This window comes from Vulpes lagopus, chromosome 5 (assembly GCF_018345385.1).
Source record: "Vulpes lagopus strain Blue_001 chromosome 5, ASM1834538v1, whole genome shotgun sequence".
NCBI lineage: Eukaryota > Metazoa > Chordata > Mammalia > Carnivora > Canidae > Vulpes > Vulpes lagopus.
This window is the reverse complement of record NC_054828.1, coordinates 62,321,342-62,392,799: the sequence shown is the minus strand read 5'-3', so window position 1 is coordinate 62,392,799 and position 71,458 is coordinate 62,321,342. Positions and strand designations below refer to the sequence as shown.

At 41.9% G+C, this 71,458-nt stretch overlaps 2 protein-coding genes and 1 pseudogene across 4 annotated transcripts in view; 2 read left to right on the top strand and 1 right to left on the bottom strand.

The window, feature by feature from the left end:
- TBK1 (TANK binding kinase 1) overlaps positions 1 to 30,922 on the top strand; it is a 40,643-nt gene extending 9,721 nt beyond the window's left edge. For all 3 annotated transcript variants that reach the window (XM_041756573.1, XM_041756572.1, XM_041756574.1), the window contains 18 exons: positions 1,939 to 2,068; positions 5,553 to 5,734; positions 9,888 to 10,048; positions 12,922 to 13,032; positions 15,353 to 15,532; positions 18,595 to 18,791; positions 19,563 to 19,621; positions 20,058 to 20,149; positions 23,708 to 23,809; positions 24,597 to 24,675; positions 25,274 to 25,395; positions 25,495 to 25,571; positions 26,723 to 26,762; positions 27,258 to 27,359; positions 27,474 to 27,570; positions 27,980 to 28,086; positions 28,296 to 28,367; positions 30,130 to 30,922. In XM_041756573.1, coding sequence (XP_041612507.1) covers positions 1,939 to 2,068; positions 5,553 to 5,734; positions 9,888 to 10,048; positions 12,922 to 13,032; positions 15,353 to 15,532; positions 18,595 to 18,791; positions 19,563 to 19,621; positions 20,058 to 20,149; positions 23,708 to 23,809; positions 24,597 to 24,675; positions 25,274 to 25,395; positions 25,495 to 25,571; positions 26,723 to 26,762; positions 27,258 to 27,359; positions 27,474 to 27,570; positions 27,980 to 28,086; positions 28,296 to 28,367; positions 30,130 to 30,181 — 1,962 coding nt within the window. In that variant the 3' untranslated portion in view covers positions 30,182 to 30,922. The remainder of the gene's footprint in view (positions 1 to 1,938; positions 2,069 to 5,552; positions 5,735 to 9,887; positions 10,049 to 12,921; positions 13,033 to 15,352; positions 15,533 to 18,594; positions 18,792 to 19,562; positions 19,622 to 20,057; positions 20,150 to 23,707; positions 23,810 to 24,596; positions 24,676 to 25,273; positions 25,396 to 25,494; positions 25,572 to 26,722; positions 26,763 to 27,257; positions 27,360 to 27,473; positions 27,571 to 27,979; positions 28,087 to 28,295; positions 28,368 to 30,129) is intronic.
- A 19,119-nt stretch (positions 30,923 to 50,041) lies between these two features.
- LOC121492163 (ATP synthase membrane subunit K, mitochondrial-like) lies at positions 50,042 to 50,364 on the top strand. Its single transcript, XM_041757494.1, has one exon. It carries the CDS (start codon positions 50,085 to 50,087, stop codon positions 50,259 to 50,261), a length of 177 nt encoding a protein of 58 aa, XP_041613428.1. The 5' UTR covers positions 50,042 to 50,084; the 3' UTR covers positions 50,262 to 50,364.
- An 11,001-nt stretch (positions 50,365 to 61,365) lies between these two features.
- LOC121491788 lies at positions 61,366 to 66,071 on the bottom strand (annotated as a pseudogene).
- Positions 66,072 to 71,458: the final 5,387 nt, after the last annotated feature.

The window sequence follows — 71,458 nt, the reverse complement described above, 5'->3', positions numbered from 1 at the left end:
AGCCTGCTTCTCCCTCCTGTGTCTCTGACTTTATCTCTCTCTCTTTCTGTGTCTATCATAAATAAATGAATGAATGAATGAATGAATGAATCTTTAAAAAAAAAAACAATAAAATAAAACCAAAGGAAGAAATTCATAGGACACTATATAGGAGGATTCCAAACATTAATCTTGTTTGTCCTCATAGATTCATAATGATGCATGACAGTATGCACTGAAAATCACTAGCCTCAGAAACTCACTTGAGCCTTTGGTGTCCAGAGTTTTTATTGGATTTAATCACATACTGCCTGCCTTTAGTGTTTAGCCCTTTCCAGAGGTTCAGGTCAGTACCTTTAGTCTCAGTTTCCTCTGGAAATTGAGATAGACATGTACATCCTAAAACCCCTGTTGTAAAGTCACATCATTAAACTGTTACATGGCCAAAGCCCTCATTGAAAGAAAGACTTCTAGCAGACAAGATATTCAGATGCTTAGTGACCACCTCTTAGTAGCCGCGGGCAGACAAATGCTTTACCTTATAGGATAAAATTTATTCTTTGCTACACAACAGTAATGAAAAGAGAGATTTACCAAAGTTTTAATCACCTGGGAACGTGCTTGTGTGTAATGCTTTGGGAGAAAAACAGGATTAAGACTAGATACGCGGTATGATCTGGAAAATACGGTATTATGTACAAATAGTGTTATGTATCTATAATGTGATTTGATATATAGGAAAAAGACTGAAAGGAAATGCACCAAAATACTAGCATAATTCTCTCTAGGTGATGGAATTATGAGTATTTCCCAAATTTTCAAGAGTCAACATATTATTTGATTATTTAGAAATAACAGTCTTTTAAAGTTATTTATCTCTTCTTATAACTAATAGTAGAGAAATACAAAATATTTTATAAAACTGTTTTGGGGATATGTAGAAAAACTTATAAGAGAAAGGATGAAAAATTAGAGATGAATGCTGGATTTTAACACTCCATAATCACATTTTCAAGATCCTGAAATGGGCATATATCTTATAATCAGTATATATATGTAATTTGGTGGTTGTTTCTTTTTCCCTCTAAAGCTGTTCTTAAATTGATGGTGTATCTTATAGTCAGTGGTACATTAAAAGGTTTAAAACAAATCAGTAGCTCAAATGCAGATAGATAGACTAGAACGTTGTTACAAGAGGGACTACTCAGCCATCTATTTGTTTCTAAGACTAGCACTGCATTCCCTGAAGTAAAAGACTTGTCATGAGAAGAATTTCAGGTGTTTTAAAAGATTTGTTAGAAGATTAATGTCCTAAATGTATTATTATGTATTTGAAGGTAAAGATAATTTTTAAACAACCATTATAATAGTGTAGCAGGGATTTTCTAATTCAGATTAGGCAACTTTCATTGTGGTTTGATTGTCTTCAAAAACAAATCCAGGGGTTCCTGGGAGGCTCAGTGGATGAGCGTCTGCCTTTGGCTCAGGGCGTCACCCCAGGGTCCTGGGATCAAGTCCCACATCAGGCTCTTTGTTTTGTTGTTGTTGTTGTTGTTGTTGTTGTTGTTGTTTTTCAGGCTCCTTGTATGAAGCCTGCTTCTCCCTCTGCCTGTGTCTCTGCCTCTCTCTGTGCCTCTCATGAATGAATGAATGAATGAATGAATGAATAAAATCTTAAAAAAAACAAATCCAATAGGAGTTTAGATGTTAATTGTTACATGTGTTGTATATTTAGAAGATGTTAATTGTTAAAAAGGAGGGGGGTAAAGATGTTAATTGTTATTTGTTAAATATTTACAATCACAATCAGTAAATATTTAACAAATCCCAGGTAAAGCAGTTCACAGTGCCTTCATCATTGTAGTAGATTCTACATTTAAGTGAAATCAGGTAAGTACTAGCAAATGATAAAAACTTATTTTTTATATTGAGTCCCAATTAGTGATTTCTTTTTTCCAGACAACAACAAGACATAAAGTACTTATTATGGAATTTTGTCCATGTGGAAGTTTATATACTGTTTTAGAAGAGCCATCTAATGCCTATGGACTGCCAGAGTCTGAATTCTTAATTGTTTTGCGAGATGTGGGTATGTTTGTTTATATGATTTTATAGATATATGCATATATAATTTAATGACATTAGAAAAAATTTTTTATGGGCTTCACACCCACCATGGAGCCCATCACAGAGCTTGAACTCACTACCCTGATATCAAGACCCAAGTTGTAATTAAGAGTCAGACCCTTAACTGACTAAGCCACCCACGTGCCCCTAATGACATAAGAATTTTTAAAGATAAGATATTCTTTTTATATTCAAAACCAAAGACCTTTTTTGCAATACTTTCTTTTTTTTTTTTTTTTTTTTTTTTTTTTTTTTTAATTTTTATTTATTTATGATAGTCACAGAGAGAGAGAGAGACACGCAGAGACACAGGCAGAGGGAGAAGCAGGCTCCATGCACCGGGAGCCTGATGTGGGATTCGATCCCGGGTCTCCAGGATCGCGCCCTGGGCCAAAGGCAGGCGCCAAACCGCTGCGCCACCCAGGGATCCCTTTGCAATACTTTCTTAGATATGACATCAAGAGCATAGGTACAAAAAGAAAAAATAGGTAAATTGGATTTCATCAACATTAAAAACCTTTATGTTTCAGAGGATAATATCAAGTAAGTGAAAAGACAGGCCGTAGAGTGAGAGAAAATATTTGTAAATCATGTATCTAATAAGGAATTTTTATCCTGACAACAGTCAAAATATAAATGAGCCAATTTAAAAATGGGCAAAAGGAAAAAATAAAGTAGGCAAAAGATTTGATAATGATTTCTTTAAAGAAGATACACATAGGGGGATCCCTGGGTGGCTCAGCGGTTTAGCGCCTGCCTTTGGCCCAGGGCACTATCCTGGGGTCCCGGGATCGAGTCCCACATTGGGCTCCCGGCTTGGAGCCTGCTTCTCCCTCCTCCTGTGTCTCTGCCTCTCTCTCTCTCTCTCTCTATGTCTATCATGAAAATCTTTAAAAAAAAAAAAAAAGAAGAAGAAGAAGAAGATACACATACATGGCCAACAACACATAAAAAGATGCTCAGGGCTGTTGGTCATTAGGGAAATGCAAATCAAAACCACAAAATGATAGCACTTCATACGTACTAGCATCGCCAAATCAAAAAGACAAAACGGGCATCTGGGTGGCCCAGTCAGTTGAATATCTGACTTCTGGTTTGGGCTTACGTCATGATCTCAGGGCCATGAGATTGAGCCCCACTTTGGGCTCTGTGCTCAGCAGGGAGCCTGCTTGAGATCCTCTCCGTCTACCTCTTCCCCTCCTTGTGCTCACGCACACACATAGGTGCACTCTCTCTCTCTTTCTCTCTCAAATAAAATTTTAAAAAGACAAAAACAGGTTTAGCAAGAATGTGAAGAAGTTGGAACCCTCATATAGCTGGTGGGACTGTACAAAGGTACAGCCACTTTGGACAACAGTCTAGTAGTTCCTCAAAAGATTAAACATAGAATTGCCATATGACTTAGCAATTCTATTCCTAAGTATTTACCTAAAAGAACTAAAAACATATGCACACAAAAACTTGTACACCAGTATGCATAATACCCAAAAAATGGAAATAGCCCAAGTGTCCATCAACTGGTAAATAAGCAAAATATCCATGCAATGACATATTACTCTTTCATGAAAAAAAAAATGGGGCGCCTGGCTGGCTCAGTCAGTAGAACATAGGACTCTTGGTCTTGGGGTCGTGAGTTCAAGTCCCATATGGGGCCTAGAGCTTACTTTCAAAAAAAAAAAAAAAGTACTGATACATGCTATCTCATGGATGCACCTTGAAAAATTATGCTAAGTGAAGGAAACCAGACGCAAAAGGTCACAGTATTTATGATCTCATTTATAGGAAATGCCCAGGATGGGACACGTGGGTGGCTCAGCGGTTGAGCATCTGCCTTCGGCTCAGGGTGTGATCCCGGTCCAGGGATTGAGTCCCTCATCGGGCTCCCAGCAAGGAGATTGCTTCTCCCACTTGGTCTCTGCCTCTCTCTGTGTCTTTCATGAATAAGTAAAATCTTAAAAAGAAAGAAAGAGAGAGAGAAAGAAAGAAAAAGGAAGGAAGGAAAGAAAAGAAAAGAGAAAGAGAAAAAAAAAAAGAAAAGAAAAGAAAAAAAAGAAAAGCCTGGGATAGGCCAATCCATGGAGACAGAGAGCAGATTAGTGGTTGCCAGGGGCTATAGGGGATGGCAAACTTGAGTGACTGCTAATGGGTATGGGGTTTCTTTTTGGCATAATGAAAATGTTCTGAAGATAGTGGTGATGGTTGTACACTGTGACTCTTCTAAAAACTACTCAATTGTGTACTTTAAAAGGCTGAATTTTATGATGCATGAATTTTATCTCAAAGCTATTTAAAAAAAAAAAAAAAAGAATATGGCACCCAAAGGGAATAATATCTTCTTGACGAGGAGTGAATCAGTATTTGAGGAATGGGAAAAGTCCAGTGATAAAGAAGGCGTAAGGTTAGTGGGAATTCTTAAACTTGACACTAGAAGCAGTGTGGAGACCCTTTAGGCAAGGATAAGATGAGAGAGAAGCAATATATGCTACAGCCTGTTTAACCAAGTAGAAGTTATAAATAATCTATGACTTCCTAAGAATACCAGTAGCCCTGAGTTTCCATAATTGAATGTGATGCCCCTAAACTGATTTTCATGTTATATTTGTACATTCACCTGTCAGCTGTCAAATGTTTCAAACTAGCATTCAGTGGCACTGCCAGTCCACCAAACAGCTTAATTTCAGTAACGTAGCCATCTTTATCCTTAAAAAAGGGGGAAATGGCCTTTGAAGAACAGCTTTAAACTTATAAGAAATATATTCTTACGGAAACCAATCTGACACTTTGCCTCTATTACTTTTTTACTGTTTTATGTATTGAGTCCAGTTTACTTTCTTACGGAATTTTTTCCCAAGCTAAAGAAATATGAAATTATGGTGAAAATTTGATATCTTTCTCAGAAATCCTTATCCTGGGGATCCCTGGGTGGCGCAGGGGTTTAGCGCCTGCCTTTGGCCCAGGGCATGATCCTGGAGACCTGGGATCAAATCCCACATCGGGCTCCCGGTGCATGGAGCCTGCTTCTCCCTCTGCCTGTGTCTCTGTCTCTCTCTCTCTCTCTCTGTGACTATCATAAATAAATAAATAAAATTTAAAAAAAAAATTAAAAAAAAAAAGAAATCATTATCCTTAAGTTTAGACAGATTACCTGTATATAGTCAAAAGTAATTCAGGAAGTCATATGCTTAAGACCATTTTGTTCCTTTTTTCCTAATAGTATTTAATTAAGAGAGATTAGATTCTTCCTTAGACCATATTGATCCTTACTCTTACTCAGACATGAGATATAAAATGTAAAATACCATCTATTCCTTCTTTGGCAAAAATGACTTTAGACCAACTTATGGAAAAACATATTGAATGAATATGAGTGAATGATATCAATGAATTTGATGTTCACACATATATGCATAGATGGCCTACATTATGATTTCTTTTGTTTTATTAAGTGGGTGGAATGAATCATCTCCGAGAAAACGGCATAGTACACCGTGACATCAAACCAGGAAATATCATGCGTGTTATAGGGGAAGATGGACAGTCTGTGTACAAGCTCACAGATTTTGGCGCAGCTAGAGAATTAGAAGATGATGAACAGTTTGTTTCTCTGTATGGCACAGAAGAATATTTGGTAAGTCATGTATCACTAACTTATTTAAAGCTGAATATGCTGTAAATATGGGTAACTGCTCAACTAGTTCACTATAAAATGTAACTTTTATGACAAAGATAAAACTTTTTTTCTAATTATATGGTATGTAATGAGGGAATTAGATATTGGTATCTAAGGATGTTGTTATTTTTCTGGTAAAAGATTCTTGTCTGATAACACTCATAAGTTAATTTTACTAATGCTATAGATCTATAGTAAAAGAAAAAGCTGGGGCGTCTGGGTGGCTCAGGCGGTTAAGGGTCTGCCTTCGACCCAGGTCATGATCCCGGGGTCCTGGGATCGAGCTCCGTGTCAAGTCTCTGTGCTCAACGGAGTCTGCTTCTCCCTCAGCCCTTCCCCCTGTGTATATTCTTTTGTTCTCTCTCTCTCTCTCTCTCTAATAAAGTAAAATCTTTTTTTAAAGAGTATATTTAATTTTTCAAAGAATCCCCATACTATTTCAACACAGTGGCTACACGAGTTTACATTCCCAACAATGGTACCCGAGGATTCCCTTTTCTCCACATCCTTGCCAACACTTGTCATTTCTTGTCTCTTTATACTAGCCATTCTGACTGGTGTGAGGTGATATGTCATGGTTTTCATTTACATTTCCCTGATGATGAGTCACGTTGAGCATCTTTTCCTGTTGACCATCTGTTTGTCTTCTTCAGAAAAATGTCTTTTCAGGTCCTCTGCCCATTTATTAATCAGATTATTTGTGGGGTTTGGTATTGAGTTGTATGAGTTTAGCTTTTGCCTCTTAACAGACTTTTAAAATGGAAAGAACTGAACATTAAATTAACTCCCCAGAGTTCATGCTGTACTACAGGTTGAAATTTTATTCTAATCTCTTTCCTATTTCAGACTATGCCCAGTCCTCTTTTCAAATACAGTATACCAAAAGTTATAAAAAGAGTTAATAGCCTGAAGCTCAGCAATCTAGAAGTATTTATGTTTAAGTGAATATTTTTCTCATTTTGGAATTCCCCGACCAGATCTTAAATCTTCCTTCCCTTTGTTTGTGGAAGTCCAAAGAAAACTTCAGTATTCTTTCTTCCACCATTTTTAATGTGATGGATATCTGAATAATATACACTGAGAGCTTTACAGTAGCTTTATCCTTATGTTCCTATTCCATATGTGTAGACACAGGCTCTACACAAACAAGAAGCACATTCAGGAGAGAGCCAGTGAGCACAGATATGTCTAACCAGCATGTATTAAGCCAGGATCATCAGTCAGTCACTCTGTGGGGAATTTTACCAGTTAGGAAATGTATTATTGCACCTTTTGAGGAGATTCCCCCTTCGTCTCTTTCTAGAATCGTTGTATCTCCTCTTCCCAGCGTGGCACCCTCGTGTGCTAGAGGATGTCGGGCATATCCAGGTACTCTGTTCACAGCACCATTTCTACACTAAGTACTACCTACTGGTCAAAGGTCTGGCCAGCACTTCTAAGGACAGTAGTTTCTGCGCTATACCACAAAACCAGCAAAACTGCATAGACCCCATATGTCTGGTAGGCATATGTTTTGACAGTCACTTCAAACCCCTCATGTTTATCACGTCTTTTGGTTTCTCATTACAATGTATTTCCCAATTTCCCCCACCCCTACCCTCCCACTCCCTTTACCTCTTCCACCTCCGTACTCCCCCCCCCCCCATTACACACACACAAACATACACACACACACTGTCTCCAGGGATTGTGACCCTTTGGGAGTCAGATTCATAGATTGCATCATTTAGAAGCACCCTCCTAGTAGTGTTATCTGCATTGGTTCCCAGTCCTTGGGCCACAGCCACATACCACAATGTCATAAGGCTTTTGTTTTGTTTTGTTTTGTTTTTAAGGCATTTGTTTTGATTTGGATGATGATTCTACTTTGGTCCAGAGTACACACTTATAGCTTTATCTTTCAAGAATCTTAAAGTTCTAATGCATAACTTTTATAAAGGCAAATGTCAGGAGGCTAAGCATGTATGACTCCTGGTTGTATTCTGCAGAACTAAATGTCCATCAGAATCTCTGTCTGGACCTTTAAGCTCCTAAGCCATGTCCTATGAGATGTATCTGTACTCCAGAACTCTAGTATAGTGTCTCCAGGGCTTAAAGTCATGTGTTTAACATCAGATTAGCTATTTGGCTGGGTTGTTGCTACATCCCCAGTTAACCCTCTGAAATAATTCTAAAAAATTTGATTTTTATCTCAGAGTCCATATGACTTGCTCTGATGGATTGCATGTGAGGGATGAGAAAAAGGAATCAAGGCTGCCTGTTAGGTTTGGGGTATAAGCAACTAGATAGATGATGGTACTTCTTTCCTAGAGGATAAAGATTAGAAGGAAACCAGTTTGAGAACGAAGACCAAAAGTCTCTTTTAGATATGATGAAGTTTGAGCTACTTTTTAGTCATTAAAGAAAATAGTATGGGCAGCCCAGGTGGCTCAGCAGTTTAGCGCTGCCTTCAGCCCAAGGGCCTGATCCTGGAGACCTGGGATCGAGTCCCACGTCAGGCTCCCTGCATGGAGCCTGCTTCTCCCTCTGCCTGTGTCTCTGCCCCTCTCTCTCTCTCTCTCTCTCTCTCTATATATATATATATATACACACACACACACACACACACACACACATATATACACACACACACACATATCTGCCTGAATAAATAAATAAAAGCCTTTTTAAAATAGTAGAATATATGAATCTGGAGCTCAGGGCAGAAAATAGTTTTGGGAGTTAAAGTATATAGATAATATTTAATGCCATAGGTCTAAATGGGAGATGAGGAAATGAGGCAGTTATCAGGTGAACAGCTATTTTAAGAAGTTTTGCTATGATGAGAAGCAGAGAATTGGGTCATAACTCAAAGGGTTGTGGAGTCAATTTAGGTTTTTTTTTTTTTAGATGGGAGATCTTAGGGATGCCTGGATGGCTCAGTCAGTTAAGCATCCAGCTCTTGATTTTGGCTCAGGTCATGATATCAGAGTCACGAGATGGAGCCCTGGTCTCTGCACTGGGTGTGGAGCCTGCTTAAGATTCTCTCTCTTATACTCCCCCTCCCGCCCCATCTTCTTTAAAGAAGGAAGGAAGGAAGGAGGAGGGAGGGAGGGAGGGAGGGAGGGAGGAAAGAGGAGAAAAGAAAACAGGAGATCTTAAAGCATGTATGTAAGCTGAAAGAAATGATTCAATGGAGGAAATTGAAACCAAAAAGGGTTAGGGCACGTGGGTGGCTCACATGGTTGGGCATCTGCCTTTGGCTTGGGTCATGGTCCCAGGGTCCTGGGATCAAGCCCTGCATAGGGCTCCCTGCTCAGTGGGAAGCTTGCTTCTCCCTCTCCCTCTGCCACTCCCCCTGCTTGTGTGCTCTCTTAATCAAATAAATAAATAAAACTTAAAAATTAAAATAAAAGGGATAATTGCAAGAATTGATTTCTGGAATTGTTGAAACAATAGGGTAGGTTCCACAGCACAGATGGAAAAGTTAACCCTTGATAGCAGTTCCATCATAACTGGAAAGTAGGCCTGGAGTCTGGACATGGATTCAGGTAGGTTGGTATTTGATAAAAGGCATAAGGGAGAATTGATCTCTGATTGCTTCCATTTCCTCATTGAAGTATGAAGTGAGGTTTCAAAATTGAGAATCAAAAAAAAAAAAATTGAGAATCAAAGGAAGGATGGTATTGGAGGTTTGAGTAAAAGAAAAAAACAAACGTAGAATACTCTTTTCAGGAATGCCTGGGTGGTTCAGTCAGTTAAACATCTGCCTTCATGAAGCTCAGGTCATAATCCCAGAATCCTGGGATCAAGGCCCACATCAGGCTCCTTGCTCAGGGGGGAGTCTGTTTCTCCCTCTGCTGCCATTCCACCTGCTTATGCTCGTTCTCTCTCACAAATCAAAAAAAAGAAAGAAAGAGAGAGAGAGAGAGAGAGAGAAAGAAAGAAAGAAAGAAAGAAAGAAAGAAAGAAAGAGGGAGAAAGAAAGAAAGAGAAAGAAATAGTCTTTTCAGATTGGAGAAGTAAAATTATTTGGAAAATATGACGGAATTTGTAGGTGTTTTTGAACATCCATTAGTATGTAATGTATTACCATGGAACACAAGTTAGTTTCTTCGTCCTTTTTTTTAAGCATCCTGATATGTATGAGAGAGCAGTTCTAAGAAAAGATCATCAGAAGAAATATGGAGCAACAGTTGATCTTTGGAGCATTGGGGTAACATTTTACCATGCAGCTACTGGATCACTGCCATTTAGACCATTTGAAGGGCCACGTAGAAATAAGGAAGTGATGTAAGTGGTTTCTCCATCTGAAATTAGAAATAATTTTTAAAATGTATTTCCGTATTATTTTGTTTCATCATGCATTAGGGATGTACACTAATGAAAATTGCTTTTAGCCATCATTTCTGGTATTTCATGCTATTTTGTTTTGAATAAGAATGCAACCTTATAAAGGCATAATTTTTCATACTGTGTTTAAGTATTTTATATACAAAGTGTAAATGGCATCAGTCTTTGGTCCATTATTAAAAATACACTTCCTTCTGGATTCGATTTCAGCACACTGTTTATTTCTCTATGTGTACTACTACTTATCGGGGTGTTTTTCCTTTATATAACTGAAAAAAAAGAATAACTCTGTGAGGTACTAGAACCATTACCAGATTTAAGAGAAATAAAATTTTTTTAAAAGGTGGGGGGGGCGGCCCGGGTGGCTTTAGCAGTTTAGCACTGCCTTCAGCCCGGGGTGTGATCCTAGAGACCGAAATCAAGTCCCATGTCGGACTCCCTGCATGGAACCTGTTTTTCCCTCTGCCTGTGTCTCTGCCTCTCTCTCTCTCTGTGTCTCAAATGAATTAATAATTTTTTTTAAGTTTAAAAAAAAAGATTTTTACCCTGATCTGATTTCTTTTACCATTTCAGAAATAACATTTAATATACATATATAACATTTAATAATTTTTTTCTAGTGTCGTGGTTTCAGTCCAAAGGCTAAAAATGTACTTTAGTAGTACATTATACTTTTATGTACTGCCATAATTATTGGGAAATAGTTACCTTGTATAAAATCACTGTTGGTAAACCAAATAAAGGAGGAAAGAGAAATGGAATTCTAGATGTGGAATTTTTTATAAACATCTCTACACTGACCACATGTCTTTTTATTGTAAGAAAAATTAGTGAATGACCCTGCTTCATGAGAAAGGGCCAATCTATGTACACATAAAGCTGTAAGGTTATAAATGCTGTTTAGAGAATGTTCTGGGACAGTAACTCGCTGACAGCCCAGTGTGTCCAATCATTCATTAGCCCTTAATATTTCTCTCAGACCTTTGCATTTTACCTGCCTTTGGTAAGCAGACATGATTTAAATAGTCACAACTATAAGAATATAATCTTTAATATCACTTCTGGAAATTGAAGGAGAATATTTTTCAATATGTTTGTTGATTTGAGGAGGTAGAACCAGTTGATACAGTGACTCTTGCTAAAACCTGTATATCTGAATGTTTTCAGCAAGGACAGTCTGAATATTCATGCAAAGAAGACTCATCCATTACTGTACTAATGGTCTTGGTATAATGTCATTTTGAGCCTGCTTTACAGCAGTGCCTCTTTTATAAAAATCTTTTCATTAATGAAGGCTGAGAGTCAGTTTGTGTTTTTCTCATTAAACCTAAATTGTGCCTAACAGTTAATCATGTTTTTATAGTCATACATATATTTTAAAGATTTTGCAGCATTTCTTGCTGCCCTAAAAATGGCTTAAATAAAAGCATGGTGTTCCCTAATAAAGGAAACGTGACAAAATGATAATTTTTGTCCTCATGTGCACAGATACCCCATTAGAAGAATTTATTTCTTTATATGCACAGCTTTTCATGAACACTGATAATGAATGTTCAGAGATGCTTGAGATAGTAATGGACTGTTTTACTATTGAAGGATGCATTCATCACGTTATAGCAGTGTTGTTACCTTGGTATCTCATTTCATGTCATCAGTGTATTTATATATGGATCTTATCAAAATGAGTAAAGCTTTTCCAGAAATTTTAAGAATTGTGCCCACTTATTCTGTTCACCACTTCTTTCTTACATTAATCTCATATCTCTACTTACTCCTCCACAGTCAGATCTTTTCCCATGTGAATGCAACTTACTTTTCACATTAAATTCCTTCTTCTGTGAAAAATGTTAAAACCGAACTCCTGGCTACCTCTCCTGAGAAAGCAGCAGGTGGTCGAAATCAGTGGTACTAGTGTCTTCTGCTTTTTAGAGAATATATTGATTTGCTCAGAGCACATTTCTGTAGACATTAAACAAACGAACAAAAAGTCATGTCAGAAATAATATCTATAAACTCATGTAAGACTGCTGTATTATGTTTTACATTTTCATCTGTATTTCTGAAGGCGTGGAACCCTTATTTCTCTCCCGCTCTCAGGTTTTGTTTAGGAAAGTGTTGAATCCTGCCAGGTTTCATGAACTCTCTCTCATTGACTTGCTACATCTTTATGGTATTCCTTTGCTTTCCCCTCCAGCCCTTTCTCCACCTCTCTTTTTTTTCTTTTTTTTTTTTTTTTTTATCACCTACCTCAAGGATCCAGTTAAATTTGGCTTTTAATGTTGGTACACACCCCTATTCCTGTATGTCTATGTATTTTTTTGATTTTCAAAAAATCTTTCTGATACTGTACTGTGTATAGTGTTGTTTTCTTAAAAAAAAAAAAAAAAAGAATGCTATTGTTCATCCTGCAGTAATTTCATAGTCTAGTTGACTGCCTTTGGATAATATGGGTAAAATGAATTTTTATGGCCTAGAAACATTCTGTAACATAACTTTTTTTGTGTTTGCTCGATTTTTTCAGATGGAAAATTAATATTTTTGTTGTCAACATCAAGATGCTGTTATATGTCACTCTGAGATCCCAATGAAAATTAATTATGGCATATATAAAATAATCGTACAACCACACTATTCTACTTCAGTCAGTCAGATTCAAAGTATTTTGATTGTTTTATGGATCCTGTGAACATCAATCACAAAGTTTCGTCTAGTAGATAATTGTAGGTGCAACTGAGGAAATATTTTTGCAAAGCCCATTGATATGCCATGCAATAATGAACTGCTTATTTTATTCTGCATTTATTCCTCCCAAGGTATAAAATAATTACTGGAAAGCCTTCTGGTGCAATATCTGGAGTACAGAAAGCAGAAAATGGGCCAATCGACTGGAGTAGAGACATGCCTGTTTCTTGTAGTCTTTCTCGGTCAGTATGGTGTATCCAGTTCTGTTTTACACTTCAGTGTTTGAAATCTTTATTGACTAAAATCACAAATACTTAAGTGTAGTTTGATTTGGGTTTTCGGGGGCGTTTTTTTGTAAGATGTTACTATGTTTTAGATGTGCTTTGATTTGTCATTTTTGGCCTTGTGGCACTATAAAGATTGATTCTGATCTATATAAATAGTTTTGTCAGATCTCTATTAGGACAGAGGACAAACATTTTTGAAATTGCTAATCACTAGTCTTAGAATTCTGTCCTGAGTAGAGATCCAGCTTAGGACCTTGGCATCTTCTGTAGTGACCATCCATATTGACAGACCACAAATAGTGGTACAGATGGGAATAACTAGAGTTCTAAAGAACACTCAATAAGTGTAGTAATATCCTCATTTTTAAAAAGTCTTCATATTATTGAAAAGGGGAGAATTAATCATTTTCTACTACTTTTTTCAGCATCTCAAATGTTCAGATGGGTCTTCTTTAACTTAGCAACCAGAACTCAAAAAAATTATATTATCAGACGTGAATTCTGTTACCTCAAAGAAAAATTTAAGGAGAAGGAAATTAAAAGTAAAGAGTAAATTATTTTAGATTTTACTCTGGAAATAAAGCCAAGACACTTATCAATATTTGGAATTTCTGATTACTAAATTAACTTCCATTTTTCCTGAGTGTGGCAGTTGTGTAATCCACAGGTAACATAGGTTATGATTTACTAGCTTAACATCTATTATAATTTGTGGGTACTTTTTTTTTTTTTTTTTTTTTGTGGGTACTTTTTGAATGCAGAATTTTTCTATAAATAAATTCAAAAGATATTTTAAATTTATTTTTATAAATACTTGAAGTAATACAAATTAGCAATGAAAACAACTGCAAAAAAAAAAAAGATAACCATCATTATATGTATTAGCCAAAACTGTGTAAGAAGTGAGAAAGACCTAATAACTTAGTTTGTAGGTGAAAAAGGATATAGATTGACCCTTCTCATTGAAAGTTCACATGTGTATGTGACTCAAAGCCAAGCTGAATCCTTGGACTCAGACTGTTGTGTCAAGACTTGGTCTCTTCAGATCATTAGATCTGCTTTTCTCTGATTTGTCTTTAGTCTGGGTCAGGCTTTTTGCTGGTAGCCACAAGGTAGCTGCTGCCATTCGCAGACTTACATTCTCAATACTTTGAAAGCTCAGTCTAAGACCCATAGCAAAGATTTCTGGGTTGATTCTCATTTAACTGACTTGCATGCTACCAACTGTCCACCTCCAACTAATGATAATAACCACACCAAAGAATTGTTCCAGTGTCTGTTACCATAGTCAATATATAGTTTAGGGACACCTGGGTGGCTCAGTCAGTTAAGCGCCCGACTCTTGATTTCAGTTCAGGTCTTGATCTCAGAATTTTGAGTTCATGCCCCATGTTGGGCTCTACACTAAGCATTGAGCCTACATTTAAATATATATATATATTTTTTTAACTATTTGAAATTGCTAATTGAGAGTCTGAGTATATTATATAATTCAGTGAAAGCATGAGAAAAAATAAAGGCCTTTCCATTCTTTTTTTAAAATTTTTTTTAAATTTAAGCTTTTTCTAAAAATTTTATTTGAATTCAGTTAATTAACATATAATGTATTGATTGGTTTCAGAGGTAGAGGTCCGTGATTCATCAGTCTTATATTATACCCACTGCTTATTACATCACATACTCTCCTTAATATCCATCACTCAGTTACCCTATCTCCTCACCCACTCCCCCTTAAATTTAATCTTATTAGTCAAAGATTATCTCTAGTTGAGTTGGCACTAATTGATTGCTGGATAATTATATTAATTTTACTTGCTAAAGAAGTAAACTACAAAAAGAAAACTACAAAAGGCATATAAATTCAACATTAAAATTATATATTAGAGAGCCATATTAAAAAGACATTAAAGATCCTGAAATTCAACCATTATCTTATCATCATGACTGCATGGTTCTAATCCATTGATCTTGCCCGGATGGCCATGGATATATATAACATTAGAATGTGTTTGGAAAACTAAGAAAACTTGAGAAGGAGCAAATCAAAGAAAATAATCAGTAAAATATAAGGTAACATAAAAATACCATAACCCCTGATTGAGATGTGATCTTAAACTAAGTTACCTGACTTTCTGAAAAGTTGGCAGATATTTTAAAATTTTAGATCAATCTAAGTTGTAGCAGTTCCTTTGATTTGTTGGTAAATATTATGATGCTTGTACCTAGACAAAATACAACATTCACTCTTCAAGTAACTTTTTCAATACTATTTTAGGGGTCTTCAAGTTCTACTTACCCCTGTTCTTGCAAACATCCTGGAGGCAGATCAGGAAAAGTGTTGGGGTTTTGACCAGTTTTTTGCAGAAACTAGTGATATACTTCATCGAATGATAATTCACGTTTTTTCACTGCAACAAATGACAGCTCATAAGATTTATATTCATGGCTATAATACGTAAGTACCTCTTTATGTTTTCATCCTGTATCATAATGTGTTCTATAATTATCTTCCTAAATTAATAGAGAAAATGGAAAAGATGTCTCAGCTTCTCCAAAGACACCCACTTCCCACTTAGGAAATTACGTTTCAGTGCTTAATAAGTTCTTTTTCTCTTATTTTTGGAGTAAAAGAATTAATTTTCTACTTATAAAATTTACGGGTAAATTAGTTCTTAAACTGCAAGTTTTGCAAGACAATTCTTTTTTCTATGCCTTCTCTCTTACATAATCACATAACCACAAATAACATCTACCAATAAATGGGCTGGGTTCTATTAAGAGTACTGCCCTGTCAGGGTTGCCTGGCTGACTCAGTCAGTAGAGCATGCAACTCTATTTTTTTTTTTTTTTTTAGGATTTTATTTATTTATTCATAGAGACACGGGGCGGGGGGGCGGGGGCAGAGGCACAGGCAGAGGGAGAAGCAGGCTCCACGCAGGGAGCCCGATGTGGGACTCGATCCAGGGTCCCTGGACTGCAGGCGGGGCTAAACCACTGCGCCACTGGGCTGCCCAGCATGCAACTCTTAATCTCTGGGTCCTCAGCTCAAACCCCATTTTGTCGTAAAGCTTATTTTTTAAAAAAAGAAAACTGCCTGTTTTGTTTTGTTGGCCCTGCCGTGTCATTTAAAAAATAATAAAACAGGACACTTGCGTGTCTCCATTAGTTGAATATCTGCCTTCAGCTCGGGTCATGGTCCCAGGGTCCTGGGATCAAGCCCCACATCAGGCTCCTTTCTCAGTGGAGAGTCTGCTTGTCCCTTTGTTCCTTCTCCCTGCTCTTGCATGCTCTCTCTCTCCTCAAATCTTAAAAAAATTTAAAGCATAAGTCTTTTTTTTTTTTTAAGATTTTATTTATTTATTCGAGAAACAGAGAGGCAGAGACACAGGCAGAGAGAGAAGCAGGCTCCATGCCGGAAGCCTGACGTGGGACCTGATCCTGGGTCTCCAGGGTCACGCCCTAGGCTGAAGGCACCGCTAAACTGCTGAGCCACCCAGGCTGTCCCTAAAGCATAAGTCTTAAATATAGTTAGTATGGTTATTATTTGCATACGTGGCATAAAATCCTTATTAAGTGCTAGAGAAATAATCATTTGTGTTAACTAAACAAAAACACATTTTACCTATATTATTTTTGTTTAATCTGCCTATGTGTTAGAACTGCATGTAACTGGGACGCCTGGGTGGCTCAGTGGTTGAGTGTCTGCCTTTGGATCGGGTCGTGATTCTGGGGTCCTGGGATCAAGTTTTGCATCGGGCTCCCTACAGGGAGCCTGCTTCTCCCTCTGCCCGAGTCTCGGGCTCTGTCTCTGTGCCTCTCATGAATAAATAAATTAAAATCTTAAAAAAAAATAAAGAAGTGAACGTAACTAAGTATCACACACTTACATGTAAAACTAGGGAAATCTGAATATCATAGGTGGATTATATCAGTATCAATATCCTGGTTGTAGTATACTATATTATATGCAAGATGTTACCATTGGGGAAAACTGGACAAAGGGTATATGGTGTCTCTGTATTATTTCTTACAACTGCATGCGAATCTACAGTGGTCTCAATGTTTTTTAAAATGAAGAGGGAAAAACAAAAAAAAACAAAAAAACAAAAAATAAAAAGTAAAAAATAAAATGAAGAGGGAAAAAACATTACACCCATTCTATAAGCCTTAGTGTCTGTTTTGACAAGATTCAAATAGCAGTTTTGATGTCTCATAAAACTCAAAAAGAGACCTTTACTGGCAATTAATTAAGGAATAAAATCAATTAGATAAAATATTTTAGATTGTAGTATGTACCATGTATAATATAATATTAGTATTATAAACTTAAATATATAGCAATATAATAAAATAATATTAATATGACATATCAAATAAATTTTTTATCTTTGTCTTGTTATATAATAGCCTAAGTAAATATGTATCATAGGGGAATGCCTGGGTGGCTCAGTCACCAACTCATGATTTCTGCTCAGGTCATGGTCTCAGGGTCCTGGGATCAAGCCCCACCCCACATTAGGCTCTGAGCTCATCAGGGAGTCTGCTTGTCCCCTTTCCTCTACTCCTCTTCCCACTCATGCGCACTCTCTCTCTCTCTCTCAAATAAATAAAATCTTTAAAAAAAAACAAAATGAACCGTAGTTAGGTACTAGCCACTATTTCATTTTAAGAGTACATCTGAACATCAGAAGCCCACCTAAGCCTGAGCCAAATCACAGCATTGCTGCTGATATGTCTCTGGTTGCATAGGTCTATTCAGGGAGAACCTACCTTTTTCCCCAAAACATCATTTTGAAAAAATCTTGTTTTATTCATTTAACAAATATTTTATAGTCATGTCTCAGAGACGGTTCTCAGCTGTTTAAGGCATTTAATCCTCACCATGGTTCTGTGAGGTGGGTGATACCACTTGCGTTTTATAGATGAGAGAACTAGCACAGAGGAGTTAAGTAGCTTGATAACTCAGCAAGTAAATAGAACTGGAATTTGAACCCAAGTAGTCTGATCCAGAGTCCATGCTTGAAGTGCTTTGCTATGTTGACTCCCTGTTATTAAACATTAAGAATCCTCTATCGTGGGACGCCTTAGTGGCTCAGTGGTTGAGCATCTCCCTTCAGCCCAGGTGGTGATCCCAGAGTTTGGGGATCGAGTCCCATGTTGGGCTCCCTATGAGGAGCCTGCTTCTCCCTCTGTGTCTCTGCCTCTCTCTCTCTGTGTGTGTCTCTCATGGATAAATAAAATCTTAAAAAAAAAAAAAAAAAAAAAAAGGAATTCTGTGTCTTACACATATCCAGCATGGGTATTCAGACATAAAACTATTTTAGAATTGATTGCTGTCTAGACAGGTTATGTGGAATTTTCAGTTTAATAGACATTTTAGTACCCACATCAACAGTGTTTCTATAGCCTGGCCATGATCTGAAGTATCACATAGAAATGAATGTTGTTGTACTCAGCCCAAAATTTTTTTTACGTTTAATCTCAATTGTGTTGTCCTTTTGAATTTTTCTCACACAGTGCTACTGTATTTCATGAACTGGTGTATAAACAAACCAAAATTATTTCTTCAAACCAAGAACTTATATATGAAGGACGACGTTTAATCATAGAACCTGGAAGACTGGCACAGCATTTCCCTAAAACTACTGAGGAAAATCCCATCTTTGTAGTAAGTCAGGAACCTCTGAGTACCATAGGATTGATATATGAAAAAAGTAAGTTGGGATTTTCCTGGTGATCTTGCTAGCCATTAAAAAAAAAGATGACCTATAAAAATAATTGGCATTTTCATAAAGTTTATTGATGATAGTAGTGTATAATTTTCATAACATTAAAATTGTGTAAATTAGTTGAATTAGACTAGTAATAAAAGTGAAAAGCTTTATAGGCTACAGAATTTGACTTTGAATAGTTTCAAAAAATGGTAAAATAGTTTGTCATGCATGTTTTACTGTAGCTCTCTGCTTTTAGTATTTATTCACACTCAAAATAACCTTTTGTATCATAAATATGAGCAAATATTTATTGTATCCAGTGTGAATAGGATACTTTACCAGGCTTTGGAGTCTAAGAAAAATTAGATCTACATTTGGAATCAAATTATTAATCCTACTGGTGAAGAAAAGATTACCCAGATTTTACTTTTCTATTTGGATCTTTGGGATTTGATTTAAAGAGAAGCATTAAACTTATTGTGTTGGAATATATTTAAGAAAAAAACAGAACTTCTTAGAAATATTTTAGGGAACTCTGTTGTTAAGGAATGGGCATTAATTGTTTAAAGTGATTTATTTATGTTTTTTTAAGTGATTTTTTTTTTTTAACCTGGAGAAGAATGTTAGAGTTTTGCTACTAATGTTTAATTTAGAGGTAATCTAGAGGTTAATATTTAATTTTTTAAAAATTGCTACAGAGGCTCTAATAATTTATTCAAAATATTTTATTTCTGATTTTAATTATTTTATTATTTTATTTTATTACTTCAGTTTCCCTCCCTAAAGTTCATCCACGTTATGATTTAGATGGGGATGCTAGCATGGCTAAGGTTAGTATTTAATTAAATTACTATGAACAAAATTACTGTGTAAACATCTGAATTAAAATTATCAATAGTAGAAACAGTAAAATATATTATCTCTACATATGCCTATATGATTTAGGAAATTATTTATTTAAATGGTTATCCGTTGCAAATTATTTTGTGTTCTCTTCCTTCTTTGAATTCCTAAATCTTGAACTCTTAAATCTTGAATCTCTCTCCTAGAGAAAAAATTTTCTCTCTAGAGGCAGTGCATGTTTAACATTATCATGTTAATAATGAAATATTTATTGTATCTGTCTATAGCTTTTAGAAATTGGTAGTTTGTGTTTTTTAAATAACCTGATAAAAATATATAAGCTTGAAAATTGTTATGTAGAAGCTTTTCTTACCCTGTACCACAATTAGCACCAAATATTCACATTTTGTGTTTCTTCATTAGGCAATAACAGGAGTTGTGTGTTATGCCTGTAAAATTGCCAGTACTTTGCAGCTTTATCAGGAATTAATGCGAAAGGGGATACGATGGTTGATGTAAGTAATAGATTGAAATTTGAAAATAGGGGATCCCTGGGTGGCTCAGAAGTTTAGTGCCTGCCTTTGGCCCAGGGTGTGGTCCTGGGGTCCCAGGATTGAGCCCCACATCAGGCTCCCTGCATGGAGCCTGCTTCTCCCTCTGCCTGTGTCTCTGCCTCTCTCTGTGTGTCTCATGAATAAATAAATAAAATCTTTAAAAAAAAAAAAAAACACGAAATTTGAAAATAAGTGGTAACTTATCATTGACACTTCACCTTTTTAGGTAAGGTGAAGAGTACAACTTGGGGTGCTTGGGGTTTTTTTGTTTTTTTGTTTTTGTTCTGTTTTGTTTTTAAAGATTTTATTTATTCATTCAGAGAGAGAGATTGGGGTTGGGGTGCTTGGGGTTTTTTTGTTTCTTTTTGTTTTTGTTCTGTTTTGTTTTTAAAGATTTTATTTATTTATTCATGGTGGGGGGCGGGCAGAGACACAGGCAGAGGGAGAAGCAGGCTCCATGCAGGGAGCCTGATGTGGGACTCGATCCCGGGTCACTCAGGGATCCCCAAGGACTTTAGTTTTAACTAATCTCGCACCCAACATGGGGCTGGAACTCACAACCCCGAGATAAAGAGTCACATGTTCCACCAGCAAAGCCAGCCAGGTGTCCCTTAAATTTTATTATAATACATTTGTTTCACATTTAGTTTATAAAACATTTAGCAACTATGTTTTCATTTGATTCCGGGATCCCTGGGTGGCGCAGCGGTTTGGCGCCTGCCTTTGGCCCAGGGCGCGATCCTGGAGACCCGGGATCGAATCCCACATCAGGCTCCCGGTGCATGGAGCCTGCTTCTCCCTCCGCCTGTGTCTCTGCCTCTCTCTCTCTCTCTCTCTCTGTGACTATCATAAATAAATAAAAAATTAAAAAAAAAAAAAAGATTCTCTTATGTTTTCATTTGATTCCTACAATAAACTTGTGAGACAGGTAGGACAAATACTATCTGAATTTTAATTTAAAACTTACGCCACACTCTACAATGTCATAAATTAAATCTTTTTCCAGGGCCCTTAACTTGGCTGTCATTTCACTATCTTGGTAGGCTTTAGGTTTTGTTGTTGTTAAAATTTTATTTATTTATTTGAAAGAGAGCATGTGCATGCAAGCAGAAGGAATGGCAGAGGCAGAGGGAGAGGCAGGCTCCCCACTGAGCCACCCAGGCACCCTGGCTTTTTTTTTTTTTTTTTTTTCTTTTAAGATTTTATTTATTTAGCTGAAAGAAAGAGAGAGCACAGGCGAGAGGGAGGGGCAGAGGGAGAGGGAGAAGCAAACTCCCTGCTGGGCAGGGAGCCCAACTCAGGGCTTAATCCTGGGACCCCAGGACCATGACCTGAGCCAAAGTAGACACTTAACCAGCTGAGCCACCCAGGCATCCCCACTTTGGAATTGTTATAATGCAGTACAATCTGTACTTGTTCTAAAGTTTATATCCTCGGAATCTTCCTGTTTCTTGCCTTTTTCCCAAATGAAGTATACACTCGACTTTATTTTTGTAACAGCATTTTTGAGCTATAATTCACATATTGTTTAATTCACCCATTCTTAAGTGTATAATTCAGTGATTTCTAGTACATTCACAGAGTTGTGCCGCTGTCACCATTCATTGTATTTTTGTCACCCCAAATAGAAACCCTGTACCCACAAACAACAACAACAAAAAAGAAACCCTGTACCCATTAGCAGTCACTTTCCATTTCCCTTGTAACCTCCTAGCCCCAGACAATGACAAATACACTATCTATATAGGTTTGCCTATTCTAGACTTTTCATAGAAATGAAATTATACAGTGAAGTACACACTTACTTTGACAAGCAATAAAAGCGTGTTTTTACTAAATAACTTATTCTAAGTCAGAATATTGATCATCTAGTTAAGATCATCAAGTTAAGATCATCTAGTAGTAGTTAAGTTACTAGTCTAGTAAGTCTCTTCCCTGAAAGTAACCAACCATAAGAAATGTTTTGTGGATGAATATGACTTGCCCTTTTTGGTTTTTTGTTTGTTTGTTTGTTTGTTTGTTTGATCTCTCGATTTGTAGATGTTATCTCTCATCTGATAGAAGCAGAGAATAAGTGGTCTCCCTTGAACATCACATCTCCAGTTTCTATACATCATTTGAGGCTTTTGAATTTTATGTACACGTAGTAATGGCCTCATGTTCTCTGGGTTTACAGTGCTCTTTGGCTTTAATGCTTATGACAGCTTATTTTTACCTGCCTCATGCCTACCCTTCCCTTCTTGCACAAACATGCATGAAGCATCTCATCATACTCGTTCTGGCTCTTTAAGAAGAAAAAAAGAATGATGACACTTTTTTTCTCCCCTCTCATTTTTATGTTTAGTCCATAGGTTGATGGAGTTTTTTGTGTTCACATATCCAGTTTGTAAGCCTGTGCTTTTCTCTGTCCATTGAGGAGCCTCTCATTTTTACTAAACACTTTCTGGAGAAGTAAACTCTTACTTTTGTGGTATTGTTACTAACAGCTCTCATGTTCTCTTGCTCTTGCTATCTACCACAGTCACTACTCCAAAAAGCTTTTTTATTCCCTTTACGTCCTAACTTTTCATTTCATAAGTCTTGAGAAGATAGTTTTTTGCTTTTTTTTTTTTTTTTTTTTTTTTTTTTGGTTTTGAGGGCTTTTTAAAATAGTTTTTATGTAGATCACTGTTGACAAGCTTTTTCAGTTAATAAGTATTTTAGACTTTGTGGGCCACATAAGGTTTCTTCTGTTTTTACAACCTTTGAAATTATAAATATTATTCTTCACAAGAACAAATTTAGTTTGTTGGCCCTTAATGTAGACCAAAAGCCTTCCAGTTTTATTACATACTATGTTATCCTGCTTCTTCAGAGTCATAATCTACTATGAATAGTAAAAATTAACTCTCCTGGTGTAAAGCATAATGCTATTTATATATAGGTATTCATGTGATTATAGATTAATTTCATTCCTTAATTTAATTTTTTTTACCTTAATTCAATTTTTTAATGCCTTAGATTTCCAAACTGTTAACCTACTAAGTAATAATTAATGGGTTGTGCCCTAGGTAAGTATAGGGGTCAGAGCGATGCTTTCAGTAATAAAAAGTGAATTGGCAAGATTAATCCCAAGGGGGAAAAATGAATTAGCTTTCATAATATAACAAGATTGTTAATAAATTTGTCTAAACAGTAGTAACACAGTGTAATTAGTGATAGACAAGAGAAAACAAATCATTCTTTTTTTTTTTTTTTTTTTTTTTTTTTTTTCAAATCATTCTTTAAAGCAAACAAATCTGGGGCACCTAGGCGGCTCAGTGGTTGAGCATCTGCCTTTGGCTCAGGTTGTGATCCCGGGTTCCTGAGATCGAGTTCCACATCGGGCTCCCCACAGGGAACCTGCTTCTCCCACTCCCTATGTCTCTGCCTCTCTCTGTGTCTCTCATGAAAGGCGGGGGGGGGGGGAGGAAGGAACGAATGAATGAACGAACGAAATCATTCTTTAGATAATCTAATGAGAATATTATTATTTTTTAGAGAATTAGTTAAAGACGATTATAATGAAACTGTTCACAAAAAGACAGAAGTTGTGATCACACTGGATTTCTGCATCAGAAACATTGAAAAAACTGTGAAAGTGTAAGTAGATTACTTAATAAAGTGGTTAAAATGATAAATATTATCCCATTTCTCTTTCATTTATTTAGCTATCCTTGGCATAATATAGTTGCCATGCAAGTGTTTGTAGTATTAAGATATAGTCTTAGATTAAGTTAATTTCTCACAAAGACAAAAATACTTAGTTGTCTCAGTAAGAAATGAACATTTGGTGGCATTTTCTCCTTCCCTTTGCAAAGGAAAAGGTAATCTTGACATAGAAATATCTCATTTTTTAACCTTGCAAGGTAGACACTCTGAATAGGGAAAATATAAAAACTGCAGTCAACGAAGGAAGTAGGAAAACATATTCTAGAACTGTATTTTGGTAGTGTTTATAGAATTTGGGGTTTACTTTTAGTTTACTATTATTTATTAATTAATATTATCCCTGAGACTATTTTTTGAAACAGAATATTTTAGACTTCCCTGTTCCTAGGCTGTGTTATTTATACTGTAGAGGAAATACAATTAATGAAATTAGTATGTACTATTGACTGCCATTCCACAATCTAGTATTTTGACTGCTCTGCTGGCATAAGACTTAATAATTGTCTTTTTTATGTTATCGTACATTAAAATTTATTAGTAGAAGTGTATAAAATTCCTTCTTTATAGAGACATAAGGTTTTCTTGGAATCTGTTACTTTTAGTAGTCTTTGCATTCAGTATTCTAAATAATTATAATAACATATAATTTATAAAACATCTTTTAAAATCTATATATTCATAATGCTCATTGAATTTTTTCGTACTTGTTTGCATACAGATATGAAAAGTTGATGAAGATCAACCTAGAAGCAGCAGAGTTAGGTGAAATTTCAGACATACACACCAAGTTGTTGAGAGTAAGTATTTACAAAATTATGACTGTCATTGGAACTATGCTAATGGTTCTCCTACTTGACTTTCACAACAATTCTATGAGATACAAAGTATTGGGTAGCCCCGGTGGTTCAGCAGTTAGCGCCACCTTCATTCCAGGGCGTGATCCTGGAGACCTGGGATTGAGTCCCATGTCGGGCTCCCTACATGGAGCCTGCTTCTCCCTCTGCCTGTGTCTCTGCCTCTCTCTCTCTCTCTTTCTCTCTCTCTCTCTCTGTCTCTCATGAATAAATAAATAAAATCTTAAAAAAAAAAAAAAAGATACAAAGTATTAACCATATTTTACAGGTAAAGAAACAAGCTTAATTGGATGATTAAAAGTATTTTGTATGTTTTTTAAGAAAGGATATTTAATGTAAGAAATGATTTATAAAATGTATTGTCTTATTTTATTATATGATACTCTTGGTGGAAATTCAAGCCAAGAAATGGTCCTTGCATTTTTGAATTTGAATTGACGTAATATAAAAGAGTATGATTCAAACTTTAGACTCCATTGGCGATGTGATTATCATTTCTGTATTTGGCTAATCTGAATCTGATCCCATTGGTTTTATTTAGCTTTCCAGTTCTCAGGGAACAATAGAAACTAGTCTTCAGGATATCGAAAGCAAATTATCTCCAGGTGGATTACTGTCAGATACATGGGCCCATCAAGAAGGCACTCATCCAAAAGATAGACAGTAGGTTATATAACTTTATTAATAGTTTCTGTTCCTATAATTAAATGTCCTTTTTCACATTGATTTGATTAATTTATTTGGATTTTTTTCTTTATATAGTGTAGAAAAGCTACAAGTCCTGCTAAATTGCATCACAGAGATTTACTATCAGTTCAAAAAAGACAAAGCAGAACGTAGTAAGTAAAATTTGCCACTTGTTAATGTAATGAATCAGCTCAACTAGTTGTAATTCAGTTGAATTAATTTGGTATATTTATAAGGGTGGCTCCTTAAGTTATTTATTTCAGAGATTTGATTCTGTTGGAAAAGAGGTTCAATATAAAAAAAATGATCCTTGGGATCCCTGGGTGGCGCAGTGGTTTGGCGCCTGCCTTTGGCCCGGGGCGCGATCCTGGAGACCCGGGATCGAATCCCATGTCGGGCTCCCGGTGCATGGAGCCTGCTTCTCCCTCCGCCTGTGTCTCTGCCTCTCTCTCTATCTCTCTGTGACTATCATAAATAAATAAAAATTTTAAAAAAATGATCCTTAAAACCAACCTTTTGAATATTTTAAATAAAGGGTCCTGAACTCTAAAATCTCTAGAGATCAGTGGTGTAACAGAAAGAAATGAGATTGGACATTGGAGACTAAGGAGAACAGAAGAGGAGATACCCATCTAAAGGGGAGAATCACTACTCAGTTCACCAGATTCGTTGCCCACAATCCTCCTATTCTCAAGAGAGGCTGGAAATACAGATTTTATTAGAAATATCCTGCACGGGGGATCCCTGGGTGGCTCAGTGGTTTGGCGCCTGCCTTTGGCCCAGAGTGCGATCCTGGAGTCCCGGATCGAGTCCCACGTCAGGCTCCAGGCATGGAGCCTGCTTCTCCCTCCTCCTGTGTCTTTGTGCCTCTCTATCTTTCTCTGTCTCTGTGATATGTCTATCATAAATAAATAAATAAATCTTTAAAAAAAAATAGAAATATCCTGCAGGCACCTGATTGACCTAGTCAGTGAACATGTAACTCTTGTTCTCAGGATCATGGGTTTGAGCTACACATGGGTATAGAGGTTACTTAAATAGTCAATAAATCTTTAAAAGAAAATATCCTGATGTTAAATGTTGAAAAAAAAATAAAAATAAAAAATAAGTGTTGGCAGTTAATATTCTTCAAGTTAACACCATACAGATCAGTTAAAAGGCTATATATATATCTAACCCATGGGTCATGAGTTTGTGTCATCTTTGTGTTCTTGGCCTTTTTGAAGTCATAATCTCAAAAGAAAAAGAAATGTGCATGATTTTGTTATTCTACATTTACAGAAGTAACATTTCTTATTTTCAGGATTAGCCTATAATGAAGAACAGATCCACAAATTTGATAAGTAAGTGTCCATATTATGTTTAATAATAATTATTTTTGGTTATGTTATTAATACAATTCCTCTTAAAGTTGAAATTATAATAAAAGATACATTTTAATCTTGGCTTCACAGAATCGTTATTATGTGTGCACATATTTGAGGCCCACATGTCTGGTCCCTGGTTGAGAGGTTAAGGAGAAGGGAGAATGAAGGGGCATCTTCTGCATCATGTGCTCTGATTGCAGAAGGATGGTTAATAGAAAACATAGGCAAGGGCAGACTTAACCACTTTCTTTACCTTAACATCATTAAATATTTTTTGGCCATTCTCCATTATGAACCTTCTCTTTTAGTTCTTGCTACTGTAATATCTGTCTTAGAACCCTTTGGCTTTCTACTATAAATATTCTAAAGCCAGAACAGTCATTAAACATAAATTTTATGTATTTGAAAAGTTTTTATCAGAAATAGAAACTGTCACATTGGTTTAAGCCTGTGATTATTTCTAAATTATAGGCAAAAACTGTATTACCATGCAACAAAAGCTATGACCCACTTTACAGATGAATGTGTTAAAAAATATGAGACATTTTTGGATAAGTCAGAAGAATGGATGAGGTAAGTAAACTTAGTGGTTGACTGTACAATGTACAATTCAGTGTACATTGTATACTTTAAATAAGATTAATATTTCATTAGGCTTCTTATTAATTGATTCTTTTTGGTTTTCAGAAAGATGCTTCATCTTAGGAAACAGTTATTATCCCTAACTAATCAGTGTTTTGATATTGAGGAAGAAGTATCAAAGTATCAGGACTACACAAATGAGGTATAACTGGCAAAGTATATAGAAAAAATCGTTTTCCTGTTAGGAGAAAATACATTTCTTCTCAGTTTATATTTGCAATGACTGAAAAGAGAGAAATAGGACATAATAAACCTTATATTTATTTGTCTGCTCATTCGTAATACGTATTTTGAGCCAACTTTTCAGAACTTAGATGTTTTACAGTTAAAAGCATCTGATAAAATATAAAAAACTAAAGAAGCTTTTTTTAAAAAAAAACATCTAACAGACCGTTCTTTAATCATCTTTGAAAAAGTTTTTTTTTAATATTGTATCATTCATAGTTTTGAGATTAAAATTTGAAGCTATGAAGGGCATATTGAAACATGTAACATTTGATGTAGTCTGTACTTTGTTCAGTGATTGATGTGGGGTTTTTTTTATGTTTCAGTTACAAGAAACTTTGCCCCAGAAAATGTTTGCAGCCTCCAGTGGAATCAAACATACCATGACCCCAATTTATCCATGTTCTAATACATTAGTGGAAATGACTCTTGGGTAAGAAATTTATTTTGTGTACCTATGATATTTCCATTCATTTTTATTTCAGTTTGTGATCTTCTTTTATTTTGAAATTTTGGTATTTGTTGTGAATACATTTGCTAATGTTATTTAATGGCTTCACCCTATCTAAAACATAATGTATTTCTAAAACATTTGCATACTTTTTTTGAGCAAATGCATTGATCTTTGTTTTGTTTACATAGTATGAAGAAATTAAAGGAAGAAATGGAAGGGGTGGTTAAAGAACTTGCTGAAAATAATCATATTTTAGAAAGGTAAGTAATGTAAATATCCTGCCCTGTGATTTTTATTTTTTTTTTTATTTTTATTTATTTATGATAGTCACAGAGAGAGAGAGAGAGAGAGAGAGAGAGAGAGGCAGAGACACAGGCAGAGGGAGAAGCAGGCTCCATGCACCGGGAGCCCGATGTGGGACTCGATCCCGGGTCTCCAGGATCGCACCCTGGCCCAAAGGCAGGCGCCAAACCGCTGCGCCACCCAGGGATCCCCCCTGCCCTGTGATTTTTAAAAAAAAATTTTTTTTTTTAAGATTTTATTTATTCATGAGAGATAGAGAGAGAGGCAGAGACATAGGCAGAGAGAGAAGCAGAGAGAGAGAAGCAGCCTCCGTGCAGGCAACCTGATGTGGAACTCAATCCTGGGTCTCCAGGATCACGCCCTGGGCCAAAGGCAGGCGCCAAACCGCTGAGCCACCCAGGTGTCCCCTGCCCTGTGATTTTATATGCAGCAGAGTACATACAGATCTGTGCTTGTACCTGTCTTCCTATATCCAGTAGGTTAAGTAGTGGGAAAGGGACATAAAGTCCATAAAAAAAAACCCTGTTGTTTTGTGATTTTAAAAATACCTTTTAGTGTGTTTGGTGTTGCTTGGATAAAGACAAGTCAACTGTGATTGATTCCATTTTATAGTAGCACTGGTTAATAGAATTATTTGCTTTTTTAAATCAGTTTGTGAAAATGAAAATGTTTTGCACATTATTTTTCATACATTTCATTAGAATTATAATTTATTGGAGTGCCTGGGTGGATTAGTCAAAGGTCCAAATGAATTTCAGCTCAAGTCATGATCTCAGGTTCAGTGGATGGAGCCCAGCCTCAGACTCCATGCTCAGTGGGGAATCTGCTTGAGGATTTCTCTCCCTCTGCCTCTCCCCACCCTCATTCGCTCTCTCTAAATAAATATATCTAGAATTGTTATTTTATTTTTTAAATATTTATTTGAGGGACGCCTGGGTGGCTCAGCGGTTGAGCATCCGCCTTCGGTTCAGGGCATGATCCCAAGGTCCTGGGATCCTTCTTCTCCCTCTGCCTATGTCTCTGCCTCTGTCTCTGTGTCTCTCATGAATAAATAAATAAAATCTTTTAAAAAATAAAAAATCAATTCACACTTGAGTTTAAAGAACAAAATACTCTGGCCCAGCCTCTTCACTCAACTTTACTTCCCACTAGTTCCCAAAATCACATTCTGTTCCAGCAAGATTACATTCCTAATTGTCCATTAAATATGTCATACTTAATCCCAACTCCTTATCTTTGCTTTTCTAAATCCCACCCCACCAAAAAGAAGTTACCCAATTCTTCCTAATACTTTCTAGATAACATCCTTCATGCTTTTCTCTTAAGAAGTCCTCCCAAGCCACTGATTGATATTTTTTCACATATTTATAATAATACCACTGTGTTTCTGTAAGAAATAGAACAAATCATAGTTGCTTAAGCTCTTTAAAAATAACAGCTTATTCATCTGAAAAATATCCTATATTCTTCTTTAAAATGTCAGGGGCTGGGACACCTGAGTGGCTCAGTGGTTGAACATCCGCCTTTGGCTCAGGGCATGATCCCGGGGTCCCTGCATGGAGCCTATGTCTCTGCGCGCCTCCCTCCCTCCCTCTCTCTCTCTCTCTCTCTCTCTCTCTCTCTGTCTCATAAATAAATAAATAAAATCTTTTTCTAAAAAAATGTCAGTGGCCAAACAAATGAATCATCTGAGATTTCCTGTTTTCTTTTGTGTTTTAGGTTTGGCTCTTTAACCATGGATGGCGGCCTTCGCAATGTTGACTGTCTTTAGCTTTCCAGGAGTTTAAGAACAGTTTTAGTTTGCACAAGAAAAAATGCTGAGGCATTAAATGAATGCCTGTATAAGTGGTCTCTTATTTCTACAATTCAGTATTTGATGTGGTCATGTAAATATGTACAGTATTGTAAATACATAAAAAATATATAAATTTTTGGCTGCTGTTAAGATGTACTTTTACCTTTTAACATTTATAATTAAATGAGGACATTTGACCTCAGTGAGCACTAGAAGAAAGCCATGACTGATATGTTGAAATACTGATCCTCTACTCTTCTGAGTAAGGCTGAGTTCTACATCTCTGACTGCCTATTGGAAACATTTTTTAAATAGAACCAAAATTGTCATCCTTACAAATAGAAAAGACTGATAGTTGACACGTTTATAAGTGATAAAATGGAGAAGTGGCTTCTTTGGGTGAGGAGCCAAACCGAACCACTATTTTATTAGGATCACAATTTTGGGGGAAGGATAAAGTGGTATCATTTCATTTTACAAGGTGCCAAGATCCCAGTTATCGTCATATCTGTTTAATTTCAGATAAAGTATTGAGCAAAATTTTTAAAGTGATTTAATTATTAAAAACTATTGATTTTATTTTGGCCATAAGTGTATAACTCATAAAAATTTTAGAATTATTTCCACTGTGTTTCAAGCTGTATATTTCTTGTTTAATTTAATTCTGCTTACTCCATCATGAAAAATATCAATAAATTTCTCAATTTTAATGTAAAACTTTGTATCTTTCTGTGTACAATAGTTTGACAATTTGTCTTTTGAAAAAGAATATCTGTAGTGATGGTAAATCATTCTCAGACTATTGAATATAGGGACAGTCTTGTTTCTCTTCTAAATCTGATTCTAAGTTTAGTATAAATTTCTCCCATAAATATATGCTATACAAACCGAAAGAGAACATTTTCTTTGAAACATCTACCCAGAGTCCTATGCTAAAGGATATACTCAACAAGAAATTATTCCATCCAGCAAGTATGTGGTTTTGATTTTGGTTTTGGTTTCTGACTTACCAGATTATTGAAGTGTGAGTGTGCACAACCTGCATATCATGAAGATACCAAGTCCCAAAGAGTAAATAAATTTAACTACCATGAACATTGGAAAACTGAAAATGGATTAGGTTTTAATTTGAAATCTCAAATCAATGCATTATTGTAGTAGAAAATTTTTTTTAAGTTTCACCTGTACACATTATAGAAATAAATGCATGGGTGAATGGTCCCTGTCAAATACCTGTTTAGTCTGAGAGTTTGTCGGGTGAAGGGGTGTTTAATCCCTCTTGATTTCAATTTTCCTTTGATTATCTAACATGTATGTATTTAGTTATACAGTTTGTTTATGTCACTGAACATTAGGTAAAATTTTACTTAAATTTATGTGATGAGTTTATATATTTGCAGATTCAGTTTTCAGCACCTCTAGAAAAGATTACCAATAGACAAACCCATGCTGCAGGAACTGAATTTTTATGAGTTGTATGGATAAGAACAAATCCATTTCACATTAATATTGGTTAAGATTTAATGTTTTATTCCCTATTACAGCAACATGGAAACCAAGCATTCTTGCTTTTAATATTTTGTCTTCAAAAATGCAATCCTGAGATGCCTGGATGGGTCAGCAATTGAGCGTCTCCCTTGGCTCAGGTCATGATCCCACTGTCCCGGGATCAAGTCCTACATCGGGCTCCCTGCATAGAGCCTGCTTCTCCCTCTGCCTGTGTCTCTACCTCTCTCTTGGTGTCTCTCATGAATAGATGAATAAAATCTTTTTTAAAAAAAATACAACCCTGGGGGATCCCTGGGTGGCGCAGCGGTTTGGCGCCTGCCTTTGGCCCAGGGTGCGATCCTGGAGACCCGGGATCGAATCCCACATCGGGCTCCCGGTGCATGGAGCCTGCTTCTCCCTCTGCCTGTGTCTCTGCCTCTCTCTCTCTCTCTGTGTGACTATCATAAATAAATTTTTTTAAAAAAATTTTAAGTTAATGAATACCTGGTAATACTAGTGCTAACCTAATAATAACCTAGTAAGTTACATCTTCAGTTTAGTAGCCTTTTTTTCAATATTATATTTTCAAAAGGTAAGAGATTAATGATATAAGAATAATATGTAGTTCGTGGATTTAACTATTTACATAAGCTATATAGTTCTAGCAGCAGAAGAAATAAAATAAGTGAACATAATAAACTATATGGGTAAAAAGGGCTGTTTTTGAGTGAATAAAAAAGGATGTAGAGGTTAGGGAAAAAATACGAAAGATAATCCCATAACATCTTCTGAAGTTCCAGGTTCAATGATTTTGGAAATTACCACTGTATAATTGGCTTATAGACCTATGACACTATGTCAAGCAGGGTACCTCTTCTTAAATATCAAAGATCTCATAATATTTATTTCAAAATATATTTATCAATAAGTCATCCAGAAAAGAGCTATAATAATACTGGGTTTATACTGCTATCCTGTTATTTTTTTAAGCAATGGTTTCGCTTTTCAGGTGTTCTGTGCTAAAAATAAGAGGTACATTGTTTGGAATTAAGAAAAAGGTGCTGTCGGTAGGAATGAGCAATCTCAACTGATCTATCAGAAACTTACTCTCCCTTCAGAATCACAGTCACAACCAGGATTGGTCTGCTATTTCTGATTTCACTCCACTCAGAAGTGCCTATTACGCATGGTGCTTTGTCTTTCAGGAAGTGCTGTAGGAAATTGACTCATGTTTAAAACTGAGAAGTGCTGAAAATATAAAGTGTTGAAAATATAAAGGAGTTGTAGCACTATTGTTTTAGCTGGATCCACCACCCACATCCCGCTTTTAAGAAGGCTAAAGTTGGGGTGCCTGGCTGGCTCAGCGAGACTATGCAACTCTTGATCTCCAGGTTGTGAGTTCAAGCCCTACATTGGGGGTAGAGATTACTAAAAAAAAAAAAAAAAAAAAAATTAAGACCCAAAGTATCTTCAAAACTCTTACACTGCTGTTTTATTTGGACTTCCTCCCCAAGTGTCACTTCCAGGAAGACTCATAGTCCAAATTCCTAAGGAATACTGAAAAGGGAATAGGAAACAAAGACACTAACATGGAAATAAAAACTGGTAATATCGTTTATGTTTTTTAGTATATAAACCAGCAGCAAAGGTTTAGTGTGGTGTATAAAAGCACAACTCAAATATTACATCAGCATGTTTAGGGACTAAGCAAGCCATCATAAGTTTCTTTTGACATTAAGAGAATGTGCAGGAAAAAAAAAAGAGAATGTGCAGGGACTAATGATTAGACATAGCTTCAGGTGGGATGACCAGAACGTCAGTCCCAGTTGCTTCGTAGGCAGCTAGACGTTGGTGTCTGCTGAGATAATATACAGTAATGTTAAAGGTCTAGAAAAATACTGAACAAAGGGTCAAATTCCAAAATAGGACCCTAGAAAAAGGGGATCCCTGGGTGGCGCAGCAGTTTAGCGCCTGCCTTTGGCCCAGGGCGTGATCCTGGAGACCCAGGATCAAATCCCATGTCGGGCTCCCTGCATGGAGCCTGCTTCTCCCTCTGCCTATGTCTCTGTCTCTCTTTCTCTGTGTGACTATCATGAATAAATAAATAAAATCTTAAAAAAAAAAAAAAGACCCTAGAAAAAAATCTTGTTCTTTTACACTTTTCTTGGCTTGTAAGGATCAATTTTTTTTTTCTGGGATAAATTCCTGCCAGAGTTTAAAATACGTATCACTTTATCCCTGGAAAAATTCTCAGTTTGTACAAAATAAAACATTTTTAATTTGTATGAAACAAATGCAGTCAAGGCTGTGGCTTTGGGAGGTAGCTTGTTGATCACCACCAAACCCTACAAATTGCATTGAAATTCTGCTGGATGCTGAACTTTACTGGACGCTGGTTACTTCGTTCCTCTATGGAAGTAATTGTGGTTTTATGAAGCGGGGGGCGGGGGTTGTCTGTGCTTAAAAATTATCAAGTGTTATAATAGGTTAGAGTTTCTGGAGCTTAAAGCTCTTTCTTTAGAAAGAACATCTATTAATACAGTTTCTAGTTATGAGGGCTAAGGTCTAAAGGACAAACCAAAGGAATGACAGGGGAAGGGGATTTAGGGCTAACAGGTGGTCCCCAGACATATTGGCTGGAAGAGAGTTCACAGCTAAAGTGTCAGATGTGGGTGTTACTGTGTTTTCCTCATCCATATTCTCTGTAGGGAGTCATTCTGGAACATTCATATTCTAGCTATGGCCATAAGAAGTGACTTCAACAAGACCTTCAGAAGAATAGCCCGACTCTTCTACTGGTTCCCCAAATCACTGACCTGCTCAAAGAATCGGAAATCCAAGTTGGTCTGCAGCCAAGGTAGAGGTAAGTTTTCTCAAGCTAATGCTTCATTTCAGATGCTTCCCTCCACCTCCCCACCCCCGTTACTAAAATGGAACCTCCCTCAAGTATGGAGAAAAAATAAAGCTCTTAAGGCATTATTCAACACGATTGAGGAAAAATTGAGAGAAAAATGAAAGCAATTGAAAGTAAGGTATTAAAAGCCACAAAGATTTCTGTATTTCCAACTTTATGTTTCATAGGCGTTTAGGTTCAGAGTTTTCTACAGAAAGACGGAGGAAACTTTAGCTTTAAAAAAAAATAGCTTTTATTTTCAATGAACCTTAATTTGCTTGTACAATTAAAATACCTCAGACCAAACAGAAAAGAGTAAATCAGTAGTAAGGTTCACCCTCTTTTCCTAGAAAACTAAAAAGGGCAGTGGACCTTGTATTTCTTTGGGGTCAGTTTTATGCAGCATATTTAAGTCAGGAGTTTTTGTGTTTGTTTTTTAGAGTCTTCTTAGGCATTGATGGGAGATTTTTTTATATATATACAGTAACATTCTTTAGAGGGTAATTTTTTTTAAGCTTTATTTATTTATTCAGAGAGAGAGAGAGAGGCAGAAACACAGGCAGAGGGAGAAGCAGGCTCCATGCAGGAAGCCTGACGTGGGACTCGATCCCAGGGTCTCCAGGATCACACCCCAGGCTGCAGGCGGCACCAAACTGCTGCGCCACGGGGGCCGCCCTGATGGGAGATTTTAAAGTACCTTAAATACACTACCACACAAAGCTCTGCATTTTCTAGCCAGTCCCGCCTGACTGGAGTGAGACAGGGCCCGAGAAGAGGGGAATGGAGGGAGTAAAGGAGCTCCTGGGTCTTGTTGCAAGCGCCTCCTGCAGGGCCAGCTTTCCCCCTTGTACTCTGCGGAGGGGGGGGGGGGGGGGGGGTTGCATAGCACCCTGAGCAAGGTGAGCAAATTCTCTTTCTCTTTAAAATGTCTCATCCTACAGTGGGATTAAAGTTATAATCATGTGCTCTTTGATACCCACGTAGTTCTGCGTCTTCTTTAGAGCGTAACGGTTTCCCCTTGTCTGGAAGATTATCAGACACAATGATGGTATGACAGATGATCTAGAACCACATCCTCTTTTTTTTTCTTTCAATAAGCTCTATGCCCAGTGTGGGGCTTGAACCCACGACCCCTAGATGGAGAGTCACATGCTGTACCTATTGAACCAGCCAGGTGCCCCCAGATCCTCTTTTAATTAAAACAGAAATGACTACGGTCTGTAATCACTAAGGAACATATCTGATTAAGAAATCGTGGGGGATCCCTGGGTGGCTCAGCGGTTTAGCACCTGCCTTGGGCCCAGGGCATGATCCCAGAGTCCCAGGGTCAAGTCCCACGTCGGGCTCCCTGCACGGAGCCTGCTTCTCCCTCTGCCTATGTCTCTGCCTCTCTCTCTCACTCTCTGTGTCTCTCATGAATAAATAAATAAAATCTTAAAAAAAAAAAATCTACAAAATGGGAGGCCTAGTACATTTCAAGCATCTATTTTTCTTTTAATTAATATTTTACCCTTTTTCACTGTCGAAACATGGGGAATCTAACTTAATAGTTTTTTTTTTTAAGATTTACTTATTTATTTATTCATAAAAGACAGAGAGAGGCAGAGACACAGGCAGAGGAAGAAGCAGGCTCCATGCAGGGAGCCCGACGTGGGACTCAATCCCGGGACTCCAGGATCGCGCCCTGGGCCGAAGGCAGGTGCCAAACCGCTGAGCCACCCAGGGATCCCCTAACTTAATAGTTTAAAAGTCCCTCTATTGAGACACCTGGGTCTTAACCTTCCAAAACTATTACATGGGAAGAAGTTTATCCTACATTATACTTATTGACCTGGTGCTCTTGTTACCACACCACACTGCTGTGTGTGGTGTGTGCACATCAGAGAATGTGGACATATAAACCCTCACAGAATATTTCACACAGAGCCTTCGTCATTGGATAACCTATACCCAGAAAGTCTGGTTTTTTATTCTTCCAAAGCAGAGCTTGCTAGTCAGTAGTTTGGAGATGAATAACCTGTTTCCAGAAATCTTTTTACTTACAATCTAATAAAATATGGGATGCCTGGGTGGCCAGTTTGGTGCCTGCCTTCAGCCCAGGGCATGATCCTGGAGTCCCGGGATCGAGTCCCATGTCAGGCTCCCTACATGGAGCCTGCTTCTCCCTCTGCCTGTGTCTCTACCTCTCTCTGTGTGTCTCTCATGAATAAATAAAGTCATAAAAACAAACAAACAAAAAAAGTCTGATAAAGTCTTTAGATGAGAAATTACCCTATTCTAAAGACATTACTTAAATACATTGTCTTATAAAGGTTCCTGGCTGGCTCGGTTGATGGCCTACTCTTGATTTAGGCTCAGGTCATGGTCTCAGGGTCCTGGGATTGAGCCCCACATCGGGCTCCGTGTCAGTGGGAAGTCTGCTTGAAAATTCCCTCCCTCGCCCCCTCCCCCTGCTAAAGGGTACACTTTCTCCCTCTCTCTTTCTCACTCTCTAAAATAAATCTTTTTATGAATGAATGAATGAATGAATGAATGAATGAATGCCTTATACAATTATATCCCCTCAAAAGCAAGAACTATTTCTATCCTGTCTCCCGTGTTTGACACAATATTTTGAATAGTGGGCAGTTAATACTATTTTTCTTACTGAATTGACTTATGAAGACAGCCATAGGGATCTGAATTGGATGAATTGACTCTTAGAAATCAGCTAATCCCTTGTTCCAGCTTTTTGTGTAGATTGATGGATTGTGGCCACCTACAAAAGATAGCTCAACATCAGGTCCCTGCTGCCACTCATCAATATGTTATTGTCTAAAGGTGCCACAGAAATTTGTCAAGGGTTCCCTACATACCTCTATCCCAACCAACCCCACATGAAAACTTAAATGGTCTCAAGGCAAGACTACTGATTGATATTCTAATACTAATCAAGCAAAAGCTCTCAAATAATAGCTTTACCACCCTGTAACTTGACCTCACTCTCCTTTATTTCTTCTCTATCTTCCCACCTTACAAAGCAGTTAAGTTATAGCAAAGCACAAACTAGCATGAAATAAAGTCACAAATCTGAATTCAGTACATATTTTAAGCACCTCGTTAATCTATGGTCTTGAAGGGGAAGAATGGGTAAAAGTATATGAGAAAATCCACATTTGATGGCCTGGAGCCATTCAAGTCAAGTTGAGAAACGTTAGCTACGTGTGAAAAACACCTCGCTCGGGGCCTGGGCGTCCGATGGGGTGATCACGGGACTGTGGCAGCAGACCTTGCTCCTGCCGCTGACAGCTCTGTGGCTCTGAGTGAGCCACTTGTGATTTCTTATCTGCAAAACATAGAGATCAGACTTGATCTTAAAGATTCTTTCCAGGGTGCCTGGGTGGCTGGCAGTTAAGCATCCGACTCTTGGTTTTGCCCCAGGGTCCTGATCTGCGGGGGGGGGGGGGGGGGGGGGGGGGGGGGGGCGGATCTCAGGGTCGTGAGATCAGGCCCAAGTCTGGCCCTGTGCTCAGTGCGGAGTCTGCTTGGGACTCTCTCTCCCACTCCTTCTACCCCTCCCCAAAACCACCCCTTGAGTGTGGACTCTCACTCTCTCTTGCTCTCTCTCAAACAAATAAGTAAATCTTTAAGATCGTCTATTTAACTAAACACTCACTGGGCCCTTTCAAACTGGAAACATGTAGCTTTCAATTCTAGGAAATTTTCTTGCATTATTTCTTTGAGAATTCCCTACCCTCTGAGTCTTCTGTTCTCTTTAAGGTTATCAGCTCTCCTAGTCTCATCCTCTAACAATTTCTCCCCTGGGCCACCTCTTTGACTTTTCTTTTTTTTTTTTTTTTTTTTTAAGATTTCATTTATTTATTCCTCTTTGACTTTTCATCCTGCATTATCCTAGCAGCTGGCTGTGGGCCCCATGAGGATGGAAACATGTCTTACTCCCTATCCCCAGTCCCTTTCCCAGGACCAAAGAAGTTCTGGACAATTACCTATAAACCTAATAAACTCTAGAGGGACCAGAAGTACTTCTTTTCAGCTTTGGAAGCTCTTAATTATATAATGACTTAAGAAAAACAAATATCGGGGGAAAAGGGACTGAAAAGTAATGAACTTAAAAACAATTGCAGTCTGTTCTGACTCATAGCATCTGGGCTGGACTGCTGTTTGCTTTTGTGCATGCTGTGAAGAAAGACTTGGCTAAACAGATTATTTGAGAAGTAGTTGGGATGTTAAGCTGGTTAAGAAAGCAAGCTTTTTGTAAGTACTTTATTAAATTATTTTTAACAAAGACCGTTGCTAATTATAAAATTAATGTTCACTGATTTTATTAAAAGGAACTGAGGGGTGCCTGGCTGGCTCAGTCAGTGGAGCATGTGATTCTTGATCTCAGAGTTGTAAGTTTGAGCCCCACGTTGAGTGTAGAGATTACTAAAAATATTTTTTTTATTTTAAATTTTTTTTAAGATTGTATTTATTTATTCGTGAGAGACACAGACAGAGGCAGAGGGAGAAGCAGGCTCCCTGTGGGGAACCCCATGTAGGACTCAATCTCGGGACCTTGGGATCATGACCTGAGACAAAGGCAGATGCTCAAGTGCTGAGCCACCCATGTGTCCCTATAATATAAAGTTTATATCAGACTTCTAAATACTGGTTACTCTGGGAGTGAGATTGGAAGTTGGAACAGGGGAAAATGAACTTTTCTTTTTAGTGTCTTTTTTTTTTTTTAATAAGATTTATGTATTTGAGAGAGAGCACACACACTCAAGGTGAGGGGAAGGGAGACAGCAGACTTGTGAGGAGCCCTTCTGGGGCTCCATCCCACAACCCTGAGATCATGACCTGAGCCAAAATCAAGAGTTGGATGCTCACCCAGCTGAGCCATCCAGGCACTTCTACTCTCTATTGTTTTTATGGCTTAACTTAAAAAATTAGTTAGCCATAGCTAATGAGAACAAAAAACTAATTAGGAAGTCAAAATCTTTTGCAGGATGGATTTCAATTCAGCACATTCTATGGTTGGCAGCACACTCACTGGCCTTTGATGTACTCTATCATAAAAGATTCTGTGCTCAATGAGTTTGAGAAACACTACATACCATATCTCTTTGGAGACACCCCACATAAATTCAAGTTGTTGGGGTTTTTTTTTTTAATTCAAGTTCTGCAGTAAAGAAAACTATTTAACTTTATTGAACCATTATTCTAAAACTCATCTTCATTTAATTTTGGCTTCAGTGTATTTACTTTTATTGTCTTTTTCTTTCTTTCTTTCTTTCTTTCTTTTTTTTTTTTTTTTTTTTTTTTTTTTTTTAGATTTTATTTATCCATGAGAGACACAGAGAGGCAGAGACACAGGCAGAGGGAGAAGGAGGCTCCTCGCAGGGAGCCCGATGTGGGACTCGATCCCAGGACCCTGGGCCTTGAGCCAAACGCAGACGCTCAACCGCTAAGCCACCCAGGTGTCCCTCTTTCTTAATTTTTTTTTTATTTAAGTAATCTCTACACCCAACATGGGGCTCTAACTCATGACTCTGAGATCAAGAGTTGCATGCTCTGACTCTGACTGAGCCAGCCAGGCACCCCTATTGTCTTTTTTTCCTAATAGGACACCCACTAGACACCAAGAACATATTCAAGAGAAGATGTGGTACAGGATGGGGGGTGGTGAAAGATAAGACAAATGCCATTGTATGACCCAGTTACTTATATCACCAAACATCATCTGGAGGGAACACATATTGGAAAATGCTTGCAGATTCATTACTTTTCTTCCATAACTAAAAGCTTGAAACTTCTAGAAGTCACAAGGTTGATCCTACATGGGCACATGACTTGAAGACATCTCTCCCAACTTCATCGCATTATTTTCAAAAATAGATTAGCTCTTAGGGTAATAGAAATCAGACCAGTGTTCACCTGGCAAGAGGTGAGGAGGATTGACTACAAAGGACCATGAGAGCGATCCCTGGGTGGCTCAGTGGTAGAGCGCCTGCCTTTGGCCCAGGGTGTGATCCTGGAGACCCAGGATCGAGTCCCACATCGGGCTCCCTACGGGGAGCCTGCTTCTCCCTCTGCCTGTATCTCTGCCTCTCTCTCTGGTCTCTCATGAATAAATAAATAAAATATTTTAAAAAAGGACCATGAGAGTTGATGGAAATATGTTAAATCTTCACTGGGGTGGTGGTTACAGAGGTGTGTACCTCAAAACTTATGCAACTGAAAACCTGTACATTTCCTTGTATGTAATCTATACCACCAGGAAGTTAACCAGGATATTTATGTACTCTGAAGAGAGTAAAATCAGAGCAGCATTGCGACGAAGAGCTCTGGTATTAGAACCAAACTGCCTAGGTCCATAATCCCACCCTACCACCTTCCATGTATGACCTTGGTCAAGTTCCTCAGTCTCTCCCTAAAATGGGCATCCTAATAGTACTTCCCTTGTAGAATTATTTGTGAAGACTAAGTGAATTGATAGAAATAATGTATTTACATCAGAAACTGTCACAAAAGTATTCGACATAGATACTAGCTTCTCCTTCTGGTTATTTTTTTTTTTTAAGATTTTATTTATTTATTCATGACAAACAGAGATAGAGAGAGGGGGGCGGGGGCAGAGAGAGAAGCAGGCTCCATGTGGGATTCTGGGTCTCCAGGATCCCACCTCGGGCCAAAGATGGCGCTAAACCACTGGGCCACCAGGGCTGCCCTCTCCTTCTGGTTATAATGGTGCTTTCAGAAAAGCTAATTTTTGATCCCTTAAAGGAAAAAAAGTGCGTATTGTACGTTTCCAGACTGGAAGCCTAGATATACGTGTTAAATATGAATGTGGTATTTCAGTTCTCTGGTTTTCTGTTGCTATTCCTGCCAGCTAAAAGTATATTGAGGTCATTACTGAAAAGAGGACACTGGGAAAAAAAAGAGAAACCAAATAACTGGTTGAAATAGTGGGTGTTGGTAGTCTCTGAAGAGTCTACATTAAAGTCTTAAAATAGACGTATTTGAAATGTCTATGAGCCCAGCAACAAATGCAAAAATAGACAAGTGGGACTACATCAAAGTAAAAAGTTTCTACACAGCAAACAATCAGTAGAGTAAAAAGGCAATCTGTGGAATGAGAGAACATATTTGCAAACCATATACCCCATAAGGAGTTAATTTCCAAAATATATAAATAACATCTACCACTCAATGGAAAAAAAAAAAAACTAATTACCCAATTTTTGAAGGGGCAAAGGACTTGAATAGACATTTCTCCAAAGAAGACTTACGGATGGCCAACAGGTACGTGCAGAGGAGCTTGGTACCTCCCACCATCAGGGAAAGGCAAATCAAAACCACAATGAGATACCACCTCCCACGTGTTCGGATGGGCATTATCAAAGAGAAAAAAAGCAAGTGTGGATGAGGGTGTGGAGAAACTGGAACTCTTATACTCTGATGGGACTACAGTATGTGCAATGAGATAGAAAATAGTATGGAGGGGCCCCTGGGTGGCTCAGTCGGTTAAGCATCTACCTTTGGCTCAGGTCATGACCTCAGGGTCCTGGGAGCGAGCCCTCTATTGGGCTCCACACTCAGCGGCAAGGCAAGTCTGCTTGAGATTCATTCCCTCTGCCCTTCTTCCCTGCCTCCCACACTCTCCCTCTGTCTCTCTCAAAAATAAATAAATAAATAAATCGTTACCTCCCCCCAAAGAAGGAAAATTGTAAAGTAGTATGGAGTTTTCTCAAAAAATTAAAATAGAACTTCCCAAGTCCCAAGTTGCAGCTTCCCAAGTCCCAGTATTAATTTCCTCCAAACGTGAAATCAGGATCTTGATTTTAGCACGCCCATAGTCATTGCAGCACTGTTCACAATAGCCAAGGCGTGGAAACAACCTAAGTGTCCGCTGACAGATGAATGGATAAAAAAGTGTGATAAATAAATATATATGTATATTTATATGTGATAAATACATATAGATGATTGATAGATTAGATAGATGATAGATGATAGATAGATAGATGATAGATAGATGATAGATAGATGATAGATGGATGATAGATAGATGATAGATGGATGATAGATGGATAGATTGGACCCAGTGCCACTTCCTTGTAGCCTCCAATGTTAGGGACCAGCCCCCATCCGTTCCCTGTAGTCGCGCCCATGCCGGGCGTGCCACTCACACGGACGGATGGGGGTTAGAGCAATGGGGAGCTGAGGAATGCTGCTCTTTGATGGGGAAGTGTGTCCCCCACTCCTTGGACGGTGGCAAGAAAGCAGCATCCCTCCTGTGAGGCTGAGCTTGGGCTCCTGATCAGATGATGACATCTGCGGCTCTCCCAGCTGGGCCACATCCGCCCTCCATGCGTCCTCTGTGTCAGCGGGGTGTGCTAATCACACGGAGACTCTGAAACATCGGTAGGTCGGCCTCGGCCAAAATTAAAGCCAGAGAAGTCTTTTGATTTTGAAAATCCTAACCTGCGGATGTAATGCAGACCGATCACATGTGGGCCATAAACATGCTCAGAGGAGGAAAGACTAGAAAGTCCACGGGTAGCGGGATCATGGGTTATAATTTTCTTCCTTCCACGTGTCTTATGGTTCAGTTTCCCAAAGCTTCATCCTGGTCATTACCATTCATCATTTTGGGGGTGATGAGTCTGCGTCCGTGGCCTAAACTGCAACACCACAGGTCTCCTTATTCCTCACCCCATTTTATTCTGATCAAAGAAGCTCAAAGGCTTTCAAAGCTTAGTGGCTTGTCCAGGTCCCACGGCTGGGGGTGGCAGGGGCTGGGGATGCGCCCGAGTCTGAGCGCTCCACCCGCCTCTGGGTGCCCTGCTCCAAGCTGGGAATACAGCCCTCCCGCGCTGGGCTGACCCCCTCCAGAAGGGAGGAGGAGTGTGAAATTGTACAAAGTTCGACTTGTGAAGCTTCAAAATCTTAATTTTACACTTGTAAGTTCCTTGGAAACAGCAGGCTCTTTTGGAACCCACGAGGCACGAAAGCAAATGCCTTTGGCAATGCCCTGTGTTTCCTGCGACGCGGTTTTCCAGATGGATCCGGGCCGTGCAGTCAAAGTAGAGCAGCTCCGAGAACACCAAGGAGCCTGGGTGACAGGATGCAGCCTCTCCAGGCTCGAAACTACCTTCCTTCCTTCCTTCCTTCCTTCCTTCCTTCCTTCCTTCCTTCCTTCCTTCCTTCCTTCCTCCTTCCTTCCTTCCTTCCTTCCTTCCTTCCTCCTCCTTCCTTCCTTCCTCCTTCCTTCCTTCCTTCCTTCCTTCCTTCCTTCCTCCTTCCTTCCTTCCTTCCTCCTCTTTTCTTTTCTTCTCTTTTTTTTTCTTTTCTTTCCTTTTCTTTTCTTCTTTTCTTTTCTTCTCTTCTCTTCTCTTCTCTTCTCTTCTCTTTCTTCTCTTCTCTCTTTTCTCTTTTCTCTTTTCTCTTTTCTCTTTTCTTTTCTTTTCTTTCTCCTTTTTTAGGAGCATATAAAACAAAAACAAATTGCAACAGGACTTCTGCTCTCCAGATGTCAAGTCTACTATTTTCCTCTCAGCCCCTTGGGCGGGGGGCGAGAAACTGGCAGCGCCTGTCTCAGCTCATCCAGCCACCATGCAAGGCCGTGGTAGGATGTGCTCAGCGCTGTTGGTGAAATGGTTAACTTTTTTTTTTTTTTTTTTAAGATTTTATGTATTTGTTTGAGAGAGAAAGAGCAGGGGGAGAGACAGAGGGAGAGGAAGAAGCAGGCCCCCTACTGAGTAGGGCACCTGACTCCAGGCTTGACCCCAGGACCCCGAGATCATGAGCCATGACGGAGCCACCCAGGTGTCCCTGCAGTGCACATTTTCAATCCCGGGCCTACCTGCCCCCTCCTCCCACCAAGCCCACCTGCACACATGGCTCTTGCCGAGGCACTTTGCGCATTGGCCACCATCAGAGGGTCGGCGATCGCCTCTTACACCTTGTGTCCAGAGCACTGAGACCTGCTGGTGAGGGGGCCGCGCAACCCAAGGCACAGGAGCCCACGAGTCTCTGCCATCCCACCCGAAGGTATCCTCTTGGCTGCATCTCAAGGGCCGGCGGCCTCCTCGGTCTCAGCTAAAGAGGCCAGGGACACAGAAGTTTCTGTGTCCTGTCTGGGGTTTAAGATGCAACAAAGTAAAAAAAATAAAAATAAAAATAAATAAAAAAATAAGATGTAACAAAGTATACCACCTGACAATCCGGTTCCCTGGGAAAGTGGGGAGGGAATATCGTCCTCTCTGTCCCCCCCATTACTCTGGGCCTCTGAACCCCTCTGAGAATCCAGGAATAGTGTTGCTTCTAGACTCACTACCTTCCCCAAATCCAGGGTGGGGGGCTTGGTGGTGGGCGGGGGGCGGTGCTGATTGATGTCTGGGCAAAGATGCCCATATTTTTTAAAATTGCCACCCTGTTCTTTCTCTGAAATCCCTGTCTCCTCTCACTTGCTGCAAAGAATGGGTTTCCCAACACAGGCATTGCCTCCCGGACAAAGATGTTCCCTAAGGTCCCAAACAGCTCTTCCGCTTTGCCCCACAAATCCACGAGCCTGTGACACCAGCTTCATTTATTTGCTCATCAAGCTTGCTCCATCGGTGTGTGAAAATGTTTGCAGTAGTCTTTTATTTTTTTTTTCCTTAAGATTTTATTTATTGTGATGCCTGGGTGGCTCAGTGCTTGAGCATCTGCCTTCGGCTCAGGTCGCGATCCTGGGGTCCTGGGCTCCAGCCCCGCATTGGGCTCCCCGTGGGGAGCCTGCTTATGTCTGTGCATCTCTCTCTGTGTCTCTTGTGAATAAATAATATCTTTACAAAATAAATAAAATAAAATAATAAATCTTGTAAAAAGAAAAGAATTTTAAAAATTAATGCAAGGGTACCTGGATGGCTTGGTCCGTACACCATGCAACTCTTTTTTCTTTCTTTTGAGCATGTGACTCTGAATCTCAGGGTTGAGAGTTCAAGCCCCACATTGAGCCTGGAGCCTACTTGAAAAAAAAAATGCATATAAAGTGCAAGGTTCCCAGCACATTCAGTAAAAGACAGCTTTTGTGTTCCATCCAGCACTTCCCAAACTTCACTCATTCACAGGCCACTGTCACAATTTTTGTCTTGCCTGGGTAACCCTCTACTGGAGTTTATGTAATACTGGTTACTAAATAACTCGCCCTTTTTATTTAGCATCATCCTAAAAATCGATACCTGGGAAATAATTGATGTGATGTACTAACATTTTTTTTACACATTAAAATTAATACATAACTACCAAAAATCTAAAACTCTTGTTTTAGGTACCGCCATGATATGTCTACCACCAGTGGGAAACACTGGTCTAATCCAACTTCAGCTCAGGAAACAGACTCAGAAAGGCTCAGTGGATTTTCCAAGGTCACACAGGGAATTGTTGGAAAAGCCAGAAATAGAGGAATTCAGATCTCCTAACTAGGGCAGGACTCTGTATCACATCAAATGGATGATTTTGCAGGGTTCTTAAAACACACCGCGGGGGGCGGGGGGGGGGGCGGGGGGGGGGGGCGCAGGCAGGGGTGCCTGGCTGGCTCCGCCCCGGTAGACCATGCAACTCTTGATCTCAGGTTTGTGAGATCATGCCCCATGTCCTGCATACAGCTTGCTTAAATTAAAAAAAAAAAAAAAAAAAAAAACATTTTGAAATGTACTGGAAAAGGAACATTCTTTTGTTAGTCTGAGGTCAGGAAATTGGAAATAACTTTTATATGTCAAACTGGCTACGAAGACAACCTCCATTCAGCATTAAGCAGAAGAGGACGTGCAAAGGGCAGGTTCACCTCACTGCATCCCTCCCTGCTCCCTCCCTGCTGCTGGCTCACAGGACTGGAGGCCCAGGAGCTGAGCCCTGGTGGGGCAGTGGGCCTGCCGGCAGCTGGTGACGCTACAGATAGGGTCTGCGTGGGGCAAGAGAGCTAAGGGACGAGCTCAGGTTCAGGCGGGCTGGGGTCTGATGTTTGCCGCTCCAGGCTTGTCCTCCCGTAAATCACTTTGCCCCCCTGAACCTCGCTGCCCTCTGTGTAATGCCCTCATAGGGTTCCTGGGAAAGTTAGGTGCCATCTAGAGACAGTGCAGCAGGGGTCGCTTTTTTTTTTTTTTTTTTTTTTTTTTAGCAAGGGAAAGAGGGGGGTTGGTGGAGGGGCAGAGGGAGAGAGAGAGAGAGAATCTGAAGCAGGCCGCATGCCCAGCACGGCTCCATCTCAGGCCCTGAGAGCATGAGCTGAGCGGAAATCTACAGTCAGGCTCAGGGGTGATTTTATTTTTACTTTGCTGTGCATTTTTCTAGACTGAATAATCGTATGCAATGAAATACAACTAGATTTTAAGCTGCAGGTTTAAAAGAGTAGGGTATAGAAAACCTGCCATGGGGGCCCCTGGGGGCTCAGCAGTGCAGCATCTGCCTTGGGCTCAGGGCCTAACCCTGGGGTCCTGGAATCAAGTCCTGTGTCGGCCTCCTGCAGGGAGCCTGCTTCTCCCTCTGCCTGTGTCCCTGCCTCTCTCTGTGTGTCTCTCATGAATAAATAAATAAAATCTTTGTTAAAAATAAATAAACAGGGCAGCCCAGGTGGCTCAGCGATTTAGCCCCACCTTCAGCCCAGGGCGTGACCCCGGGGTCCCAGGATAGAGTCCCACATCGGGCTCCCTGCATGAAGCCTGCTTCTCCCTCTGCCTGGGTCTCTGCCTCTCTCTCTCTCTCTCTCTCTCTCTCTCTCTGTGACTATCATAAAAAAATAAAAATTAAATAAATAAATAAATAAATAAATAAATAAATAAATAAAACAGAAAGAAAGAAGAAAAGGAAGAAAGAAAAGAAAGGAAGGAAGGAAGAAGAAAAAGAAAGAAAAGAAGGAAAGAAAAAGAAAAAGGAAGGGAAGAAAGAAAAGAAAGAAAGAAGAAAGAAAGAAAGAAAGAAAGAAAGAAAGAAAGAAAGAAAGAAAGAAAGAAAGAAAGAGAAAGAAAGAAAAGCAAGCAGCGTGTCACTGGCCCTGAGAGGCGAAGCACAGGTGGCCTGGAGCCTTTGGGGACCCACGACAGCATCTGTCCCGGACTCGCCCAGCACTGAGGCTCCCGGAGGAGCACGGACCCCCAGGGATCTTGGGGTGACCTGGAGGCCCCATGACAGGAGCAGCAGGAGCAGCAGGCACAGCATCGCTCTTTGCGGGGGAGGCCCCCGCGCCCCGGGCGGGCCACGGTCCCCCCACAGAGGATGAGGGCCCACGGAGGGGGCGCGGGCACCTGGGGCCCTGTTCCCACAGATGCGGGGTACCCCAGGCCGGGTGGCTCCAGTGTTGCTGCGAGTAGAGGGGATGCCTGTTTGAGCCCCTGGCTGGAAGTGCTAAGGGGCTGCCTCCTTCTTCGCAAGGGTGGTTAATTTTTTTTTATTTTATTTTAAGATTTTCTGTATTTATTCATGAGAGACCCAGAGAGAGCGAGAGAGGCAGAGGGAGCAGCAGGCTCCATGCAGGGAGCCAGATGGAGGAGTCAATCCTGGGACCTCAGAGTCACACCCTGGGCCCAAGGCAGGAGCTAAATCACTGAGCCCCCTGGGCTGCCCTTTTTTTTTTTTTTTTTTTAAGATTTTCTGTATTAAAAAAAAAAAAAAGATTTTCTGTATTTATTCATGAGAGACCCAGAGAGAGAGGCAGAGACCCAGGCAGAGGGAGAGGCAGGCTTCCTGCAGGGAGCCCGACTTGGGACTCGAACCCGGGACCTGGGGTCATGGCCTGGGCCCAAGGCAGACCCTCCACCGCTGAGCCCCCCAGTCTCCCCACCTAGATGGTCATTATTACAAGTGGTCCCTTCCCCCCAACACTGAGAATCATGCTCTGCTTCACCACGTGGAGTGCGCTTCCTTGGAAGCAGCTGAAAACCATGACTCCAATCAGTCAGGAACCCTGCTCACAAATGCAAATTTAAGTTTATTTATTATTATTATCATAATTTTCAGTAATCTCTCTCCCCGTCGTGGGGCTCCAACTCACGACCCTGAGAGCAAGAGTCCCAAGCTCTTCTGAGCAGCCGGCCAGGGGCTTCCGAATGTAAATTTCATCACGAGAGAAGCGCAGGGTCCCTTGCAGCCCCCCGGCCCAGGACGCTGCGGCGCTCAGCGGGCTGGGGACCCCAGTCCCCTCATCCTGCGGAACAAACCAAGGCCCAGCGGGGCTGACCGAGGCCACCTGCTGCCTGGGCCGCGCAGGCCCCTCGCCCCTGAGCCTGGAGAGGCTGACCCGGGCCCCCCGGTGAATGTTCCAGAGCCCCCGGGGCAGAGCCGGGCAGCGGGGAGCCCCGAGTCACTGGATCAGCCGAGGGCCCCCGCGGACACTTGCAGGCGAAGGACCTCGGCTGGCCGCAGGCGCCGGGGCTGCGGGAGGGGAGGAGCGGGGAGCCCCGCCTCGGCTGCGCTCCCAGGCCCGGAGGCCTGCAGGCTGCGGCCAGCGGTGGCCATCGGCCCTTTGGGTTCCCATCCCAGTTTGCTCACAAGTGCCCTTTATTTCCCATCAGGCACGTTTCTCCTGAGTTAAATGAGGGGTGGAGGGCAGCCCGGGGGCTCAGCGGTTGAGCACCTGCCTCAGGCCCAGGGCTGAACCTAGAGACTGGGGATCCAGTCCGGCATCGGGCTCCCTGCGTCGGGCCTGCTTCTCCCTGTGCCTGTGTCTCTGCCTCTCTCTGTGTCTCTCATGAATAAATACAGAAAATCTTTAAAACAAATAAATAAAATAAATGAAGGGTGCAGACGACAGAGCCCTGCAGCTTCTCTCTATTACAGGACAGCCCAGTGGGTCCAACTTTCCGGAATAGATGGAACATTAACTCCAGCATTACTTTGACCAGTTATAAATATTGAAGACATATGTTTGCAGTTCAGATTCTTCCTAAAAGGACGCAAGGACTTTGAAGCTTTAGTCCGCAGCTCCCAAATCTTTCTTTAAAAAAAATTTTTTTTTTTCTTATTTATTCATAGAGAGGCAGAGACACAGGCAGAGGGAGAAGCAGGCTCCATGCAGGGAGCCCGATGTGGGACTTGATCCTGGGTCTCCAGGATCACACCCTGGGCTGCAGGCAGCGCTAAACCGCTGAGCCACCAGGGCTGCCCTCCCAAATCTTTCATGAGAAGCGATGGAAAATGTGTTTGGGCTTGGGGGTGGGGGGGTGCTGGAAGGAGGATGGTGGGGGTGCTCGGGTGCAGGGCACGCCGGGGAAAGCTGGGGCTTCTACTAGCTTCCAGGCGTGGGCACATACGGGTTCCGTGTCCCCACTGTAATGTCACAGCACTTGCCACACTGTGAGCATTGCTTCTCATACCCGTTCCTCCCACTGAGGGCTGAGCCTGAGTCTCAACAAGCCCTCGGGTGAAGGAGGCACTAGCATTTTCTGCATGGATTTAAGAATGTGCACAAGCAGGTTAGCTGCATAACGTTGAAGGACACAACCAGTGGAATTTGCTACCTTTTGCAAGATTGAAATCATGGCAGGTCCAGAAACTGATGCCCAATTCCATTTCACTGGCATCAAAAAATATTTCAACTCTTATACTCTCACAGGTAGAATGAATTGTCTATTGGCCACATATGGAGGCATTGCTTTGATGATTTTATACTTCAAATTAAGGTCTAAAGAAACACCAGTTGTGAGAGCAACATAAATGGACTTTAACTTGGACCTCATCTGTTAAGTTCCCATGCTTGGAGAAGCTAATGTCAACTCATCATGTGATACTCAATTTGTACAATAAATTATGAACCTGGGGGGAAAAAAAGAATGTGCACAAGCATGAGAAATAAGTCTCCGCAAATTAGTTGAGTTTGACTCTCAAGGCTCTGGCTTCCAGGTCACCTTTGTTTTTGTTATTGTTACTGTTTTAAGATTTTATTTATTCATGAGACACACAGAGAGAGGCAGAGACACAGGCAGAGGGAGAAGCAGGCTCCATGCAGGAACCGAATGCAGGACTCGATCCCGGGACCCCAGGATCACGCCCTGGGTGGAAGGTGACGCTCAACCGCTGAGCCAGCGACGCTCAACCGCTGAGCCACCCGGGCACCCCAAGATAAAACTACTTTATTTTATTATTTTTATTTTTTTAATAAATTTTTTTTATTTTTATTTATTTATGATAGTCACAGAGGGGGGGGGGCAGAGACACAGGCAGAGGGAGAAGCAGGCTCCATGCACTGGGAGCCCGATGTGGGATTCGATCCCGGGTCTCCAGGATCGCACCCTGGGCCAAAGGCAGGCGCCAAACCGCTGCGCCACCCAGGGATCCCGATAAAACTACTTTAATGGGTAAAGTTATCTCATGCTCAGGTGCCTTCAGTCCTTCATAACATAATGGACTCCATTCCTAGACCAGTACTGTGAGGATTCTGTTTGCCGGTAAACAGAGTTGCAGAATTTCTCCTGTATGTGCTGTAAATGTGGCTGGAAAAGCTCTGTTAAAGATGTTTATCCTGGAAAATGGCTTGGAAGTTCCTAAAAAAATTAAACAATTACCACATGACCCAGCAATTCTATTCCTAGGACTGGAACCAACCCAATGTCTATCAACCCACAAGTGGATAAACACAAGGTGGCCCTTCCAGGCAAGGGAATATTAGTCAACAATAAAGAAAGAATGGAATTCTGATATGTGCTACCACCTGCGGGGTGAAAGAAGCCAGACACAAAAGGCCGTAGATTGTAGGATTCCGTTTATAGGAAATGTCCGGGGGTGGGGGTGGGGGGGAGAATGTCCAGAGAAGGCAAATCCATAGAAAATAGATTTGTGGTTGGCAGGGGCTAGAGGAAGAAGGAAATGGGGAGGGACTGCTAACAGGTAAGGGATTTGTTCCTGGGGCGATGGAATGTTCTGGAATTTGATCGTGGTTACACAACATGATGAATATACTGAAAAAGACTGAAATTTACTCTTCAACCTGGTGAATTGTACATTATGTGACTTTTTACCTCAATTGAAACGTTATATATATATATATATATAATATACATATTATATATATTATATATACTTTTATACATATATTTTATATATATTATATATAATATGTAAATATATATACATATATACATATATTGAATGTATATATATATACAATGTTTCTCAATTGAAACATTGTATATATAACATACATATTATATATATATATTTCTAGTAGCCTAATCTGTCTCTGTGGAATACATTCACCAACATATCATGTTTAGGTTTCAGCGAAGGCCAAGACAGGCCGGGTTTAAGTTGCCCCACACACTGCTGTGAACCAGTGAGCCTTGGGGGATCCCAGTGTGGCCCAGCGGTTTAGTGTCGCCTTCAGCCCAGGGCCTGATCCTGGAGTCCCAGGTTCAAGTCCCGCATCGGGCTCCCTGCACGGAGCCTGCTTCTCCCTCTGCCTGGGTCTCTGCCTCTCTCTCTCTCTCTGTGTCTCTCATGAATAAATAAATAAAATATTTAAAAAAAAGAAAAGAAAAGAAAAGAATCGGTGGGCCTCACACAGACAGGTTCGGTACCCGGGGTCCCAGCCGCCTTTGGCTGGGGGCCGTCGCGCTCCGGGCGCCTGAGCTGACCAGGAACCGTGGCCCTCTCTTCCAGGGGGCAGATACGTCTGTCACTCTCGCTGCCGAGACCTGGTGCACCTGGACTGTGCGCAGAGTGGGGAGCTGCCGAGCTGCGGGGCAGCCCGCGAAGTGAGACCGTCCAGCCGCAAGGACCCCCAGGTAGGCTCTGCGGGTGTCGCTCTGGGTGGGCCAGGCCCGGGCCCAGCTCAGGCCTCCTCACCCCTGGGCTTGCCGGGCGGCCGCACGGCCCCGGCCCCAGCCCGCGGCCACACTCTCCTCCTCCTCCTTTCCTCGGGGCCCAGCCAGCAGGAGCTTGGCTGCGTGGCCTGGGATTTTAGAAGTAACAGGGTAGAATGTTCTGAGAGTTCTTCCAACAGATTGGGGATAAGATCTGAGGCTCCGGGTGCACAGCTGCTCGTCCACGTCCTCTGAATGTGCTCCTGCTGCCAGGCGCACTCACTGCCATGAGCATGGGACAGCAATGCGAACGTGCGTGTGTGCGTGTGCATGTGTATGCGTGTGTGTGCACGCGCGTGTGTGTGTGTGGGGGGGGGGCGGATCTCTCATCAAGAGGCTCAGCAGGGAGGCCCTGCCGGGGCAACCCCAGTTGTTCCATTAAAGCAAGGACCTTGGGGCTCCTGGGGGCTCAGGGGTTGAGCATCTGCCTTTGGCTCAGGTCATGACCCTGGGGTCCTGGGATTGAGTCCCGCATCAGGCTCCCTGCATGGAGCCTGCTTCTCCCTCTGCCTGTGTCTCTGCCTCTGTCTGTATGTCTCTCATGAATAAATAAATAAAAATATATATATATATATATAAAAAAAAACAAAGCAAGGACCTCTAGCGAGGAGGTCGTGATCTGCTTCCCAGCAGATCCTCTGCACTGTCCTCCCTGCCTCGCTGAGATTCTCCAAGGGTGGGGGGGCGACAGGCCCTGACACCGGTTTCCCTGAAACCTGGACTATTTCTAGCATCTTCTCTCCTGACACATGGAGGGTTTTCTTTGAAAGGCGGGGTATATTTGTTAGTCCATCTGTTTGTCTTGCCATAAGGTTGAGGACGCTTGCATTGGATGATGTTTGCTGCCGCCCCCCCCCCCCCCCAGTTTCTGGAAGCTCGCTGCTGGCCCTGAACAGGATTACAAGAATTAGGCGGCACCCCTCCAGCTTTCCTACATGAGCAGCGCTGTTGTTCAATTTGGGGCCACTAAGGCTGACTCCCCATGGGCCCCCGACCGGCGCTGAGTACAAAAGACCAGAACCAAGGTCTGGCTGCTGGTTTCCACCTAACAGACTCGTGATCAGAACAGTTAAGAGCTGTTGGGAGGACTTGGCTCAGCGTGTGCTGCTCCCATCTGCTGAATTCCCGTTCGGCTTAATTATACGTGGCAGGAGCACAGGGCACGAGTGGGGAATCTGGAGGGGCCACGACTGGCACACCGACGGCTTCATTATGGGCAGTGACCCATGTGAACTTTACCACTGGAGCCGACTGGGGTTCCTGTAAAACTAACCCCACAATGTGCCTTCACCTCAGGAGGAAGAGCTTGGGTTAGGGATGCACTTTGCAATTTAATAGGAAGACTTTGGAGTCAAGTCATCCTATTATTATGTATTCTGTATGTATGTATTATGTATGTATGTAAAATAGTATTATGTTAATACTATTTTAAGAAAGTATTAACATGAAAAAAAAAAAGGAAACAAAGAGGGTGCAGAGAGGCTAATAGCGGTGTGATGAGGAGCTCTGGGGAGGATGAACAGAAGCTTGTTGGCCTCGAAAAAACTTTCTGAGTTCAAGTGCAAGCTTTCAACAAATGCTTTAGGAAGTTGCTGAGAAGGTACCTGCACTTCCAGGGCTTAAACACTTCACATTCCTTCCTAGTATAGAGTCTTTTTCTTGTATGGATTTTTTTTTTTTTTAAATAACGCCGAGCTGTCTCTAAAAGCTTTAGAAAATGATAATTTGATACTTATTTTAGTTCAGTCATTTTGAGATTGTAGAATGTTAAGCTGTAGCAGTTGACATTTGGGGGAGTCCCAGATTTGGTTTTGCAGGATGGAGCCACACAGAACATGGTGACAACAGCCTTCCCAACAGGCTGCGTATAAAATCCCTCTGTGTCACAGTAGGAATAGGGAAATAGGGAATGCCACGCTAGCAGGTCATTTCCTGTATGTACATCTCGGGGATAATGATCCGTGCCTGTCCAGGGTGATGAGAATCATCTTAGAGCTTGAATATTTGTTTTTCCATGAGGCATACCCCAAGACGTGGCGCGTGGTCTCAATGGTCCACCTAATCAAGCTCCTCTGGTGAATTGGGATGTGATACTTAGATTTTTCCCCTACTGGCTTTACACGTACAAAATGATAAATGCAATCGTTCCAAAGTCATTCACAGGATTCTGAGTGTTGGCAATGTCTGCAGCCTCAGGAGGTGTGTGTCAGCCAATTGTGTGACAAGATCTCTCGGTCTAACCATAATCCCCAAGAGGTTCGTGTTGGCCACTGATAGTTGGAGAGACTTCAGGATGGTTTCAGTTCAGGGAAGACCCTGGAAAAGAATGATTCGAGCCGAATCTCCTAGAAGCCATAGAATTTGGCCAAAGAGGCAAGAAAAGAATTTGCCCTTATTTTCCTGCGGCCTTCTGATACGGTGAGGACCTTGAAAGATTATTGAAAAGCACTTTTCAACTCTAAACCATATTTTAAAACCTATGTAGTTACTTGTCAACCTCAGATTTTGATGAAGCCTTGTGTTCAGTTTTTACATGAAAGACTTTGCAAATTGCTTTTATATTCCATATTTTATATTTTTATTTTTTTATTTTTTTAATTTTTATTTATTTTATTTTATTTTATTTTTATTCCATATTTATTCCATATTTATATTCCATATTTTATATTCCATGAAGACTTTGCAGATTGCTTTTATATTCCATATAGTTGGGATGCTGGGGTGGCTTAGTGGTTAAGCGACTGCCTTCGGCCCAGGCCCTGATCCTGGAGACCCGGGATCGAGTCCCACATCGGGCTCTCTGCATGGAGCCTGCTTCTCCCTCCTCCTGTGTCTCTGCCTCTCTCGCTCTCTCTCTGTGTCTCATGAATAAATAAATAAAATCTTTTTTTAAATTTTTATTTATTTATTTATTTATTTATTTATTTATTTATTTATGATAGTAATATCATACCTGGGCTGCCCTAAAAACTCTTTTTTTTAAAGGCTTAGTCCCTTAAGATTTGGTTAATGAGGTGGGGAAATGACTGAGTGGTTGGGTCTATTCTAATTTTTCAAAATTGTGATTAGTAAAGCTAGGACTTGGGCAGCCCGGGTGGCTTAGCCGTTTAGCGCCATCTTCAGTCCAGGACGTGACCTGGGGTCCCAGGATCGAGTCCTGCATCAGGCTCCCTGCATGGAGCCTGCTTCTCCCTCTGCCTGTGTCTCTGCCTCTCTCTCTCTCTCTCTCTCTCTGTGTGTGTGTGTGTGTCTCTCATGAATAAATAAACAAAAAATCTTAAAAAAAAAAAAAAAGGTAAAGCTAGGACTCAGAAAAAGTGGTGATTTTGTGCTCAGTCTGGTGTTTCTCAAAGAGAGAAAGACCCTTTATGCAGAGGGTATGGGGTTCACCATCAATTGTCCTTAATTTTCAGAGAGCAGGTCTTCTTCCGAAGTAGGGAAGGAAATGGCAGGTCTGAGAGAGCCAGCAGCAAAGAAGGTACAAAGCCCACCACCGCCTGTGTTTCTGATTGAGCAAGGGTGGGGATTTAAGGATGAAGGGTGTTGAGAGAGATACAGGGGAGTAGAAAAGCAGCCCCAATTATTAAAATCCCTGAGGGGCTTTACTAGCTGTAAGGAGAAGTTGTCTGTTCCTCATTTACCTCTATATCCCACAGGCCACAAAGTCATTTTTTTTTTAAAGATTTTATTTATTTATTCATGAGAGACACACACAGAGAGAGGCAGAGACACAGGCGGAGGGAGAAGCAGGCTCCATGCAGGGAGCCCGACATGGGACTCTATCCCAGGTCTCCAGGATCAGGCCCTGGGCCGAAAGCAGGCACCAAACCGCTGAGCCACCCAGGGATTCCCCCCACAAGGTCATTCTTAAGTTGTCGTGTGTTTGTTTCCTTGGTTTAGCACTTGACATACCCAGATTTTTAATTTCTCCCCATAGAGCAGCAATTAATAGCTTTGACCCTATGAAATTGCCACCTTCATGGGTCACAAGTGGCTGACCAGCAGCTAATTTCTCGGGGCTCAAACTCAAATGTACGGAACTCCTCTTCATCACTATCGTTAATGGTAAAGTTCGGTGCTGGGAACCCGGGTAGCGTGGCTTCAGCCCCGCTCCTCTTGGGGGGTGCACACTGGTGGTCGGCGCCCGCCCCCCCCCCGCCCCCCCCCTCCGCCTGCTCTGCGGGCCACGGAGAGGGAGAGCGGCTATGCCAGCAGAGGGTGCTCTAGCATCAAGTGTTGTGTGTTTGCAGGGTTGCCACATTCCAATGGAAAACACTAAATATAGGATCACTGCTAGCATTTAATGTGCATTTATGGACAGAGCTAAGGTGTAGGGGGGCGCCTGGGGGGCTCAGTGCTTGAGCGTCCCGCTTTGGCTCACGTCATGACCCCAGGGTCCCGGGATCAAGTCCCACATGGGGCTCCCTGCATGAAGCCTGCTTCTCCCTCTGCCTGTGTCTCTGCCTCTCTCTGTGTTCTCTCATGAATATATAAATAAAATCTTTTAAAAAAAGAACTAAGGTATAAACATATTGTTGTTTTTATTGTTGACATTGATTAAACTTCCATGTCCTTACCACGCATTACTTCATTCCACACTTACCATAATTCTGTCAGCGAGATACTATTATTTTTATTTTCACAGATGGGAAGGCCAAAGCTTGCAGAGGCTAAATGGTTTTACAAATGAGAAAAATAAAACAGATTTTATCTACAGTCTCAACCCTCTACTAAAGCTTTCTCTCCTTCCCTCCCTCTTTTTTCTCTTTTCCCACTGGCAAGTCAAGGAGATCTAGCCTTGCTTAAAAAGAAGGGGATCCCCGGGTGGCTCAGCAGTTTAGCACCTGCCTTTGGCGCAGGGCGTGATCCTGGAGACCCGGGATCGAGTCCAGCATCGGGCTCCCTACATGGAGCCTGCTTCTCCCTCTGCCTGTGTCTCTGCCTCTCTCTCTCTCTGTGTGTCTCATGAATAAATAAATAAAATTTAAAAAAATAATAAAGCAAAAGAGCTGAAACTTATTCCATTGAGCCTGCAAACTTTCCAGCCCTGCCTGCCCGCTGCTAAAGCAGTATGGCAACCACCCCCCCCCCCCCCCCCGCCATGCCTGGTCCCACACATTTCTCAGGCTCCTGCTTCTATGACTCCTTTCCTCCAAGCTTGCCTGAGATGGCTATTTGTGTTTTTTTTTATTATTATTATTTATTTTTGATAGTCATACAGAGAGAGAGAGAGAGGCAGAGACACAGGCAGAGGGAGAAGCAGGCTCCATGCACCGGGAGCCCGACGTGGGATTCGATCCCGGGTCTCCAGGATCGCGCCCTGGGCCAAAGGCAGGCGCCAAACCGCTGCGCCACCCAGGGATCCCCTGAGATGGCTATTTGATCTTGGTTTCACCCTTATTCACATCCCAAGGGGTGGAGGGCGGACAGGAGGAAAATGTTAGGATTCTCCATAACCCCTCAAAGATGGCGGCTCTATGTATTCCCCAGCGCTTCACAGGTGGTGCACGAACCACCTGCCCACTGTGACCCAGCAGGATCCAAGGCATACCTCTGCCACTGGCTGGCCGGCCTTGGTTAAGTCATTTAACCTCATCCATCACGTTTATGCAACATGGAACTATCTCATTCTTGAGATTTTTGTGGAGATTCAATCAGCACGTAGAAAAGTACAATCCAGGGCCTGCTAGAGAACTATTCAATTACGTTTGGTAACACTCCCATTTTCTTTATTTCTCCCCACAACCTAGAAGGGAGGCGTTCAGCAGAGAACCTGGCTTACGGCAGATGTGTGGAGTGCTGGTGGTTAACAGAAGGGGAAATCTGAGTTCCCAAGAGGCCGAGTGACCTGCCAAAGGTCAGCAGCTAGCATTATAACTACAACATATTTTCAAATTTTTCAGCCTTTGATAGGCGAGACTGAGAGACATTATTTTCAAATAGGTTATCAAAGGCACACAGTGCTGTAGGTCTCTTGTGTAGACCTTACACAAGAGCTAGAGGCCTTCCAGAAAAGGCCTGGTGTTTGGTAGTTGGGGTTCCAACAACACAATCCCACCCTCAGCCCAGATTTCAGGGAGCCTTAAAGTTGATTTCATTTAAATATTGTAATGTGACTCTCCGAACAATTAGCATTTTCTTTACACTGTTGAAAAATATGTGAGAATAAGATATATATATATATATATATATATATATATATATATATATATATGAGAAAATAATTTTGGGGACTGGGGGTCATGTCTAGAAGGGGGAGGGAGAAAGAGAAATAAAGTGTGGTGGGAAAGCCAAGAACTAAGGGAAGAGACTGGAACCTTAGTTTTGTCCTTTTTTTCCAAAATGAGCAACTTGGATTCTACTTTTTGTTTTGTTTTTGTGATTTGAGGGACGCCTGAATGGCTCAGTTGGTCAAGCATGTGACTTTTTTTTTTTTAATTTATCCAGAGAGAGAAGCAGAGACACAGGCAGAGGGAGAAGCAGGCTCCCCATGGGGAGCCCAATGTGGGACTCGATCCCAGAACCCCGGGATCAGCCCTGAGCCGAAGGGAGACCCTCAACCACTGAGCCACCCAGGTGTCCATAAGCATCTGACTCTTGCTTTCAGCTCAGGTCATGATCTCAGGGTCCTGGAACTGAGCCCTGCTTGGGGTCTCTGTGCTCAGTGGGGAGTCCTGTGATTTGAATATTTTCTTTCTACCATTATCCTGCAGATCTTTCCACATGCTCTATTACTTTTTTTTTTTTTTAAGATTTTATTTACTTATTCATGAGAGAAACAGAGAGAGAGGCAAAGACACAGGCAGAGGGAGAAGCAGGCTCCCTGCAGGGAGCCCGACATGGGACTAGATCCCTGGTCTCCAGGATCACACCCTGGGCTGAAGACGGCGCTAAAAAAAACACAGGGCTTTATATTCTCAGTACCAGCTTTTTTTCTTTTTTTTTTTTTTCTCAGTACCAGCTTTAGAGGCCTGCAAGTTGTTACCTTTTTCTTTCTTTCTTTCTTTCTTTTTTTAAGATTTTATTTATTTATTTGACAGAGAGAGAAAGAGCCAGAGAGCACAAGTGGAGTGAGAGGGAGAAGCAGACTCCTTGCTGAGCAGGGAGCCTGATGATATAGGTCTGGATCCCCGAACCCTGAGATTCTGGCCTGAGCCGAAGGCAGATGCTTAACCAGCAGAGCCACTCCAGTGCCCCTACCTTTTTTTTCCCCATAACTCTATTAATAAACTCTTAAAAGGCTGGTTCAATAATTTTTTTAAAGACTTTATTTATTTATTCATGAGAGACACAGAGAGAGAGGGAGAGAGAGGCAGAGGGAGAAGCAGGCTCATCACAGGGAGCCCCACATGGGACTTGATCCCAGGTCTCCAGAATGACGCCCTGAGCTGAAGGCGGCACTCAGCCGCTGAGCCACCTGGGCTGCCCTGGTTATACTAGGTTCAGTCACTAACTGAAGAGAAGAGGTGAAGTCATTTTGTGGAGTACAGCTGAGCAGTAAATAGGAAGCAAACTACCATATGTCTAAGGGCTTCTGGGGTGCAGGGCTACTGCACAGTGGGGTGGGCCAGAGTGCTGTGTGGCCCTGGCCCTCGACAGTATTTGTGAAAATTGTGCTGTTGGTAAAGTACTGATAAGAAATTTGCAATTTTTGCTAAGAATTATAATAAAGTACGTGCTTCAGGGTAATATGATATTTGGGGTCAAGAAACGTTTGATGCTTGAGGTGCCTGGCTGACCCGGTCAGTAGAGCATGCAACTCTTGGTCTCAGGGTCATTAGTTCAAGCCCCACATTTGGTGTAGAGCTTACTTGAGAGAGAAAGAGAGAGAGAGCGAAAGAGAGAAAGAGACAGACAGACAAGACACCTGATGGTCAATCAAGGCCACAGAGGCACTGCATCTCAGAGACAGGATCTTGGGTGTCAGTCACCTGACCTCCTTCCCAGTCAGGCTTACAACCTGAAATAGATGACCATCCGGTCTCCACGTAAACCTTTCCCCTGAAGGGGAGCTTACTAATTCAGGAAGCAGTGTCCAGCGTAGTTAGGGCTATAGATTCCTTGATACTGCGTAGAATATATGTCTCCCTGCAATTTCAGCCAATGGCCCAATCCCTGATCCAAGGAACAAAACTCAACCTCTTCTTCATCTCTGTTCACACGCCTGACCACCTCCCTCTTCTCAGAGTCACTGTTCCTCTTAAAATATAAGGAAAACAGGGGCGCCTGGCTCACTCGGTCAATGGAGCATGAGACTCTTGATCTCGGGGATGTAAGTTTGAGCCCTATGTTGGGTGTAGAAGTTACTTAAAAATAACATCTTAAAAAAATAGATGGATGGAAACAGAATTTAGAGTCAGTGTTGTCAGAATTTCCACCAGAGGAATATGCTGGAAACTCTTCATAAGTGCAGAACTCCAGCAACATGCAACAAGAGACAAGCAGGTTCCAGGAGGGATGGTGACCAAGTGAGTTTTAAGAGGAGTCAGTGAGCTGGCAATTCCTGTGGGACCACCCTTAGGAGATGCCTGGCCCGGCTTCTGGCTCAGTTCAGCCCAAGGGATTCGACAAGTACGTATTCCATCTGCGTCTATGGAGGGCATTGGTGATTTCGACACAGCCCTGTCCTCAAGGAGTCATGACCCGGGGAATGATCTTATCTAAAGTAGCCGGCTCCGTCCCTCTCTATCTGGCACCCTGCTTTACTGTCTTCAGGTGCCTCATTCTAGAAATATTCATTGGATGCCAAACCTGCGATCAGAATAGACAAAAATCCCCGCCTTCGTGGAGCTTACATTCTGGTGGGAGAACACAGGCCGTAAACGATAAATAAAATATATCATTAAGTTACACAGCGTAGTAGCTGCTGATACGTGTTTTGGAAAAGGAAAAGAAGTAGAAAAAGAATAAGGGAATCTGGAGTGCCAGGGGGTGGTGGTTCTCAAAAGCTTTAGTGTGGTCTAGCTAGATGTCACTGCACAGGTGACATCTGGGAAAGACCCGAAGGTGAGGCCTGAGCCCTGCAGGTAACGGGGCAGGAGTGTTCCGGAAGATGGAGCAGCAGGTGCGCAGGCCCAGGCCCGGTGTGCCTGGCCTGTTGGAGCAGAGTGAGTGGGAAGGAGGAAAATAAGGGGAGAGGAATGGGGGATGGCAGGGGGATCTGTGGCCCACTAAACAGATCTTGGCTTTTATTCTGAGTGACATGGAGAACGATCACATGGTTTTGGATAGAAAATGGTATGTTCTAAGTTTTCTTTCCTTTTTTTTTTTTTTAAGATTTAATTATTTATTTGAGGTGGGGAGGGGCAGAGGGAAAGAATCTTAATCAGAATCTCTGCTGAGGGGTCCCTGGGTGGCTCGGTTGGTTAAGTGTCTGCCTTCAGCTCAGGTCATGATCCCAAGGGTCCTGGGATCGAGCCCTGAGTCGGGCTCCCTGATCAGAGGGGAATCTGTTTCTTCCTCTCTGTCTCCTTCTGCCACCCCACCCCTCACTTGTGCTTTCTCTCTATCTCTCACATGAATAAAGGTTTTTTTTTTTAATCTTAAAAAAGTCTCCATTGTAAAGTAGCAGGGAGCCCAACTTAGGGCTCCATCCTTGAGCGGGAGGCAGACACTTAACCGGCTGAGCCACCCAGGTGCCCCTGTGCACAGCTTTTTTATATGCGAATCATGTCTCAATACAGTAGTTTAAAAAAAAATTAAAAGGATAGAAACAAACAACAGAGTTGTTCATTACAGGAGCCAAGGTCTGGCAAGAATGGGTCTGTAATGGTCCCCTCCTTGCTCAGTGGCGGGCTGGGAGCAGCCTATAGGAAGAGCGGCTTCCCTTCCAGAGTTGGGTTGACAGGGGATGTCAGCAGCGTGGCCTGACCCTGACCCTGACCCTAACCCTGACCATGACCCTGACCCTAGCCCTTAAACCTAACCCTGACCCTAATCCTCACCCTAACCCTAACCTGGTCACGCAGGCCCCCGCAGCAGGAGATCTGAAGGGTGCGTTTTCCTGGCCATCACAACCTCCCGCCAGGGCCCCTGGAGGCTACTTACTTCGCTACCGTGTATATGCCTCGTGAGTCACATAAGGAGGCTGGATCTAACCTCAGAGATTATTTCATTTAATGTCTTCATTTTAAAGATGAAGAGAGACAGACTCAGAATTTTTTTTTTTTTTTTTAAGATTTTACTTATTTGGGCACTCTGGTGGCTCAGGGGTTTAGCGTGGCCTTCGGCCCAGGGTGTGATCCTGGAGACCCAGGATCGAGTCCCACATCGGGCTCCCTGTGTGTGTGTGTCTCTGTCTCTCTCTCTGTCTCTCTCAATAAATAAATAAAATCTTTATTTTTTAAAAATCTTATTAATTTATTCATGAGAGAGAGAGAGAGAGAGAGAAACAGAGACACAGGCAGAGGGAGAAGCAGGCTCCATGCAGGGAGCCCGACTCGGGACTCGATCCCGGGTCTCCAGGATTGCACCCTGGGCTGAAGGCGGCACTAAACCGCTGAGCCACCCGGGGTTGCCCAAATAAAATCTTAAAAAAAAAAAAAAAATCAGAGATTTTATTTTATTTTATTTTTAAAGATTTTATTTATTTATTCATGAAAGACACACAGTGAGAGAGAGAGGCAGAGACACAGGCAGAGGCAGAAGCAGGCTCCATGCAGGGAGTCTGATGTGGGACTCCATCCCAGGACTCCAGGATCATGCCCTGGACCTAAGGCAGGCGCTAAACCACTGAGCCACCCAGGGATCCCCTAGATCAGAGATTTTAAATAACTTTCCCAAGGTAGCACATTTCGCCTTCCTGGCCCTGGGATTAGATGGGGGTCCTGGCACCCTGCATAGTGATGAGCAAAACTGCTCCTCGGAGGCAGTGAAGTCCAGGCAGGACCACTCAACAGCCCACTGACACCGCAGCCGGAATTATATGCACGTATGACCCTGCGGAACGCACTCGCATAACCTTGGGAGCACCTCTAACACCAGATGCCCCACGGAGCCTCCCCCATTCCTGCTCCAGGGAGTGCTCTGCATCTTGGTAGCATTTATCTCGCTTATAGAACCTCCTTAGACATCTTGGGGAGGAGGACCATTCTAGAAGATTCTATGATAGTTCAACTTCCCTTTAAAAAAAAAAAAATCTTTATGCCCAACATGTGGCTTAAACTCACCACCCCCCAGATCAAGAGTCCCATGCTCTACGACTGAGCCAGCCAGGTGCATTTTAAGCATATGCAGTAAAAATGAGCACTCTTCAGCCTTCCTGGTATTGCCACGTGAGTGGACGGAAAGCACCTCAGAGGCAAACTCATCCCTTTTTATCCTTTCCCCATACTGTCCCTCCCCACCTCCACCCCCATCCTTCCCTTCTAAAGAAATGACGGATCTCTCTCTTTAGTTCAACAACTGTTCAAACTAAAACATGGGAACCTGCCTCCGTTCTTCTCTCCCTTTCTCGCCACGTCCAACAAGCAGATGTAGTTGGCTCTGTCCCCAAAATACACCAACGTCTGTCCACTCTTCTCCATGTCCACCACGGCCACTCTTGTCCAAGCCACCATCGTCTCCCACTGGTACCACTAGGGCAACCTCCTACCGTGTCTCCTGCTTGTCTTACATGCAGCAGCAGCAGCCAGAGAATGTTCGTAAAATGTAAATCAAAAAAATAAAAAATAAAAAATAAAATCAGATTACATCACACACTTGTTTATTTATTTATTTTTCATCACACACTTTTTTTTTTTAGGATTTTATTTACTTATTCATGAGAGACACAGAGAGAGAGAGAGGCAGAGACACAGGCAGAGGGAGAAGCAGGCTCCCCGCAAGGAGCCCGCCGTGGGACTCGATCTTGAGTCCTGGGATCAAGCCCTGAGCCTAAGGCAGAAGTTCAACGGCTGAGTCACCCAGGTGGCCCACACACTTGTTTAAATTCCTATTGCCCTTTAAATAAAATCTGCATCAGGGCGCCTGGGTGGCTCAGTGGGTTAAGTGTCTGCCTTCCGCTCAGGTCACGATCCCACATCAGGCTCCATGCTCAGCGGGGAGACTTCTTCTCCTTTGCCCTCTCCCTCTGCCCCTCCCCCAACTCATGCTCACTCGCTCGCTCTCAAATAAATAAGTAAAATTTTTAAAAGTAAATTTTATTCATTTATTCATGAGAGACACAGAGACACAGGCAGAGGGAGAAGCAGGCTCCATGCAAGGAGCCCAATGTGGGACTTGATCCCCAGACTCCGAGATCGTGTCCCGAGCTGAAGGCAGGTGCCAAAACACTGAGCCACCCAGGGATCCCCAAGTAAAATATTTTTTTTAAATAAAATAAAATCTACATTCTTTGCCATGCCTACAAGGCCCTTTATGACCTAGCTCCTGCTTACCTTGCTGACCTTGGCTCCTACCGAGGCCCTATTCAATCACCGTGCAACAGCTCTGCTGACTCCTGTTCTGTCCCTTAACTCTAGCAACCCCAGGCCTGAGCTCCTTTGTTGTTCACTCTGCCTGGAATATTCTCCCCAGCGCTTCTCTCAACTGGCTCCCGGATTCAGGTTTCAGTTCAAATGTCACCTTCTCAATGAGGCCCTCCCTGGCCATCCAAACCAAAGTAGCCCCCATCCCACCATTACCTTCTAACATATTGACCCTGTGTTATTTTGTTTGTTTGTTTTTGCATTTATTCTATGCAGAATTTACTCCCGGGCCGTAAGTTTTTGTTTCTTCGGTTTCTTCTGGTATCTTTTTCTTCTGTGCAACCTCCTCTTCTGGTTTAGGAACAATCTGCTCTTTTTCAGTAAGGATCATCTCATTGTGGCAGAGAGAGCTCATGTGTGGCTTAATCCGGCCATGAGCCCTGTAGGTTCTGTGTCACATCTTGGGGGTTTGTTCACCTGGATGTGCTCAGTGGCCAGAGAATCCACATCTAAACCCTTAAGTTCAGCGTTACTCTCCGCATTTTTAAGCATATGCAGTAAAAATGAGCACTCTTCATGGGCCACCGACCCTGTGTCCAGCCCCACTGTTTGGCCTGCGTACACCTACCAACTCCACCACTGTAGCGACGGAATGGCACATGCTGCCTCTGCAAAGTGACATCTTTCAGATACTTGGTGGCTTTTCGGATATGCATACCCTTGATGGCCTGGGCAGTTTCACGTGTGTTCTTAAAGTGAACACGAAGATTTGAACCTCTCGACGTGCATGATTTTGTAGGGTTTTCTGGGTGATCTCCAGAGGTCACCTCAGGCCACTCGGGGGAAGAGAGCCTCTGTTACCTTTCTCATGTCACTTGCCGTCCTCTAACTTTATTTCTTATCTCCCCCATCTAGAATGTCAGTTTCTCTCTCTCTCTCTCTCTCTCTCTCTCTCTCTCCCTTTTTTTTTTTTTTAAGATTTTATTTTTAAGCATTCCCTACACCCAATCTGGGGCTCCAACTAACAACCCCAAGATCAAGAGTCCCATGCTCTACCCACTGAGCCAGCCAGGTGCCCGTAGAATGTCCGTTTCCTCAGAGGAGTGGTGGTATCTGGTGAGTTCAGGGCTGCGTCCCTAACACCCATCTACCCCAGCCTGGCACAGGTTGGGTTCTCAAAAATATGTGTCGAAGGAATGAACAGTACCTTCGATGTACACAGTCCGTGCACAACCGACGTTGTTGCAGATTTTGATCATTGACTTAGATGATCTTGACTTTCAATATACAGCATCCCAAATGCTAGGGTTGTTGTCTCAAACACTGTCAATTGTCACTATAGGGGCAGCTCTGGGTGGCTCTGCGGTTTAACGCCGCCTTCAGCCCAGGGCCTGATCCTGGAGCCCTGGGATCAAGTCCCATGTCGGGCTCCCTGCGTGGGGCCTGCTTCTCCCTCTGCCTGTCTCTCTGTCTCTGTCTCTGTGTGTGTGTGTGTGTCTCTCATGAATAAATAAAATCTTAAAAAAAATTGTCACTATTGTGACATACTCTCAACTGATAGACAATATTTGCTATTTTCTGTTTGACAATGGAATATGTATAATTTCAAAAGAGAATCTTACAAGTGAACATGTGAGGGACCTCTGCCCTCCGATGACTACTATCCTAATTTTATTGGATCGGGGCCTGATAGCTCTTTGTTAGCCTCTAAATTCAGTCAATACCTCCTCTCCCCCATCACATTTACACAAGCTGCATCTCTAACAGGGAAGCAATCATGTTCTTGGAGAAAACAATTAGTTAAGTCTCAACACTTTTACATACACTTTGAAGAACCTCAAAACTAAATTCGACATTCATAAATAATAGAATAAATAATAATAATAATAATAAATAATAGAATAAGGGGAACCTCAACTATCATGTGAGCCAGAAACAAAAGGCTGGTCTATGAGCAGACAAAAATGTACTTCACTTCAAGGTGTGGGTTCGGAGGGTGCTGGGACGACATCTTTTGTACCGATTGCCAGTCCCCGAGGGACTGAAGAGTCTTGCTGATGGAACTCTATCCAGAATAGGAGAGGAGGGAAACTTTTCTAAGAATGCTCACCATCCTAGACATTTCTGCTTTTTTCTCCCAAGGAATGTGAACCATCTTGTTTTACATTTTTTATTCTATCGTTTAATCCATTTGCATGGTACTGTTGCAAAGCACATTTGCAAAACACATTCCAAAGCAGAACTCACTGGAGGGAAAACCACTGGCTTCAAACTCCCGTGCCCAGCTGGGCCCTACACTTGTAGGTATACTAACCAGACCCAGAAGTCCTGAAAGGGTCCGGAAAGGAGATAGAGCCCTAGGTCCCAATGGCTCTGGCATTGTTTTGAGAACTCTGAAACAAATATGAAGTCTCCACACGTTCACAATCAAGAATTTTCCTAGGCAGAGGCCAAGAGGCCGCACGCTGTTGTCAGGAGCCCACAGCCAGGCTGAGATGCAAAGATGGAGCAGGTTTTGCTGCAAACAGAAGGTTGACTTTCTTTTTCTTTTCTTTTTTTAAAGATTTTATTTGTTTATTCATGATAGACACAGAGAGAGAGAGAGAGAGAGAGAGAGAGAGAGGCAGAGACCCAGGCAGAGGGAGAAGCAGGCTCCATGCAGGGACCCGGACGTGGGACTCGATCCTGGGTCTCCAGGATCACACCCTGGGCTGAAGGCAGGCGCTAAACCTCTGAGCCACCTGGGCTGCCCGAAGGTTGACTTTCTAACTGTCCCGCACACACCGCATCCGAAAAATGGAGGTTAGGGCGCGTCTCTGTCCCTGTAGGTCCCCGGGGTTAGGGAATCCAGACTCTGGAAAGGGGAGGCGGTGTTTTCGCTGTTGCCAGGTGGGGACCAAAGGCAAAAAGCAGTTGTTGGAGTGATTAGGGCCAGATTCAGTCCAGCCTCCCTGGCCAGGGCTGACGGGCGGGCCTGTCCCTGGCGCCCCCAGATGCTGCGGCTTGTGGGGCCGACGACTGCCTGGCTCGCTCCTGGCTCCGGCCCAGCCGCAGGGCCCGTGGGGGCTGCACCTGTCGCGCAGATCGATTTCAAAGGAGCCGGAGCCGGAGCCGGAGCCGGAGCCAGAGGCGTGGTGACCGCGGTGATCCCGGGGGACCTGGGTGACAGGATACCCGCACCCAAGGAGCAGGTCGCACCCTGCTTCGTTCGTTCATTCTCTCTCTCTTCTTTCTTTCTTTCTTTTCTTCTTTTTTTTCTTTCTTTCCCTTTCTTTTTTCTTTTCTCTTTCTTTTCTTTCTTTCTTTCTTTCTTTCTTTTTTCTGTCTCTTCTTTCTTTTCTTTCTCTTTCTTTTCTTTTCTTTCCTTTCCTTCTTTTCTTTTCTTTTCTTTCTTTCTCTTTCTTTTCTTTCCTTCTTTTCTTTCTTTCCTTTTTTTTTTAAATTTTTATTTATTTATGATAGTCACACAGAGAGAGAGAGAGGCAGAGACATAGGCAGAGGGAGAAGCAGGCTCCATGCACCAGGAGCCCGACGTGGGACTCAATCCCGGGTCTCCAGGATCGCGCCCTGGGCCAAAGGCAGGCGCCAAACCGCTGTGCCACCCAGGGATCCTCTTTCTTCTTTCTTTCTTTCTTTCTTTCTTTCTTTCTTTCTTTCTTTCTTTCTTTCTTTCCTTTCCTTTCTTTTCTTTCTTTTCTTTTCTTTTCTTTTCTTTCTCTCTCTCTCTCTCTCTCTCTCTCTCTCTCTCTTTCTTTCTGATTTGTTTATTTTAGAGAGATCATGAGCAGGGGGTGAGGGAGAGAGAGAGCATACAGAGAGAGCAGCAGACTCCCCGCAGAGCGGAGAGCCCAAGGTGGGGCTCGATCCCAGGGAAGGCCAACCGTAACCCACTCAGCCCCCCGGGTGCCCCACACCCTGGTTCTCCAGCCTGAACATGTCCGTCACAGGTGCAGCAGCCGCCCTCTGGCTGGAGCAAATACATGCACAAAGAAATGGCAGGAACCCCTCAGCGCTGGCCCCGACCCAGAACTGCCATATACACGTGTGGGACCGCAACTTCTAGAAACCGTGGTCTGAAAGCCCCACAAAGTCGCGCCGATGGAGGCTGGCCTGCAGGCTGGGGCTGGGAAGCCCAGTCCCCGGCTGCACCTGCTGCCAGGCCCGCTGCTCCCAGGCGGGGTGAGGCTGGTGTCTCTAACCCCGTGGGGCCCCAGGAGGCCTTGAAGAGGGCCGCACCTTTCCCTTCCCATCCTGGGGGTGGCTCTCTCTCTCTCTCTCTCTCTCTCTCTGTGTCTGTTATCTTTTAAACTCATGTGTGTCTTAAAATACATATAAAACTTGACATTTTTACCATTTCCTTGTTTTTCTTCCTTGTAGTACAGTGTAGGGCCCTAGGCCTTGGTAAGGATCACTCATCCCTGTTCAAGTTGGGTTGGAGACAATTTTTTTTTAAATTTTTTTTCTTTTTATTTTTTTTTAAGATTTTATTTATTTTTTCATGAGAGACACAGACAGAGAGGCAGATACATAGGCAGAGGGAGAAGCAGACTCCACGCAGGGAGCCTGATGTGGGACTCGATCCTGGGACTCCAGGATCACGCCCTGGGCCAAAGGCGGCACTCAACTGCTGAGCCACCTGGGCTTCCCAATTTTTTTCTTTTTAAAAAGATTTTAGGGCAGTCTGGGTGGCTCAACGGTTGAGCGCCGCCTTCGGCCCAGGGCATGATCCTGGAGTCTTAGGATGCAGTCCCAAGTCGGGCTCCCTGCGTGGAGTCTGCTTCTCCCTCTGCCTGGGTCTCTGCCTCCCTCTCTTTGTGTCTCTCATGAATAAATAAATAAAATATTTTTTTAAAAAAAGATTTTATTATTATTTGAGAGAGAAAAAGTGTTGTGACTTAGGGGAAGAGCAGAAGGAGAGGGACAAGCAGACTCGGGGCTCGCTTGATCTGAGGACCCGGAGATCATGACCTGAGCCAACAACAAGAGTCAGATGCTCCACCAACTGAGTCACCCAGGTGCCCCTTTTTCTTTGTTTTCTTTGCTTTTCTTCTCTTTTCTCTCTTTCCTTCTTGTCTCTTCCTTTCTTTTCCTCTCTTTTCTTTTCTTGTTAAACAGAAGCTCTGTACCTAACATGGGCTTGAACCCATGACCTGAGATCAAGGGTCCGGTGCTCTACCGGCTGAACCAACTGGGTGCGCCCAGAGACATTTTGCACAGCTACTTTTCCTCACCATCACCCCCCCACAACATAGCACAGGGCGGCCATCCTTTCTTCCCCTCTGTTTCCAGAACAGTCTCTGAACTCCACCAGTGAGGAGCTATAGATGGACACTTCTCATCTGTTTGGGGATCTCACTGTACAGAAAATTCCAAAAGGTCTCTCATTTTCATTCACCCCCTACCACAAGCCTTAAGGTGTGATGAGCATTTTCGGAGGTAACTGGCAGGAAGTAGCTAGTCAGTTAGGGGGTCCCAAAGGGGAGCGTGAGGACAGTTGGTGAGGATTAAGTCTCACTTCCAGAGGAGGTTTTGGTTCGGACATGTTCATACCCACTCCAGAGTTCAGTGACCCAGAAACAGCAATGTGGGTGTGGGTGGCAGCTTCCCTCTTGCTTCTCCCCACTTCTCCCCACTTCAGCTTCTACCAAAATTACTCCCCACTTTTTTTTTTAAGATTTTTATTTTTTAAAGCAAGCCCTACACCCAACATGGGGCTTGAACTCACAGCCCCGAGAGCAAGAGTTGCGTGCTCCACGACTGAGCCAGCCCGGCGCCCTACTCCCCACTCTTGGGACGCCCTTCTACAAAAGCCATCCTTCATTGTTGCTAGTGAAGCCTCCAGAGTTCCACCGGGGCATAGCCTTTTGGCACAAATTAGAAAAAGGCTCCTTCTCTGGCATCCACAGCCTCATCCCAGATCCCCAGCTTGCCTGGTGGAGGACAGGCTGGATTTCAGCCTCCACCTTGGACCCCAACCAGGTGCTTTGTGCAGTGCACAACTTGCACACCTGAGGGGCTGGCTGAAGCTCCCCCCCCCAATGTTGCCGTGAGTTATCACCAGTACCTCCTTCCTCCAGATCATCCGTGTCCTCCTAGGGGCCCAGAGGCATAGGCTTGGGACTCTCAAGGGGTCTGGGGGTGGAGGTGACTTGAGTTACACTGCGCCAAATAGAATTCTATGGACTGACCTGAGAACACAAGCATCCCAACGTCAGTGTTCCTGTCCTTCGGGACAGTCTGCCCACTAAACACATGGGAGGACCTGACTACAAGGCATCTGACTTCCTTCTGGTCCTCAGCTTGTGGGTGTCTGTGGCTCACTCTGACTTTGGCCGTGGCTGGCTCAGATTTGATCTTGGCTCTCTCAGACTTGGCCCTGCAAGTTGCACAGACTTTGGAGACTAGAATTCTGGATGTGATATTTTCTTTGAAACTTGAACTCCACACAGAGGATGTATCTTTGTAAATGACTGGCTTAATTAAAAAGTGGCCAGGCACTGATTATACGCCTTCCTCCTCTTGCAGTGCTTATTTTGGTGTCTTCCTACAACTGCTGTTTTGTAGCTGGTGGGTAAGGGGAACAGATGTTTTAGCTTGGCCTTTTCTCCTTGATATTTCTCATCTGGGCATCATAGTAATATCAAGG

Bases quoted from the DNA above. Each gene is read 5' to 3' on its own strand.
- LOC121492163 (XM_041757494.1), top strand. From the start codon at position 50,085: ATGGCAGGTCCAGAAACTGATGCCCAATTCCATTTCACTGGCATCAAA.